This window comes from Aulonocara sp. 'chitande type north' Nkhata Bay, linkage group LG16 (genome assembly GCF_057382095.1).
Source record: "Aulonocara sp. 'chitande type north' Nkhata Bay isolate Kocher_YH1m ecotype deep benthic linkage group LG16, A_spYH_male_GT1.1, whole genome shotgun sequence".
In the NCBI taxonomy this organism is placed as follows: domain Eukaryota; kingdom Metazoa; phylum Chordata; class Actinopteri; order Cichliformes; family Cichlidae; genus Aulonocara; species Aulonocara sp. 'chitande type north' Nkhata Bay.
The window spans coordinates 1,785,871-1,857,090 of NC_141359.1; the positions used below are offsets into that span (position 1 = coordinate 1,785,871).

A 71,220-nucleotide genomic window follows, 5' to 3' on the forward strand; every position below is an offset into this window, starting at 1 on the left:
GAACAGATTAATTTGGAAAGCCCAATATGCACATTTGGTATTTATAATACAACAGGCTGTGCTTACCTTTTTATTTTTGGACCGGTCCTCTGTTCACCTCGCCTCACGATCTCACCAAAGGTCAAATCTGCACCTCCTCAGCACACCAAAGATCCGGGTCACACGGCACCAAGTTGTTGAATTCTCCCAATTCTTTGAATCTTTGGGCTGAAGGAAGGACAATACTCGGTGTATAAATGCTCAATCAACAATCATTTATTTCCATACAATTCAACAATAAGAGCATTACAACGTCCGGACGGGAGAGATGCTACCAGAGGGTCAGGCACATGTCTCAAAATGGTGACGGGTTGCTCAGCTTTTTATAGTCTCTAGTGGCCCCCAGCTAGTCGTAAAAGCCAAAACATCACATTTTTTCTCTGTTACAGCGCCTAAGTTATGACCTCGGCAGTTGTTTCTCTGCTTTCTGTAAGGTGGGGGTGTGGAATGTGGTCTGTCTATCTCCCCTGTCTTTAGACACAGAGTCTCCTGCTTACAACCTTCTCTTCATGATTCAACAATTAAGCATGTCAAGAAAACAGTGTAACACATTCCCAGCAGATCAAGGATACAGAGTGATGCTGTCACGATCCTGGGTCTTAGGACCCAATGTTTTGAGTTTTAGTTTATTTTGATGTTTATAGTATGTTAAGCTCATCAGGTCTCCTATGTTCATTTGCTTATTAGTTCCCTCTTGTGTTTTCAACCCCTGTGAAGTCTCCCTTGCCCTTCGTGTGTTTCATGTCTGTTGTCTTATGTTGTCATGTCTGCCTCTCATGTTTCCTGTTTCATTTTGGAGAGATCTCGTGTTTTTATATTATGGATTATGTTTTGAGTCCTTTGTGGTACTGTTTCGTGTTTCCCTAGATCTGTTATGGTTATCTTAGGTTTTGCTCTTTGGCTTTGTCATACGGCTTCCCTGTGTTCCATGTTATGTCTCCCCTGTTGCTGTTAAGTTTGCATGTTTAGAATTCAGTCAGTGTGTTTCCTGTTTTACTTTGTAGGTCCATGCCTCATGTGAGTGTTTCTAGTTTTGCGTCTCTGTCTCGTCCAGCCTGATTGCTCCCCTTCTGTGTCTCATTCCCTCGTTATCCCTCTGTGTATTTAAGCCTTGTGTTTCTCTTTGTCAGTGTCGTAGTCTCCATCATAGCTGTGTGATTTTTCCCTGTGGCTCCCTGTGCTTTAGTTTTCCCAGTTTAGTTTATTTTGTATTGTTTTTCGTGTCCCACTCCACGCCAGCAATAAAGCTGTGTTTTTTGAGTTTACCTTTTGTCTCTGTGAGTTCGCGTTTGGGTCCTCTCCTGCCTGCCACACAGCCGAAACATGACAGATGCACATTTATCTAATGAACTAATATGTGAATATGTTCTGTTAACTCAAAAGTATAATGAGAACTACACTACATACAGCTCACACACTCTATATTAAAGGGTATAATGTGATCTACAGCAGTATTCTAATTCAACTACTTTGATTACATATATAAGGTAACATATAATAACAGAATAATCTAATAAAACTCACCGCGGAGAGCTGTGCTTTACCCCGTCTCCTCGGAGAAGAGGACCCACGGCGCGGCTACCTGGGAGTCACTCACGCAGTCCGGCTGGCGCATCTCCATCTGAACACCCCCGGTGGCACCTCTTCTCTCCACACTGGTCCTCGGGGATTCCATTGTCAGGAACGTGCGGATGAGGGGGGCGCTCACGCTGTCGTTCCCGGGAGCCACTGTTGTTGATATAGTGGACAGAATTCCCAACATTCTGGCATCCCACCCACAGGTTAACCGGCTCATCATCCACATCGGCACCAATGACATCCTCAAACAGCAATCTGAGCTGCTGAAGTTGGACTTCCTCCAACTCTTCAGCCTCCTTGGTCAGTTGCAGGTGAGTGCTTTTATCTCCGGGCCCACCCCCACCTGTGGCAGAGGGATAGGCCGTTTCAGCCGGCTGCTCAGCCTTAACACCTGGCTTTCCTCCGCCTGTGTCTCCCACGGCTTGGGTTTTATTAACAATTTTGATGCCTTCTGGGAGAGGAGGCATCTTAAGGTACCTGGTCATCACCCATGGGCTGTCCACCAGCGTGTCCTCTGTTGTTGACTTGGCTGTCTCTGACCACTACTGTGTGTTTTTTAACATCACCGGTTTTATTCAGCGGGAGACCTCGGTGCGAACTGTGAGGAGGCGCTATCTAACCTCTGAAGTGGCTGCAAATCTTACCAGGGTTTTAGACGAATGCCCCCCTGTGATTTTACCTGCACCCTGTGATTTGATTTTTAATCATTTCAACAGCAAACTGAAGAAAAGCCTCGACTCCGTTGCTCCACTCACCACCAAAAAGATTAACGTAAAACATGTATCACCCTGGAGAAACGAAGAAGTCAAAAAACTCAAAAAGAATTGCAGGGCAGCAGAAAGGAGATGGAGGAAAAATAAAAATACTATCAACCATCAAATATTTTGCGAGCAACTTAAAATGTACAATAATACATTAACCCTTTACAGCCGATCGGAGCGGGCACGCTCTGTTTTGCGTAACTATTTTTAAATCCCGGTAGCTCTGCAACCACGTAAGCTAGCACAATCATTTTTTTTGCATATGAAACTGGAGGAGTTGTACTTACATCTTATGCCATCAGCTTGTCCTAGGTCACAGTTTCCTTCCACATATAGCTTTGCAAAAACTGCATAAAAACCACTTGCAGCAACAAAAACATGATATTCCAGAAACACGCTTCGCCGATCCGATCAGCTGTTTGTAACCCTTCCTACGTCCATCAGCGCGAACTATCACATGATCGCATGACCTGCCCGAAACCGGAAGTGACGTCATTTTGCGGAAATGTAGTTTTTCACGATCGGGGCCTTATAAGCCTATAATTGTGTTTTTAAAAGTTATGTTTGAGTTTATGACTTTCTGTGTCGTTTCTGGGATGCTTAGGACTCATATTGCACTGCTGGAAATAGTTTATTTTGATGCATATGCTGTTATTTTGCAAATTTGCACTATAATATTTATTTTCGTTTTTCCTGCAGTATATAAAATCTGGTGTATTTCAAAAATAAAACTATGAAGACACTTAAAATAAATTTCCTGTGGTGGGAAACTAGTTTGTGCAACTTTTTTGTATTTACAGTTTTGAGGGATAAGCCTCTTAAATTTCTCTAACTAGAAATATATGTTAAAAAAACAAAAACGATTTTCAATTTTTTTGTAGTTTATTGCACTTTTTTGCAATTTATGTAATTACTATGCACCTAATGCAGACATATTATTAAAGTTTGGGCTATAATGGTTGTATTGATGTATAGCAACTTGAAATTCTCCCAAAAATGGCTCCACAGCAGGTAAAAATATAATATAAGCTCTGGCGGACTTGTTTCTATGGTAGGTCTTAAAGGGTTAAGGAAGTCAAGAAATTCATACTTCGCCACAATAATCAGTAATAACAAAAATAATCTCAAGGTCCTCTTTTCCACCATAGATCATTTATTTAACCCTGATTTTAACAGCTCCCAAAGAAGCCCACAGACTCGCTCTGTGAGCAGTTTACAGACCACTTCAGGGGAAAGATCAGCGCCATCAGATCTGATATTTTATCTAATCGCGATATGATTTTAAACACATCTGAGGGCTCGATTGTACCTGAGGAGACACTGGACAGCTTTGTCCTGGTTAATGCTGAGAACCTTCAGAAAGTTTTCTCCACAGTGAGACCCACCACATGTCTTTTAGATCCAATCCCTTCTTCACTCTTTAAAACACTTTATGGATTTTTTGAGGCTGAGCTTTTATACATGATGAATTGCTCTCTTCAGTTGGGTGTCTTCCCTGCTGCCTTTAAAACGGCGGTGGTGAGGCCCCTTCTGAAGAAGAGCAATTTGGATTGTAATGATTTTAATAACTACAGACCTGTATCCAACTTACCATTTTTAAGTAAAATCTTAGAAAAACTTGTTTTTACTCAGATTACTGATTTTCTCAATGATAGACAGAACTTGGAGATATTCCAGTCTGGATTTAGGGTGAACCACAGCACAGAGACGGCTCTCCTAAAGGTTTTAAATGACCTTAGATGTAACTGGGACTCCCAAAAGCTCTCAGTCCTGGTGCTGCTGGATCTAAGCGCAGCCTTTGATACAGTAGACCACGCTGTTCTTTTAAACAGACTGAAACACATGGTGGGCCTCTCTGGTGCTGTACACAACTGGTTCACTTCCTGTCTCTCTGACAGATCTTTTATGGTGAGTATGGATACATGCTCCTCTAAGATCCACAGAATGACATGTGGTGTGCCTCAAGGGTCGGTTCTAGGCCCTGTACTTTTTAATTTGTATATGCTCCCTCTCGGCGGTGTCATCAGGAGGCATGGAGTGAACTTCCACAGTTACGCTGATGACACGCAGCTGTACATCTCCGTGTCTCCTGATGACACCAGACCAATGGATGCCCTTTTTAACTGTATTCTAGATATACGATCTTGGATGGCAGAAAACTTTTTACAGCTTAACCAGGACAAGACTGAAGTTTCAATCGTCGGTCCTGAGGCTCAGAGAGAGAAACTCTTGTCTAAATTAGAGGCATTTTCACTATGTCCTTCGCTACAAGTGAAAAACCTGGGTGTTATTTTTGACTCTGAGCTTGGTTTTATCCCACATGTTAAACATGCTTTTATTACCAGTCGCATTGATTACTGTAATGCCCTGCTCTCTGGTCTTCCTAAGAAGAATATTTCAACTTTACAACTTTTGCAAAACTCTGCAGCTCGTGTGCTGACGAAGACCAGAGGGCGGGCCCACATTACACCGGTTTTAGAATCGCTGCACTGGCTCCCCGTGTGTTTCAGGATCAATTTTAAAGTTCTTTTATTGGTTTTTAAATGTCTTAATGGTCTTGGGCCTTCTTATCTCTCAGATCTGCTTTTACCATACGAACCCTCGCGGACCCTGAGGTCCCTGGTACTGGCCTTTTGATTGTCCCTAAAGTCAGGACACATACTCACGGAGAGGCAGCTTTTCAGTGGTTTGGTCCTCGTCTGTGGAACAGCCTGCCGGAGGAGCTCAGGGCCGCAGAGAACATACATGTTTTTAAGAACAGGCTCAAGACCCACCTTTTTAATTTAGCTTTTACTTAGCGTTTATTTATTTTATGCTTATTTATTCTATCCTGTTATTCTATTATTAATTTAGGCTTTACCTAATATTTATTGATTTTATTCTTATTCATTTTTTAATCTTCTTACTCTGTTTATATTTATATTTATATTGTATCCTGTTCTTATGTATTTTATCATTTTACCCTGTATATATCCTATTGTGTTTCCTCGGAGGGGGCTCTCTGCACCGGGGCTGTGATCGACCGTGGCTGCTGGGTTTCTGGGGGTCCTCTCAGCGCGGCTGGGGGGCTCCTTGGCCTCCCTCCTGCTGTGTGCCCAGCCTGGAGGCTGCGGTCTGTGACCGGCTCCCGGTGCAGACGGCTCCCTGATATAGTGTGTGGAGCAGGGAAATTATTTTACTGCTATTATTAAAAAATTATCATTACCATTGCATTAATAATATAATCTGGAGTTTATATTGCATTCAGAGGTTTAAACAGTGTGTCTTTCAGAAAGGCTAAAAGTCACAGGCTGACAGGAAACAGGCTTGCAGAGAGTTTGCAGAAGTGAAAGTTATTTTGAGCAGCAGGCCAGACGAGGCCATTTGAATTACTAGGTTATTCAAAGTGATCATTGCTTTAACAAAGTAACAGATAGCTTTAAGAAGGCCTTAAGATGTTTATGATTATATTAACTTTGTATTTCAGATGCAGTTATAACTATTCCATACACAATGCATATCTGTGCTTATTTGAGTTGATGTTCAGGTTCATTAAGGGTCTTAAGCTTCACTGACGTGACTGTTCAGATGATCCATGTTGAGGGAAAACTAGAACATAGAAGGATTGTAATACATGCTTACAAAACACTTATATCAGGTCATTTTATATTAAGGTTTCATCAGAGGTTCTTGGTTAAAACATTTATTTAGCAGATGACATATACATAGTCTCAGTGAGCCTCTGGTCTGGTAAAAGGTCAGAAGTGCAACAGGTGAATTGAGAAAGAGCATTTAAGGACAAGAGACAGTCAGTGAGAGGTGACATACACATACACACACAGATGAGTTAGAATTATTTATAGGAAAGAGGTTCGTCATGTCTGGTTCGAACTGCAAAAGTGTCTCAGTAAAAGAGGAACCGTCCTTGTCGTCTCGGCAAGAAAGAGGAACAAGACAAGAACTGAAAGGTAGACAGGAAGTGCCAGCCATGAAAATAGAAGATGATGTTCTTTCGAACGGTGGTAAAAGTCATTGTAGTTTTGATATTGACGTATGTCTATATCCTGTCTGTGACGCATGAAGGGGCGTCAGTAAATCAAACCCTGATGCTATAAAAATCTGTGTATGCTTTGATTAAGTTGAAGATCAGTTCCTGTCTGCGAACAGAGCTGTTCTTCCCACACGTGTGTATTCATTAAAATCATTGTTTGACCAAGAGCTTCTGGACCATGGTTGTTTGTACTCTCCTTCCTCAATTTTTGAACCTTAACATTTTGGGGGCTTCGTCCGGTAATTGAGGAGGGAGAATTGGAGGTGTAGATGGAGAAATTCGGTGGTCTGAGGTGGTCTGACGGGCAGACATGAATTCCAGTGGTTGAAGTGAGTGGGCATAAGCCGGCTTATCCAAAGGTAAGGCACTACCTGTTGAATTATTTCCAAAGTGTGCCAAATTGGACATGATAAAATTTAAGTCTACTCACTGAAATTACTAGTGGATGTCTGTTTTGATTTTGATGAAAAATCTCATAAGTTAAAGCAGTTAGAGTCTGCTAAGAAGAAATTAAAGCAGTTAGAGTCTGCTAAAGCAGTTAGAGTCTGCTAAGAAGAAATGAAAGCAGTTAGAGTCTGCTAAAGCAGTTTGAGTCTGCTAAGAAAGACTGGGTTGAAGTCCCAAAGAAATTGAGTTAGAGTCTCAAGTAGTTTGGTAGGGAATTTGGTCATTTTGTGGGTTAAAGTCCCGGTTGGTCATTAGGTCAGACCTTTGTTGGTCATTTTGTGGGTTAGAGTCCCCATTGTCCATCAGGGTAGATCTGCCTCAGTCATACACTTGTTTTGGGTGTTGATTGTTGTTTCAAAGTATTATAAATTATTTTAGAACGGAACTGTGGGGGTTCTAGGAAGCGCAGTTCTCGGAGGTAACGCTCCCTCCCGGCCAAGGACGCTTGGCCCTGACCTATCGGCGAATAGGGTTAGTACGGTCGGCAACCGGGGAGAACTTGGGAACCTCCAAAATAGCTAGGAGTTAGAGTCTCCTTACCGTTTGGAACGGTAGTCTGCATTTTTTTGGTCAGCAGAAGTTGGACTTCGGGCGTGTAACTTTAACTTAACACTTCGGGGTAAGCCTTGGCTGTGAAACGCCAAAAAATAGAGCTTCAGGCAAAGTTTGGGTTGGTTGACGCTTTTAAATTGAGTTAGGGATTTTAGAGATGAGGCCAGAAACAGTAGAGTCTGATACTGGTTAATTGATCACAAAAAACTCAGGGAGTTTATCGGTTGGACCGTTATGTTAAATTTGTCGAAATACGGTAGGTGTTAAAAGGCCTAAAATCTGTGCAGTTGTAAATATAAGACGTCTGTGTAATATAAAATATTTGGTGTAAGAGGAGGCTGTGTGTCGAGTCAGCAATGCACTGACTGCCTGTTGCTATTTTTAGACGGTGTGTGTGAGTGTGAAAATGCAAATGAGTAAGTAGTGAACTGTTTAAACCATAGCTGGTTTTACAAATACTGCTGCAAACATTGTTGAATGTGTGTTTAAGATGCCATTTATGTTTATTAGAGGACTATAAATAAAGTTTTGAGTTGCCGTAGTGGATGTATAGTAATTGACTGAGTTTGGATGTAGATATATAAATATATTGAGTGCACTGTATATACTTAAAACTAACATACTACTTCTCTCCAGCAGTAGTTGCTGGTGTGTTTTATTTTTTCAATTTCTTGTGTGTGCGGTGAGAATTAATAGAGGTTTCAATCGTTTTTTCTTTGTTTTTGTTTACTTGCTCTTTCTGATTATGAAAGGCATGTCTAAAATACTCTTAGGAAAGCGTGTTTTGAGTTATATTCCTCAACTCTGGTCACAGTTTAAGTGTGTGAATGCGGTGACTAGAAGGTTTTGAATGATGAATAAAGGTGTGAGAGGTATTTCTTTGGTGATGTAAAGTAGGAGGTTTTAAAGTTTGAAAGTGTTTTTAATTTAAGAGATGCATGAGTGATGTTATAAGAGTTTGAGTTTCTTTTTCTTTCAGTTCAAAAACGCATAAGTACATACACTTGGTACACCCGTTTACTCTTTGACTTTATTAAAACAGACGGTGTATTTGAGTTTGAATTTCAGTAATTGTATGTTAATATGGTAATTTAGTTTTATGTTAGGTGAAGTAGATGTCCGTCTCTGCGTCTGGTACTGAGTGAAAGTGAGCACGTTGAAGGCTGTGATGTGAATGCTGACAAATGCAAAGAGTTTAGTTTATTTAAAAGGCAGTGTGTGCGTAGGCAAACTGCAGAGTGTGTGCGTGAAATAAGGGTGTTGTTTTTACATCAGGATTTAGTAAAACTAAAGTAGAACGTTATAAACAAACAGATAAAAAAGTAAAATGAAGAGAAAATAACTGACAATTACATTAATGAATAGAAAACACACATACACAAAGTGCCATATGTGAAATTATTTTAGGAAAGAATCAGAAGTGAGATAGTTTAATATAAGATGCAATGAAGGAAGCAGCTTACACTCCTTTAATTTCCAGAGCCAGTGTGTTCACTCCCCTCATACCACCCCTGGCCTCTTGGCCCCCGTATCAGGCGAGTATGGAAGGCTGGATAGCCCATGACGGGTAAGATCCCACCTCGAAACCCTGGGACAACCTAAGGCAGGCACAGTCACGATTACTCGGCCTCACTCAGTCCCGGTGAGCTCAGACTCACGGGTGAGATGAAGTGAAGAAGACGGGACCTCAAGGGTAAAGCCGCTGGGCTAAGGGGAAGGGGGAAAGTGGCAAGTGGAGCCCTAACTTCTGGCTGAGGACAAGGAATGCTGTTATTCAAGGTGGGAAATCAAAATTTGGGTTAGTAAATTTGGGAAGGAGAAAATTGACTGTTTAAAGGCAAAATTATGAAGGAGTCTGACACACTGCAAAAGCAACATATGCAAATTCACATACACAAACATAAAATACACTTGAGTTTGAAGCTGAGGAAAGGGAGTTATGAAAACAAAAAAGTGATTACAGTAGTTTTAAAATACAGAGTGACTTAGGAGTGCTCTCATACTGAGTGATCAACAGTAGTGATCACTGTAGAAAGAAATAAAATAATTTAATAAGGTGGTAATGTTTAAACATATGTTTCTCTTGTTACAGCAACTCATTGAGAGATGACTCGGTATGCAAATTAGCTGGAGTGAGTGGTGACGAAGAAGCTTCCTGTGTGTGTGTGACTGAGGCTTTCAGAAGAGGAAGCATAGCAGAGAAGTGCAGATTGGGGTAGGAAATTTATAGTTTAGTGATTATATGTTGTCGTAAGGGGGTTTTATGCTGAATTTAAGTATGTTAAAGTGCATAAAGGGGGTGATTTTTGTGTGCAAATTGTGTGGTTTTAACAAGACTTTCGGTGTATTGAGGAGGTGAAATTATGTGGTGGCAAAACTTTTGTGTTTAAGGTTGTTGAGGTTGTTGTGGTGATGGGTTGATTCTGTCAGTTAGGTTCAGGTTGTTGTTGTTTTTCTTTTAATAGAGGGAGTTTTAGGAAACATGGACATGTCTGAGAGGGGCCCATTAGTTTGTAACAGTGCACTTAAAGAAAACCTGTCAGGTGATTTTGTTTTGTGTTTTGTGAGCTAATAGTCAGCTCTATTTTTTCTCATTTCTGTTCTAAGCAGGCCTGCAACAGCGCTGACAAATTCTCGGGGAGAGCAAATATAAGGTGGGCTTTCCAGATTACAATTGGCTGAGGAGAAAGCTACCTGTGGGGACTGATCAGGTCGTAAGTCCCTGTCCAAAATTGTAGGATTTTATGCGAGTCAATCCAGCCCAAAAGCATAAAGAAATATTTTCCTATGGAAAATATAAATGACTGAGCTCATTTTGCTGAGGGTGGAGAAGTTGCGCTAATAAGCTCCACTATTAGCAAATATATGGTGTGACTGCAGGTGAGTGAAGGTGTGACTGGATGAAGGTGAGGATGCATAAATGTGGACAAACAATTGGCTTTTACCAGAGAAAATTTCTGTTTTGTAGACTGGGGTTAGATTATGGTATTATAGTATATTGTGGGGAGAATGCCAAATGTTAAAGGGGAAACATTTTTGATGTAACTCAGTTACCATTAATTGGAGAAACACATGACTGAATTGTTCTGTTTTAAGTTTATTTGTATGACATAGATTGGATCATGAGGGGGAAAAACTGAGCATTTTAAGTTCTGTATAGTATTGTGACACATGAAATGTGTCAAAATAAAGGGGGAATTTAGGGTTTAATAATTTAATTGTTGAATAATTTAGGATCATTTTAGGAGTTTTTGGTCATTTGGATATGGTAAAACTGAAACTGTTATTTTTATGTTAAGGTTAAAGGATTAAAGTGAACTGAATCCTGTTTAGAAGATACAATGCTTTTTCAAAGCTGTGAATAAATCTTAGAGGGAAAAGTAGTGAGGGTTCTAGGAGTAGAACAGGTTTGATTTCTTTTTTGATTTCTAGAAGTGGTTATAATATAGGCTTACACATACAGATATTACATAGAAGGTATTTTTAGGATAAAGGGGAGAGTTTATAAATAGAAATGATTTTTATACATATTGCATTTTTTGATATGAGTTATTGAAGGATTGCACGCGCTTACAGACACAGAGTCCAGAAACACACATGACAGTACTGATTCCAGGCAAAAGGCCTCAAATTCATTTAGCTTTTAACTGAACTTAAAGAAGGACCAAAGAGGAAGGAAAGCATATATTTTGGTTAAGTCTGATAAACTAGAATTAGAAGGTATTGTTACATTAAAAGGAGCAAAATGAAATAAGAGGCTATACCAAAAACAGGTTATAACATAGAAATGTGAGGTTTTAAAATGAAGTTAGTGTTAACACACAGGAGTTGTTTCAAGGCAGCATTTAGCTATGATGAAATGTATACAGGAGTAATTGCTTATATGCTTAAACTTAATTGATTAAAGTGGTTGTTTTCTTTTGGAGCTTTTAGTAGAATAGGCGCTTATAATGATTTTCTTGTGAAAGGTGGCTTTAGGTCAGAGTGAAGGAACTTGCAGCAGCGACAATTCGTGCACAGGATGTTGATGATCAGATAAGGGACAATAGAGCGAGCAACCGGACGTGAAAGCAGCGCTTAAAGAGTTTTAAAGTGATGAGTGACGTTGAAGAATATATATAAATACAAGTCAATAAGTTAAGAGCATAATTAGGATCAGGCTTTGGATTACAGAGTCCAGGTGCAGGAAAAGGTGTTTTGTTTCCTTTGCAGAAAATCTCGGCGGGGAATCCTGGAGGCCCGAGGCATGAGGAACCACCAGAGAGGGACTGAGAAAACCTAAGCTTACACATGGAGTGTTCTCGAATGGGAGCTGGTGTTTATTACTGGACCAATTAGATGACAGGAGGTTGTCTGATTTGCTGAGCGAGGACGCAATGTATTGCGACCTCTGGTGTGCCAGAGGTCGAGAGAGGGAATGTGGAGCAGGGAAATTATTTTACTGCTATTATTAAAAAATTATCATTACCATTGCATTAATATTATAATCTGGAGTTTATATTGCATTCAGAGGTTTAAACAGTGTGTCTTTCAGAAAGGCTAAAAGTCACAGGCTGACAGGAAACAGGCTTGCAGAGAGTTTGCAGAAGTGAAAGTTATTTTGAGCAGCAGGCCAGACGAGGCCATTTGAATTACTAGGTTATTCAGAATCAGAATCAGAATCAGAATACTTTATTGATCCCTGGGGGAAATTATTTTTTTGTTACAGTGCTCCATTTTAAACCAACATTAAGACAAGACAGACAATACACTAACTAAGAATAGTACAATATATACATATATATACACATACATACATAAGTCACTCATAAATAAATAGTTGGAAAAGAAACATGTGTAGCTGTAGCAGCAAACAGTGTGTTAAGTGGATGCGTTGTACAGGGAGATGGCCACAGGCAGGAAAGATTTCCTGTGTCGTTCAGTGGTGCTTTTCGGTAATCCCAGTCTCTCACTGAACGAGCTCCTGTGACTGACCAGCATGTCATGGAGTGGGTGGGAGGTGTTATCCAATATTGTCTTTATCTTGGACAGCATCCGCCTCTCCGACACCACCTTGAGGGAGTCCAGCTCCATCCCCACAACATTGCTGGCCTTACGGATTAGTTTATTAAGTCTGTTGGCATCTGCGACCCTCAGCCTGCTCCCCCAGCATGCAACAGCATAGAGGATCGCACTGGCCACAACAGACTCATAGAAAATCCTCAGCATTTTCTGGCAGATGTTGAAGGACCTCAGTCGCCTCAAGAAATAGAGACGACTCTGGCCCTTCCTGTAAAGTGCTGTGGTGTTTTTAGCCCAGTCCAGTTTATTGTCAATGTGTACTCCAAGGTATTTATAGTCCTCCACAATGTCAACACTGACCCCCTGGATTGAAACAGGGGTCAAGTGTTTCCTGGTCTTCCTGAAGTCCACGATCAGTTCCTTGGTCTTTGCCACATTGAGCTGCAGATGATTCTGCTCACACCACGTGACAAAGGAGTCGATCACAGCCCGGTACTCTGTCTCATCATCCCTGCTGATGCATCCAACCACCGCAGAGTCATCAGAAAACTTCTGAAGATGGCAGGTCTCTGTGCAGTGGCTGAAGTCTGTGGTGTAGAGGGTGAAGAGGAAGGGGGAGAGGACAGTCCCCTGTGGTGCCCCTGTGTTGCTGATCACCTTGTCAGACACACACTGTGGGAGACGTACATATTGTGGTCTTCCTGTCAGGTAATCAACAATCCAGGACACCAGAGAAGCATCCACCTGCATCGCTGCTAACTTATCACCCAGGAGGGTCGGCCTGATGCTGTTGAAAGCACTGGAAAAGTCAAAAAACATGACCCTCACAGTGCTCGCCGGCTGGTCCAGATGGGTGTAGACACGATTGAGCAGGTAGATGATGGCGTCCTCAGTTCCGAGACGAGGCTGATAAGCGAACTGAAGGGGATCCAGGTGTGGTCTTACTATGAGTCGCAGCTGGTCCAGGATGAGCCTTTCCAGGGTCTTCATGATGTGGGAGGTCAGTGCCACGGGCCTGTAATCCTGGGGGCCACTGGGACGTGGCGTCTTTGGTACAGGGACGAGGCATGATGTCTTCCACATCACCGGGACCCTCTGCAGACTCAGACTCAGCATAAACAGTTTATGAAAGACTTCACACAGCTGGGGGGCACAGGTCTTGAGGACAAGGGGACTCACTCCGTCTGGTCCAGCAGACTTGCCTGAGTGAAGTCTCCTCATTTGCATCTCAACCTGGTATTGAGTGAAGGTGATGGGTGGGGGAGGGGTGTCAGGAATCTCACAGGAGGCAACATGTGAAGAGAGAGGCTGGCACAGTGGTGTGGCTCTGGATTCCAGGCTGACTACAGGTGAGGTTGTGGGGGTGGGAGCAGACACTGTGGTGTCGAATCTATTGAAAAACAGATTCAACTCGTTGGCTCTATTCTCACCTCCCTCAGCTCCCCTGCTGTTGGTTGGCCTGAATCCAGTGATGGTCTTCATGCCCCTCCACACCTCTCTCATGCTGTTCTGCTGGAGTTTCCACTCCAGCTTCCTCCTGTAATTGTCCTTAGCCTCTCTGATCTTGTCCTTTAGTAACACCTGGATCTTCCTCACCTCCTCTTTGTTGCCCCCTCTGAAAGCCCTCTTCTTGTTGTTGAGGAGGGCTTTGATGTCCTTAGTCACCCACGGCTTGTTATTTGGGTAACAATGAACAGTCTGAGCTGGAACAATGGAGTCGGTGCAGAAAGTTATGTAGTCTGTGATACACTCAGTAAGCCCATTGATGTCCTCGGCGTGAGGCTCACAGAGTGTTTCCCAGTCAGTCACCTCGAAACAGCCCTGTAGTTCTGCTAAGGCCTCCTCTGACCACCTCCTGACAGTCCTGGTGGTCACAGGTTCCCTCCTCACAATTGGCACATAGCAGGGGGTGAGGTGAATCAGGTTATGATCTGACCTACCAAGTGGGGGGAGGGAGGAGGAGCTGTATGCATCCTTGACGTTAGCATACAGTAAGTCTAAAGTTTTCTCTCCCCTGGTGGGACAGTCCACATATTGTTTGAATGTTGGTAGTGTATTGTCCAGTGATACATGGTTGAAGTCACCCGAGATCACAATAAAGGCACTAGGGTGCTGAGTCTGTAGCCGAGCTATGGCAGAGTGGATAGTGTCACATGCAGCTGTGGGGTTAGCAGAGGGGGGAACATAAACAGCCACCAAGATGACGTGAGAGAATTCCCTGGGTAAATAATACGGCCTGAGTCCAACAGCACACAGTTCAGTGTCCGGGCAACAAATCTTTTCTTTGATTGTTATGTTGGCAGGGTTACACCACCGGTTGTTAACTAAAACAGCAAGCCCACCTCCTTTCCGCTTACCGCTAGCGATGCTGTCCCTGTCCGCCCGAACAGTGTGGAAGCCTTCCACGGAAGCATTCTCATCGGGAATGTCCTGGTGCAGCCATGATTCGGTGAAACACATCAGGCTACACTCTCGGTATTCCCTCTGACTCCGTACCAGTGCTGAGAGCTCGTCGATTTTAATTGCCTACGATTGCACATTACCCATCACGATAGACGGCAGACACGGTTTAAACCTCCTCCTCGCTTCGAGCCTCCGCTGTCTCACCGTCACCTTTTTTCTTCTCTTCTGTCCTTGACCTCTGCATCCCCGATGTGTTTTCCTCCAAATTTCAGCTGGTACTTCTGCGGGCCTGGCCAGCGAGCCGGCCGGCATCAGGGCGATCAGCTGATCTCTGGAGTAAACAGTCCGTGAGTGTAGGAGATGTGCCGCGGTCCCGTTCCTTGATAAAAGTAACAGTTCCACGGCCACCAGAAGAACAAAAACTCTCTCAATCCACATGATTGAGTAAGAGATAGAAAACGGAGGAAAATACAAGTCAGAAAAAAAAAGAATACGTAAGAAAAAAGAGCTAAACTAAGAGAAAAGCAGGAGCGACTGTAACAGGCTGCACGCTGGTTGGCGCATGCGCACTGAAATTCAAAGTGATCATTGCTTTAACAAAGTAACAGATAGCTTTAAGAAGGCCTTAAGATGTTTATGATTATATTAACTTTGTATTTCAGATGCAGTTATAACTATTCCATACACAATGCATATCTGTGCTTATTTGAGTTGATGTTCAGGTTCATTAAGGGTCTTAAGCTTCACTGACGTGACTGTTCAGATGATCCATGTTGAGGGAAAACTAGAACATAGAAGGATTGCAATACATGCTTACAAAACACTTATATCAGGTCATTTTATATTAAGGTTTCATCAGAAGTTCTTGGTTAAAACATTTATTTAGCAGATGACATATACATAGTCTCAGTGAGCCTCAGAAGTGCAACAGGTGAATTGAGAAAGAGCATTTAAGGACAAGAGACAGTCAGTGAGAGGTGACATACACATACACACACAGATGAGTTAGAATTATTTATAGGAAAGAGGTTCGTCATGTCTGGTTCGAACTGCGAAAGTGTCTCAGTAAAAGAGGAACCGTCCTTGTCGTCTCGGCAAGAAAGAGGAATAAGACAAGAACTGAAAGGTAGACAGGAAGTGCCAGCCATGAAAATAGAAGATGATGTTCTTTCGAACGGTGGTAAAAGTCATTGTAGTTTTGATATTGACGTATGTCTATATCCTGTCTGTGACGCATGAAGGGGCGTCAGTAAATCAAACCCTGATGCTATAAAAATCTGTGTATGCTTTGATTAAGTTGAAGATCAGTTCCTGTCTGCGAACGGAGCTGTTCTTCCCACACGTGTGTATTCATTAAAATCATTGTTTGACCAAGAGCTTCTGGACCATGGTTGTTTGTACTCTCCTTCCTCAATTTTTGAACCTTAACAAGTGTTTCCTCACTTGGCTCATGCGAACCCAGCCCAATTTTTACACAATTTTTACTCTTTAAGTGTGCGCGTGTGTGTGTGTGGGGGGGGGGGGGGGGGGGGGGGGATATGTGTGTATTCACATCATTTATGTTAATGAGAGTGTGGGGAGTGAGTTGGAGGGTGGGGTGGGCTGCTTTTAACTATGTAAAGCACTTTGTGCTACATTTTTTTTGTATGAAAAGTGCTTTATAAATAAAGACTGATTGATTGATTGAAAAGAGGTTTCTGCTGAAAACAGCTGAAAAAGCTGGGATTTGTGCTCAAAAGTGGTGAAAATAGGGAAATCCTGCTGAAAAGGGGTGAAAAATCTGAAATGTGAGTTAAAAAAAGAGTTAAAAAAGTTTAACTGTTAACTGAAAAAAATGTTGCCATAAGTGGCAACATTTTGAGAAAGGACGCTCATCTCAGTGAGCTAAAACACAGCTCAGCCTGGCATGCGGAAATAATTGACCACATTGATAATGTGTTCCATTCATTTCAATGGGGGAAAAAATTGCATAAAAAATTCAAGTTCTCAAAAACTATAGAAATTATGAGCACCAAAAGGTAAAGCCGGCATAAGTAGAAAGAGCAGAATTTTTTTAAAGTTTGAATGGCGAAAATCGGATAAAAACTGCATTCACACAATCAATGCCTGCCACATATCATCTTGAACCTATGCCTACAGGGCCTATGAAATGCTTCCTCGCTTCATTACTCCAACTATTCTTCTATTTTGGACTTGTGTTGTTCCCTATTCACTGGTTTGGTTCTGGAGTTATTGCAGTTTTCTAGAAGACACAGAATGATGCCTTTGGTCTTCAGACTTGTTTAATGTCATTCAATACAAATTGTCACAGAATGAAAAAAACATGAAGACACAGAACCAGTAAGCAATGAGACAAGATCATGTGCTAGTGTAGATACTCAAAAAATGCAAATACTAATAGTTACAAGTGCTGATTTGTTAAAATTCAGCCGTAGCTTTTTTGACACGCTTTTTACCACCATGGGAAAAGTGGACTGACCATGAGCTGAAAGTTGGCTCCACTCAGGTGCAGTCTGAAATTTTCACCTCATTAACCTGTCGTCATTAAAAATAGTTGAAAATCTTGCTGTACCATGTGAGTGCATCACACATTCATAAAGTTTACTGGCCGTCAAACCATAGCTGAGAAGTTGGAACTGAATAATCAGGGGAATTACAGAAGCTGTTGTGTGTCAAAGAACATCCTCATTTGTCTGACATGTCCTTTCCTTTCCAAGTAACAAAGCGGGAAGTAAAAGAGAAACCTGGCACAAGGAACCATGTTGTTTGACAGGGGGAAAAAAAGTGAATTATGCAACTAACTGTGAGTGACGTGGGCTTTCATTTTCTTCAGGTAGTTGTGACCTTGAATAATTGGTAACACTTTATAATACAGACAAACTATTAAACTTGTGTGCCTTAATAAATTATAAGTAGTATTAGCAGTAGTGCTTAATTCAGTATTTAGTAGTAAATTTATATTTAAATATATATATATATATATATCGTGATCAGGTACCCTGCTGGGGTAATAGGCTGGCCAAAGGAGGAGATAGAAGCCACAGACATAAAGACAAGAAAGCTCCTTACCATGCATGGAGGGTTTCACCCCAAGTCCAGCACCCTGAGGCTGTACGCTAAGCGGAAGGAAGGGGGCCGGGGACTGGTGAGTGTCAGCACCACAGTCCAGGATGAGACAACAAACATCCAAGAATACATTGGGAAGATGGCCCCAACTGACCGAGTGCTCAGTGAATACCTCAGGCAGCAGAAACCCAAGAAAGAGGAGGGAGACGAGGAACCATCATGGAAGGACAGGCCCCTGCACGGTATGTACCACCGGCAGATAGAGGAGGTGGCTGATATCCAGAAATCCTACCAGTGGCTGGACAAAGCTGGACTGAAAGACAGCACAGAGGCACTAATCATGGCAGCACAAGAACAAGCTCTGAGTACAAGATCCATAGAGGCTGGGGTCTATCACACCAGGCAAGACCCCAGGTGCAGGCTGTGTAAAGATCCCCCAGAGACAATCCAGCACATAACAGCAGGGTGCAAGATGCTAGCAGGCAAGGCATACATGGAACGCCATAACCAAGTGGCCGGCATAGTGTACAGGAACATCTGTGCCGAGTATAACCTGGAAGTCCCGAGGTCAAAATGGGAGATGCCCCCAAGGGTGGTGGAGAATGACCGAGCTAAGATCCTGTGGGACGTCCAGATACAGACGGACAAAATGGTGGTGGCTAACCAACCAGACATAGTGGTGGTAGACAAACAGAAGAAGACGGCCGTAGTGATCGATGTAGCGGTTCCGAATGACAGCAATATCAGGAAGAAGGAACACGAGAAGCTGGAGAAATACCAAGGGCTCAGAGAAGAGCTCGAGAGGATGTGGAGGGTGAAGGTAACGGTGGTCCCCGTGGTAATCGGAGCACTAGGTGCTGTGACTCCCAAGCTAGGCGAGTGGCTCCAGCAGATCCCGGGAATAACATCGGAGATCTCTGTCCAGAAGAGCGCAGTCCTGGGAACAGCTAAGATACTGCGCAGGACCCTCAAGCTCCCAGGCCTCTGGTAGAGGACCCGAGCTTGAAGGATAAATCGCCCGCAAGGGCGTGCTGGGTGTTTTTTTTTTTTTATATATATATTAGGGGTGCAACGATACTCGTATCGATATTGAACCGTTCGATACAGTGCTTTCGGTTCGGTACGCATATGTATGAACAATACAAAATACATTTTTAATTTATTTTATCAACTTTCCTTCTGACGATGCTGTCTGTGTTGAGCGCTCAGTGGATCTGCGCTCGACAGTGCAGCCTAGGCGGAGTAGTCGAACGCAGATTCACTGAGCGCAGGGCAAGCTAGCAAGATGGAAGTTAAGCTCTCCTTGCAAATTGAACCTCCCCCACCCTTATTCAGATCTGGCGTTTGGAACTATTTATGTTTTCATGTGAAGTATGACCCTGAAGGTAAGCGCGTCATGGACTAAAGTAAAACAGTATGTTGGATGTGCCACGCAATGCTCAATTACATGGGTGGGAGCTAGTGTGTTAGCGCAGTTAGCTCGTTAACGTGTTGGCCGTCCAGCCCCATGCACGGGTGATCTGCGGTTGCTCGTTAACGAGCTAGTGTGTTAGCGCAGTTAGCTCGTTAACGTGTTGGCCGTCCAGCCCCATGCACGGGTGATCTGCGGTTGCTCGTTAACGGAGATTTGCCGTGTTGTGGCGTTAACGTCATTTCAACAAGATTTACGCTGACAGCACTAGTGGCAACACAACGAATATGACTGCACATTTACGCCAACATCATCCTAGAGCAAAGACAAGTGGAAGCAGACAAAAACAACAACCCGTCATGCTACAAACTTTACCCGAGTCATTTAGACAGGGGTTGGCACATGATTCTCCTTATTCCTGATATGTTTAATATGCTGCTGAGAATATAGCCCAGAAGAAGCGTATAGTATAGCTTTTATTTTGGAAAGAGCCATTTCTCTGTAATAAACTCTTTTCCAAAGATGAGTGATTCCTCAATCAGATACAGGGCTCGCAAAATCGCCTGCCCAACATCCCGGGGCTAGCGATTTTTCCAGTCGGGATATAGGTCAATGCTTTTGCATTCTTTCGTAAATGTAGCTGTGTAATTATGTCATTGGCATCGGTGAGCCACTGTCAATATGTGACATATTGAAATCGCGTTTGAATTTGCGCTTGTTTTTTGCTTTCACTTTGCAATCGTGCGAACTGTGTATAGAGAGCGACAGCACTGATTGGTGACTGATGATAATTTGCGCACCAATTCCTCTGACATCGTCTTATCAATCGTTAGCTTACTATGCAAACATGACAAGTGAAATCTCCCACAGCAAGCTTAAACATGTGAGAGGTTGATCGCGCAGAGAATCACTGAGCGTTATGTGAGTGCGTGTGTAAAAGCAGCAAGATATATATTGTAGCGGGTCAGGGCTGTTCGGGGTTCTGTTTGTACAGTTATGTTTTGTTTATGTTGCCATAAACAGTGACGGGTGACGCACTCTCACTGCAACGGTGTGTCCTTCCGGGGTCAGAGGGCGCCCTGTGTGCTGTTGTTGTTGTTGCTGAGCAGTTAGCTAGCGGCAGTGTTCTTCTGCAGATGTCAATAAACGGCTGTGCTCCCTGGCTAGCTCACGGGAAGCAAGACTAAACGATACCTCCATCTCCTCCTTGTCTGAGCTCGCCACAATATTTGAGTTCTGCTGAGCCAAATAAGACAGGTCAGGGTGAAGAAGTGACAGCCAAAGAAAAGCTTACCACAAATCGGAAAAGTTATGACAAATCAGACTATAAGGAAAAAAGAAAGTGCAGCTTTATGGTTTCATGGACAAAAGAATTTCTGTGGCTGCAATATGACAAGCGAAATAACCAGGGCTGCACATAAGTGGTCCGCAGGTGCGCATTCGCTGTCAAAAAAAAAAAAAAAACGGGCACAAGATATGAAGTTGCAACGGGTGTTTGCATACATAAGATTTTCAGGAGGAGGACAGACAAATGTTTAGAACTCTTAAAGATGTCAAAGAAGCAAGCTCCTTTAAGCAATTACTGTGATGTTCCTCCACCTCCAAAGAAATGTCAGAAGGAGTCCGAACCACAAAAGAAGCACGTATTCTCGGAAGAGTAGTTGCAGGAGGTGAGCTGGCTTCAAACAAATGATGAACGCACAGAGATGTGGTGCAGAATGTGCCGTGAAAATTTAATAAATGACAAATTAAAAAGGCATGAACATTTTTTTGTATCGAAAAAATATCGAACCGTTACACCAAAGTATCGAACCGAACCGAACCATGAATTTTGTGTATTGTTGCACCCCTAATATATATATATATATATATATATATATATATATATATAAAAAGCATTTCTAAAAGAAAAGTACTCGAACAACTCTGCGATTTTCACAGAATAAAAAAGACAGCAAAAAAGATACAGAATATACAAATATTTATTTGCAACTGTACGCATAAGGAACATGAGGTTTGAAGAACATTGAAATATGGGTAGGAGCAAAGTCTGTGGTTGCTCAGTGTGTCTTTCTCATGTAAACCCCTCAGTAGTAATATACCTGTACTATTTTTTGCCATTCTCCCCACCGTGCGGGTTTATGTGTGCACCTGCTCCTGTAGTAGGTACTTTTGCTCGCTAATGTGAGTTTTGGGTTCACTTGAGTTCATATGGTTTACCCATGGTTTTAATGTAATCAATTATGTTTTAATTAAACTACATTTTATGGAATCTCACCAACCAGTTATACAGACATATGCCATCTTCAACCAAATCGTTGTTTCACCCTTGCCATGACAACCCTGAAATGGTGTAACAGCTTTTTAAATGTATTTACATCTAGGTAGAAAAAAAACTTGTTTACAAATCGTGTTTCTAACGACTTCTCACCAGTCACTTTAAAAAAAACCTGCATTCTTCTGTATGGGAAAATTCACGTTTCATGACTGTTCATAAGAGTTTAATTTAAACAGACCTCATCTTACGGATCTACCTCATTTTATTTAAAAATCTGAGTTTCGGAATGGTGATCCAGGAGCACACCCGTTTTTTTAATGTGGCAGAACGCCGCAAATAACATTCACCCTTTACAAATAAAACGGTGGCTATCCCGAGAGCCCAGCGGCATTGACGCCTTTTTCAACCACTGGTTTATGTTTTTTTAATTCCAACAAGCGCAAATGTCCCCAAGGCACATGAGTTACTTATTGTTGCCCCATTCTTGTAGTCTCAAGTAGCCAGTATTGTTGTTGTGCCACCCTTTTTTCAGGAGCGCAAAAGGCCTCAGACACATAAACTGTATGTGCACCTACTAGTGAGTAAAGTTAAGCCCTTAGGCGCTTGACTTTTTTAGAAAAGCATGAGAACTGCGTAGAAGGCATTTTACAGGTCCAAGCTGGGTTTCTTTTGTCTTTTAAAATATACTGATTTAAACTATACTGATAGCCATCCTCTGACAAAAAAAGACTATCGTTGTCTGATGAAATCAGACACAGAATGATGCCTTTGGGTTTCAGACTTTTTTAATGTCATTCAATACAGATTGTCACAGAATGAAAAAAAACATGAAGACATAGAACCAGTAAGCAATGAGACAAGATCATGTGCTAGTGTAGATACTCAAAAAATGCAAATACTAATAGTTACAAGTGCTGATTTGTTAAAATTCAGCTGTGGCTTTTTTGACACGCTTTTTACCACCATGGGAAAAGTGGACTGACCATGAGCTGAAAGTTGACTCCACTCAGGTGCAGTCTGAAATTTTCACCTCATTAACCTGTCGCCATTAAAAATAGTTGAAAATCTTGCTGTACCATGTAAATGCAACCCACATTCCTCAAGTTTACTGGCTGTGAAACCATAGGTGAAAAGTTTGAACTGAATAATCAGGGGAATTACAGAAGCTGTTGCGTGTCAAAGAACATCCTCATTCTTGTCTGACATGTCCTTTCCTTTCCAAGTAACAAAGCGGGAAGTAAAAGAGAAACCTGGCACAAGGAACCATGTTGTTTGACAGGGCAAAAAAAAAATTGTGAATTATACAACTGACTGTGAGTGACATGGGCTTTCATTTTCTTCAGGTATTTGTAATCTTGAATAATTGGTAACACTTTATAATAGTGACACACTATAACATTTGCCTTAATAAGTCATTAGTAGTATTATTAATAGTCAGTAATAATTTATAAAGCATTACTTCTCTGTAATATGCAATTTATAAAAGCAGCTATACATTATTGTAATTGAATCCATTAGTGTAACTGAAGAAATATAATTTCTTCAGTTCATTACACTAATTACTGCTTTCACATGCGAACTTGGCTGAAATGAAAGAAGTTGTAAATGGTGTCATCCAGCAAAAAACTCAGCAGCTCATTGGGGTAAGGAGGTGATCAGGTGAAGAGGTGGTTCTCCATCATCAAAGAGAATACCAAATCAATCAGCATTTTAATGGTATCCTGTAAAGTTTTCACTTCATTTTCACCTCATCCTGTAAAACAAGATTTTATTGCATTAATATCAATCAAAAAATACTGATATATAACAGCCATAAGGAAACCAAAATCAAAACTCTGAAAAATTCCTCTACAACTGTTACTGACAGAATGGACCAGAAAAACCAAAAACAGAATCTTGAACCCCAGGCCAAAACATGAGCAAAAATGTCCAAGAAACCCCCCACAATTCTGGAAGTCAAAGGCAAAAAGTCCACGTCTCTGAATTTCAGGAGATCGACCCAGAGGTCGGCAGCACAAAAGTCCATAATCTGTTACAGTTCTGGAGTCTACTCGGGGGTCAGCAGCTTAGCAGTCCATGCTTATGCAGCTCTGCGGGCAGACACGATGTTGCGGAGTGATCAGATAACTCCCATGCTGAGAGCGTCTCTCTGGCTTGGACCAGAATGCGGACCAGCTCCAAAGTTGAGAGGCAGTGCCAGACTGCGTGAAGAATTGCCTCCATGGGGCTTAATCCCATCCGCTGTTGTCCGTGTGTCTGAAGTGCGAGATATCCACCTCCACATGTCCATGAGGTGATTGAGATCTTCCTCTCGAGAGGCATCTCTCACAGTGGGGTAAGCCAATGTGTGTGAGTACAGGACCCAGAAGCAGATGCTGAGAGAGGAACTGCAGGTTTTAACAAAAAATAAGCCTTTATTTGGGCTGATGGCAGAAGCAAACATGAAACTAAGGCAAAAAAAAAAGGTACAATAACTAAATTGAGAAAATTTTGTTACATATTCTAGTTTTTGAAGGCCTTTTTAAATATATCATTTTACTGCTTCTACTTGTATCCTAACTGCAATGTGCTTTTGCTCTGTGCTGCCTCTCTGGAGTAGGTTTTGAATAACAATTAAGAAATCCTGAATAAGGAGTAATTTAATCCCTGCTGAATTGAACTTCAACCCACTCTTATTAAGCAGGAAAAGCAAAATAATAATATTAATAATAACAATTCAAGTAAATGGAGTACAAGTTACAGTGGCTGGTATTGCAGCTGTTTGCACCTTGAGGACATGAAGGAGAGCCTCACTGGCACTTCCCAGCCGCTTTGGTGGTGTAGTTTTTGAAGGAAAAAGAGATGGAAGTGCATTGAAGAGAGTGACAGTAAAATCCACTGAAAAGTATCTCAACAAAGCAATCCGAACATATCTGATGTATGGATTTAATGTATGAAAAGGCCACTTACCTCCACGTACATCCAAGGGGAGAGGAGGTTTCAGGACCTTCTTCCAAATGCCATAGAACTGCACCTTCGAACAAAACTCTGCCCATCGACCCTTCATTTGATCTATGTATTTGCAGTTGGAGCCACCAATGATGCGACGCAGTTCATCCATCGCCTATGACAAAGTTGTGCTCAGTTAGTCAAGAACTAACTAAACCTATCCAGAGAAAGCAATCAATTTAATTGAAGGTAGTTTAACTTACATTTCGTATGTCTTTGAAGCACGGGTATGCTTCAAATATTTTTCAAGGCCTGTCTTCTTCCCTTGTAACATCTGCGTCAATAAAAGCTTGTCTGGCCTCAAACTCCAAGTCCAAAATTTGAGCAACGTCACTTTGGTTGGGTTTTGCATTGGGTTTCCTGTACATGTTGCTCAAGGTTTTGTAATGTCTTGCCTGCATCTTCAGGCTGTCATGGTCTGCTAGAGAAAGCAAAGAGCAATTGTAAGACATGGTGTAACTAGACTTCACAAAATTCAGATTTTTCTAATCAGTCATTTCTAGTAAGGTTGCATGGTTGTTTTTAAGTATAATATTTATGAGAATTAATGTTTAGGTTAAATATGTTTGAGTAATGAACTGACCCTATATGTCCTGATCATTTCCCTTTGTGTCCTTTTCTTATAATGATCATGGATTTATGTTAATTGTTAGTTTGAACAGAATCAAATATTAAAACGAAAGTTTAAGATGCCCGTGAATAAAACTGTGGTGAAAATAAGGTAAAGGTTGTTTACTGTGTATATCGTTCACATCAGTGTGAACAGTGATTATGAGCTGATGGATAAAAATATTTTAGGTAATTTGATCTATGACAGAAACACTGTGATAAGGCATGATAGATGTGACCAGCATGAGGATTTACATGTGTAAATAATCAGCACTGAGTAACACCCATTACAACACAAAGTGTTAAAATACTTACTATGGCTAACTGGCAAACTGGAATGAGGGATCTATCATATGTTGATTTTACACACCAACTCGAGTTAATGCCAAACCACTATGATTTATGGAATAAACACTTAGAACGGGGTTCATTGCTGCAACCATATTTTGGAGAGAGCTGTAAGAGGAACAGTCAGACTGAGAGGTAGATAAGGGTGATGGTGGACTTACCAACAACATCATCTGGAGGTGCAGTTGAAGGACCTATATCAGCCCTGGGTGCAGAGCATGAGGCTGACTTGGATAATAGTGGTAAAGCCAGCGTAGTATTGTTTGACGTAGTTGGTACAGTGGAGGGTAGCGGCAATTGGGATTCTTTCTCTGAGGAAAAAAACAGAAGATGAACAGAATGTAATAACAGTGAATAGCTAGAAAGTTAAGGAAAATACTCAACACTGTATAAATCTTGTGATGCACTCTGAACAGAAAACTGAGGGCAGGTGGTCTCTTTGAAGTTTTAGATGTCCAAAAGTCATTAGTACAGCAGACCAAAGTACACACCTGCATTTGAGTTATCCTCGCTGAGGTCATCATTGCTCTCAAGAAGTATGGTATAGTTACTTGAACCACTTGCTTCACCACTTAGGTCACCTTCAGTCCCGTTGTCTGTGTCATCTGAGCTGAAAAGAGTCTTCCTGGGCCTGCCTCGTTGTGGCATGGAGCCCTGCCTCTTCCTTGGAGACTTCATATTTTGGAGTCGTTTGTACAGTTTGGTGTAGATGGTCAGCTGTGGTAAAAAATATATATATTTGTACATCCTTTTATTATCTCACTCAATTTTAGATATTGTAGTGGGTAGAGAATGACTTACATATGGCATGTGTGTGTCAGCATCACGTAAAATGGGGTAATAGTCAACAATCTTCTGTGACATTGCTCTCATTTCGAGTTTGGAGGGGTGTCTTACGTCTTTCCTCATGGGACTAGCACGGAGGATTGCAACCATGCTGGTGACTGTGTTCCTTACAAGTCTGCAACAGAGCTCCTTTGACATCCTACAGTCCTTTTCCTTTCCACTGTGGAGCAATGCAAAGTACTGACTGCGCACCATGTCCAACTCTGAATTTGTATACACCACATACTCTGGTGGGTCTGGCATTTTCATTTTTTTGTCAGCAGTGTAGGAAATGGGAGTGGAAGTTTGAGGCTGACATTGTGACACATCAAAGCCTAAGGGGTTACTCTCGCTTCGATGGAAAGTGTTGGCATCTTGGTCAGTACTCTTAAACTATAACAGTTGTGGGATATAAACAAAAATACACAATTAGGCAAATTAATGCTAGACAATATGGACCGTAATCATCTTCTTAGTGGTATAATGTGCATTTACCTTTTGGCTGATAAAATCCCAAATCTTCTTTCTACGGAAGAAATTTTCATGGCTCGGAAAAAGATCCCTTAGGTCATCACGGGTAAAGCTTCTCAAAGTTTCCTCATCAATATTCGCAGCTGTAAAAGAGAAAAAAAACAACTTCAAAAGTGATATTTATTTCTCTTTTCCTGGGCGTGCCTTATTACATATTGAGGTCCTTTTTTGTCAATAAATGTATTTTAGCAATAAGTAATATTAACAGGATAAAATGTCAAACTTAAAACATTTTATCAAATATTTGGGAATGCAATAAAACTATTTTTGGGTGTCTTCAAGAATGATGTTCCAAGTCTATTTAGGCAAAGACAGCTCAAGGCTATAATGTGGATAAAGGTCAGAGTAGTGTGCAATCCTAGCTCCAAGTTTCAGAAATGATGCTAACAGATGCTAAGGCTGCTTAGCTAACGTACCAAAATAACTGAAAAATAAGACTTACTCTGCAACACAGACAGTATGGCATCGTCAAACTTATCCATGCCGTGACAGCAGTTCTCTAGTTCGTTCCAAAGCCTCCACTCACAGTACCTGGAAATATCCTACAGCTTACTTAAGATCATTTGGCTAAAGTTAACACATTAGCTAGGTTGCTAACTAGCAGCAGCCCTCACAAAACATGACTTTATCTTAATAACACCGTTGTACCATAGTATTTTTCAAATCAACTTAATCTTACCAACCTTAAATTACTGTTCGCTTTGTTTAGATAAATAATTTTGATCTTCGTAACGGTCCTGATGGTTAACAAAGCAGGGGAAAAGAGTTTGTCCCACGTGAAAGTAACGTCTCGACAGGAACTGAGAATGCGCATGCAGAAAATTATTTATATTTAATTTTTTTTAAGTAAAAAAAAGAAAATAAAAATATAAATTCAGTCTTAAACACTTATTGCCTAAAAATAAATATAACTGATGTAATTTAAACCTGAAAAATTGGATAATTAAGGATAAATATATTTTTAAAATCGCCTACCTTTCCCATGGTCCCACACTCTCATCTGTGGCCTTCAGTGGAGAGCGGTAAAGTAAAGCTGCATTGCTACAGCGCGAAAACAGTTCACCATGGCGCTCTGGAGATGTATAATCTGTTTTATCTTTGTTTCTTTAACTCTGAAGGTGCTCCTTAGCCACATAAATGCAGCTCATGTTCGAAGGCAGGATTTTTGGGTTTACTGTGGAATAGTTGGCTGTGAACAAGATTTCAGAGTTTTTAACTCATTCTTTCGCCACATTAAACGGACGCACCCTCTGTATTTGATGAATGGAAGCCCACCAAGAGGATGGAGGATCCCCCCAACATCTCACTCTTTAGGATCGGAAAATTTAGGTGTTTCAGTCTTTGCCAACTGTAGTACTGCAACAACAACCAGCACCGTGGAAATATCAACTGGTGGATCTTTGCCTGAAGTGCAGGAGCCTCAGGTTGTTGACAGCCCGATCACGGTAAGTGTTAAACTAAATAAAATGTAGTGTGGCTTCTGATGACAAATTTAGCTATGTCTAACTCCTCGTATTTGGTCCTATATTACTTTTAATCCTTTTCTCCATTTTTAATCAAGAGAAATTTAACGAGATCTCGTGATATTATACCGCTAGATATTGTTCTTCAAACTGTTACAAGCAATTTCCACTATGGTTGGATTTTAAATCACAATTTCATCCTGCAGGATGAAATAAAAAATAAATAAACAGAATAGCAGTTCAGTGTAGATAGTACAGGCTATGCTGCAGCCGGAGAAGGCACACACTCTGCCGCTGGCATGTCTCCTGGTGAAGTTTGCATCAAAGACACTCTCAGCGCACTTAAATCGTTCAATGTGGCAGCAATTTGGGTATCTCATAGGAATTATAAGTGGTGAATACGGTTTCAGGTAAGACACAGAGTATTTGGAAGCACCGTAAAAAAATCTGTTGGCCAGAAATACTGCCAAAACATGGATAAGAATGATTTTCTTGAAAATTAAATAAATTAATAAATGCATACAATAAAATATATCCATATACTAATACTAACATAAATTCTAAGTGCAAATCTAAATTATGTGATTTAAAAATACATAAATAATTTAATAAATACAACAAACATGTAAAGAAACTAATATCTAAGTGCAAACAAAAATTCATTATTTAAAAAGATAAAATCTCATTCTCATGAATCCAATCCCTCATCAAAAAGCCTCATCAAAACAATGGACAACCCCTTTTTTATTGTTTCTTTGTTTTTGATTTCTTTTCCATTTCTTTTTTCTTTATTCCAAAGAATGAATATTATATTATCTTATATTATATTGAATATTCACAACTGTAACACTAGTCACTATCATGCACTTTGTTTTTTAATGGACCAATCATTAGGTGTAACTGATTATACCTGTTATGTAAGAATTTCTCTAATTGGCCAGGAGTTTGGAGTAACTTTGTTTTTCTGCTCTAAAGGAAGAAGCTGTTGCTACAACATCCTTTACCAGACACGATATTACCAGATCTGCTGCAGCTTTTGCTATCAGTGTTCAAGAACAGTGCCACTTATCACAGGTATGTTATAGTCTTAATGGATCAATACATTACATAAGGCAATCAATGTCTTACTTATTCATAATGGAATTCAGAATTTTTTTTATATATAAATGCAGAATAAGTTACTTTTGTTTCAAATGTTTTCACAGAGAACGGTCAAACATATCATCTCAGGAGTGCAACAGTATTAGGCTGTTCTTTTGGATACGCTCAAGGAAAGAATGAAGACAGTGTTTGAAGATAATGCCGAGGGAACCACTCAGCTTCAAGATGAGGCTTTGGCTACATTTGATAAATTCATGGATCCTTTCTCCACCATTGCATATGGACAGAGTAGAGCCATAGGGGAAATGTTCTGTCCAGTCAACGCGGAGGAAGTAGTTGTATCCCAGAAGATATGTTGGGTAGAGCAAGGTCTTTCAAGGGTCATGTCCATAAGGAACAAAAGTTTTTACTATGTACCATTAATTGAAAGTCTAAAGCAGTTAATGACTAATGAGAGAATCTTTACCATGTTGAACACTGCACCACAAAGAAGCAGAGAGGGATTCTTCTATGATTTTAGAGACGGGTCCCTCTTTACATCTCACCCCTTGTTTTCTCAGAGGCCAAATGCATTGCAATTAATACTGTACACAGATGAAATTGAAATATGTAACCCCTTAGGGTCCCATGCTTCTGCAAACAAATTGGTCATGTTTTATTATACTTTAGGAAATATTGATCCAAAATTTAGGTCAAAGTTAGCTGCAATACGACTTCTTGCTATTGCTAAAGCAAATGACATTTCTCAGTGGGGTATTGATGTTGTACTGAAAAGAATACTTCAAGATCTATCACTGCTTTACAATGGTGTAAGGATTAAAATGTCAAATGGTGAAATTGAATTGTTTGGTGCTGTTATAGCCATTTGCGGAGACACGCTAGCCCAGCATGAGATTGCTGGCTTTAAAGAAGGGACTGGCTTATAGCAAATGTAGACACTGTGAATGCAACTTTGATGATATGCAAAGTGTTTTTGAGGAGAAGAAGTTTGTTCAAAGAACTCTGGAGAAACATATCAGGCAGTGTTTTGAAATAGATAAAGCAAGCACAGATTTATTGAAAGCGTCCCTCAAGACTACTTATGGAATTAATAGAAGAAGCAGACTAGTTGATGTTCCTGCATTTGACCTGATCAAACAAACTCCACAGGACATAATGCATGTTATTTTTGAAGGTGTTGCATCAATGGAAGTTAAATTTGTATTAAAACACCTAATTCTCTCAGGACAATTGGAATTAGACAAGTTTAATTCAGACATTTAAAATTTTCCTTACTCTCCTCTTGAAATACGGGACAAACCATGTCATATTAGCTTTTGCACTTTAGCGGCTAACGACAACAAATTGAAACAGTCTTGTGGACAGATGCTAATTCTTTTAAAAATTTTACTTTTTTTTGGTATGGTGTGGAGAGTGAGGATGTTGTATTTATTAGAAAGTTAATTATGATAGTTCAAATAGTTCTTACTCCCATTATTTCTTTACAAACTGTATTGCAACTGAGAAGTATGATTGAAGAACACCTGTATCAGTTCAAGCAACTTTTTCCCGAAGCCAATATAATACCTAAGCAACATTATATGTTGCATCTTCCCAGTCAAATCTTATCCCTTGGACCTTTAATAAGGAGTATGTGCATGCGCTTTGAGGCAAAGCACTCCTATTTTAAACAGTGGGCTTCTAAGTTAAATTTTAAAAATGTTTGTAAATCCCTTGCAAACCACAATCAATTTCTTGAGTGTTGTCAAAATGAAATAGGCACTGAACATCCTATTTTTGCGAAAGAAAAGGAATCCGGGCCAGTATCAGCTGTTAAAAATAATGAATATGTTAGGAAAAAATTTAAAGAATATTTTGGAATAGATGTCATGCAGTCTGTTGTCTCAGTGAAATGGTATGTTCTAAATGGCAATAAATACATTGCTGGGAAGTCCATGATTATTGCAGATGTGGATGGCACTTTCCCGGTGTTTGGACTGATAAAGGATATCTTTTTGATTGACTCATCTTTTATTGCTTTTGAGTACCAACGCTATGAAACTTTGAATCTAAATGAAAACTTATAGGCATATGAAGTAACTGTGCCCATTGTTGCTCAAGCTACAGAATTAGCCCATGAGCTCATTGATTATACTTCATACTTTTCTATTAGTTTTAGGGACAGTGTGTTTGACCTTATATATAATGCACTGTGGAGTTTGTAAATAAACTTTTGAAATCTTTTTGCCAAAAGCCTCAGTCTGTGCCTGAGTCTGTTTCATCCACCTTGACAAAGAGGGAATTTTTCCTTCCCACTATCTCCAAAGCGCTTCCTCATAGGGGGCTATACGATTGTTGGGATTTCCTCTGTTATATTATTTTAGGGCCTACCTTACAATATAAAGAGCCTTGACGCAACTTTCAGAGAGACAAACACGACATTGATGAGATCTATTCCCCGCTGCTGTCTAATCCATTAATGTAAATTTAAATGTTGTTATGAATTTATCAGGCATTAGAGAGTTTTCAGGAAATATTGATAAATGTTAGGTTTGTGTCCCAAATGCTCCTGGAACTGGGAAAAAAATGCAACTTCCAGTTGAACTTTTGCTGTTTCCTATCTCTTTGAAGCTAAAAGGGGTCCCCAAATATAACATTGGATATCTCATTGGATATCACTGGAAAGGCCAGAATTTCCTCTATCACGCACATCAGGATTAAGTAGGGTAGCTCAAATAAGTCAAAAGATAGACTAAAAGCAAATGTCCATTACGTAAGCCATAAACGAATAGCCTTGGCCTCAGGAGGATATGTTGGAAGAAGATTTAGAGTGGGACTGATGTGGTTGGTGGGTTACAGCAAGGCCGTGATGATCCACTTGATAAAGTAAATCCATTGGGCATCTTTCTTGGCCTTCAGACATCAATTCTGATGCCTTTGAACCAAATGGGACAGGCAAAAAAGACAACAAAACAAGACAAACAAACAAATAAAAAACAGTGTTGATTTACTAACAAATCTGTTTAGTAATCCTTGTCTTTCTATTTTAGACAGTGTTTCTCCAGTCAAGACCAGACTAGCTCCTGTGTCAGTGCCTTGATAAATGACAGCATTCCCTGTTTAAAGTGCTGCTGTCATAAAGTTGAGCGTTTATAGAAGAAAACTCATTTACATGTCCATCTCCTTCATTTAAAGGACTTTTTTGTTTCTTTTAACACTTCAGTTCGAGATGCAAAGACTGCCTATCATTTTAGTTTCAAAGAGCAGAGGTATTATTTGACAACATTAGTGATATATTCTTTTTTTTGTATAAACTTATGAGGACAGTTTTCTTGACAATGCATAGGGCGGTGGGCTGTATGTGGACTGTACTCATCTCTGCTATGATATTACCTAAAAATTATACTTACTTTTACTTGTATCACAGTTCTGGGTCATTTTGACCCAGCATTTTGACTTTCTTGTCTTTTGGTTCTTTGACTCTTGTTTATTTATTAGGTTCTCTGTGTATTTTAAATTTCTTAGCCCAGTATGATTACACGTCTGACTTTATTCTGTATTTCTAGTCTTGTTTTGCCTCTGTGATTCCTCCCTTGTTAGGTCAGCCTTGTCTTCAGGTGCATCTGTCTGTTCCCCTAGTCAGCCTGCGTCTCTGTGTTCTTCCTGTTTTACATTGATAGTCTCCTGTCGGTGTGCATCATGTTCTGCTTTGCTCTCCCCATCTTGTCAGTTTAATTAATGCCACCTGATGTTTCCTCTTTGCATGTTTCCCTCTTGTATTTAGTGTCTGCGTCTTCCTATGCTCGTTGTCACGATCGCCCACATTCAGGACGGTGTATTTCCCAGTGTGCTTCTCTAAGTTACAGAATCCTAGTTTAGTTTATTTCCGTTTGTATCACCTCTATGCCAGCAAATAAAGTTATGTATTTTGAGTTAACTTTTCCTGAAGTCTGCATTTGGGTCCTTCATCCTCCCCACCACACCACAACATGAAACTTGGAACTCATATTATTATTATTATTATTATTTTATTTTTGTTTCACACATGGTACAGCAGTAATGCATTCCCATAAACAACCTTCCTTTCAATTAAAGTGTGACGGAGTTACATCGCCCCAGCCGCAGATAGCTGATCGGGGCGCATATACGCACCGCCACCATTAGTTCTAACAGACACCAATAAATAAAAAGGGGTGAGGGGGGGGGGGATTTGGGGCAGCATAGAGGGTGGCCAACTTATTTCCCCTTACCTTGTTAATAAAGTCGGTCGAGGAGACGCGCTGTGATCTCCAATGATGCGGGATGATGCAAGCCGATGGTATGGTGTTCCGGGGTTTAAATAATGGGTTCACGTGGGCTTGGACGGTCACGTGAACTGCATCCTTTGTTTGGATTGTTTTAATGTTTTGTGAAACATTGTAGGCTGATTGGAAGTGGCCTAAGAGTCTGTATATACATATGTGTGTTGTGAGACTACAGCGGGAAAGAAGCTGAGGGGGGACAGTGAGGATTAAAGTAATAATAAAGAAATGATTGTTACGTCTAGGGGGAGGGGCTACGGGATATAAGAGACAGGTCATACGGGGTGGGAGAGAGAGTCCAGTGAGCTGTTACAAGGAGGGTAACATGCAGGCTGGGTCGGGTATACAGACGTTTTGTTGACACTGACCTAAGTCAATTCTATTTGCTGTAAATAATTTTCTGTGCACTGGGGAGGCCGGCTAAATAAATTATCCACACTAAAAGACCTTACCGACTACGCCTGTGTTTGTTGTCCGGGAGAGGGTTAAAAGAGGACCCCGCGACATAAAGTAACACTGTTTCCATGCATCTAAACTGGATTGAATATACATATAATTGTTTCACCTCTTCAGCTCTGGTTTCACCCCCCCTGAAAATTTGTCTCAATTACCAGCCACCACTACTTCCCACACAGGATATCGAGATGGCAGCCCCATCTGTGAAGGAACACTTATGCCACAGTCGGGGGATTTAGTGACAAGCCAGAGCAACTCTGCTCCGTGTCTCGTGTCAGTGCTTTCCTTGTCTCGTTAGGCCTGATTTGTCCCAGCTGTGTTTCTCTCCTGTCTCCCAATCCTTTATTGCTCCCTCTGTGTATTTAAGCACTGTGAGGTCTCACCTTACCATGCTGTGTGTTCTGCCTGTCAGCCTTTTTTGCTTAGTTTATTTTTCTAGGTTAGTTAGTTTTCTGTTCTTTTGCTTTCCAGCAATAAAGTCTGTTTTGGAATTCACTTTTGCCTGCTGGAGAGTGCACTTTGGGTCCACCATTGCTCCCGGCATGCAGCCTTCACATGACAGTCTCTCAGCTGGCCTGGGAATGCCTTGGTGTTTCCCTGGGCAAGCTGGAGGGGGTGACTGGGAAGAGGGGGGTCTTGGTTTCGCGACTTATGCTGCTCACGTGAAAATGTCACGATCATTGTTGTGGGAGTTACAGATTTTTTATCAAATCTCCTCAGAGCAACAGAAAGTCTGAAAACTCTCCATAGAAACTCAATGAAGAGTTTGTTCAAAATCACCACTGGATTTCTATAATGAGACACATTTTCAAATCGTCATATCTCCTTAACGAGGCGAAGTTAAGACATGAGGCTTAGACGCTCACAATTCAAGAATATTTTTCTCACCTATTACCGTTTGGCTATGAATTACGTTTGTTTGAGGGTAGGAAATTCGTCCTTCTCTCAAATTTCTTCATATTTCAAACTCTTGAAATGTGTCACTTTGTTCTCTCGTCATATCTTTTTGATGGATTTCCACAGAGACCTGAAAACTTCAATGACTGTTCACCAAAGCCTGCTGTATCTTACAGTGAAAGAATGATATTGATGCTCTATATAGATTTGGAGTTAGAAAACGTTGTTTGAGGGCAAGTCAAGGCAGTTTTGCTTCGCCTCTACTCAGTTATGGTACATTATACCTTTAATAATTCATATTTTTTTTATAAATGGTCAATATTAGACAATTATCCCACCTCTTCTGAACAAAACAGTCTAAGAATGACGGTTCTAGCCGCTATGGTTAGGAAATTATGGCCATTTGTTTAAGGGGAATCCTGAATGTCATAAATACACTGCAGAAAACCAGTACCTCTCTCTGTGTATGTGTCTGTGTAAGGGCTGGCTGAAGCAGGTGCAGCTGATTTGGCGCAAAGCCTCTTTGACTAGTGGATTAAAATTGAGCAGGTCCAGGCTGTTTGACTGACATAGCTACACACAGACCACACTCTTAACAGCCCCTGATCACTTCACACTCTGTGTACGTGTGTGTATCAGTATTACTTATGTTATAATATTTCTGTGAAATCATAGTGTGTGTGTGCCAAAACATAGTATTTGAGCCAAATCCTAGTATTTGTGCCAAAGCATAGTATTTCTGCAATGTTTAGGTATTTTTGGCTAAATATAGTATCTCTGTTATCTTGTAGCATTTCTTCTAAATTCTTGTATTTCTGAGAAGTTGTCATGTTTCTGCTAAGTTACAATATTTCTGCTAAGTTCTGCTATGTTATTGCTATGTTATTGTATTTCTGCCAAGTATTAGGCCTGGTTTCGAATCCTTCTCATGAAAACAATTCTTTTCAGCATACAGTTCAATTTTTAAGATTGTGCGAACCATTCAGGAGTTACGGTAATTGAAAGGGTGTATGCTTGGTGGAAAACTCCATATCCCACAATTCATAGCACACCTCTGCTGACTCAAACTATCGCGGCCACCACTTTGTTTTCCTATTGCTCTTATTATTGTTTCTAGGTCACAAAATAAACTTTTAAGATATTTTCAGGCAAGGATGTAGCTGTGTAAACTTCAAATATCTGCTCGTTTTATCAAGACATCCCATATTAGCAAAAGTGCTCTGACATTTTCGCAGACGTCTGCTACCAATCAGCTCAACAACCACCCGACTCATTAGAGCCAGCGAGAACACCTCACTCTTGGCATGTCATTTTCAACCCCCACAGTCTTTCACTACGACTCTGGGTTATAAAGTGCTGACTAAAGGAGCCTGCCTTTCATACCTCCACTTTGACTTAATCCAGGGGTTAGGGTACCACCCCCCCACCACCGGTTCTCTTGGAAATTGATTTTCCACGTGTTTATATATTGATGATTGTATGCTTTTTATTTACAGTGGTCCCCCATTTATCGCAGCAGTTACAATCCAAAAATAACCTGGGATAGGTGAAATCGGCAAAGTAGCCAACTTCATATTTTACAATTATTATAGGTGTTTTAAGGCTGTAAACCCCCTCACTACATGTTTCTACACTTCTTTCAGAAAGACATGGACAATTTAACACTTTTCTCTTATTTAAATACTCTCAATGTTCAAACATTCATAGAAAAATAATTCCAGTATTATACAGGGTGGGCCATTTATATGGATACACCGTAATAACATTTGAATAGTTGGTGATATTAAAGTCCTGTTTGTGGCACATTAGTATATGTGAGGGGGCAAACTCCTCAAGATGGGTGGTGACCATGGTGGCCAATCAGAAGTTGGCCATCTTGGATACAACTTTTGTTTTTTCAATAGGAAGAGGGCCACATGACACATTTACAAGTTTCTCTTTGTTCACAGCCATTGACATGTCGAAGAGGTTAACACGTGAGGAGCGGATTGAAATCGTGTTGATATCTGGTGAACACAGTAACTGGGAGATTGCAGCAGATTTCAATGCAAGACACCCTACGAGACCACCCATCTCCCATGCTACAGTAAGCAAACTGCTTGCTAAGTTTCGTGAAACTGGTTCAGTCTTAGATTTGCCAAAATGTGGACTCAAGAAAACTGTCACTAATGAAGAAACATCAGTGGCTGTCCTAGCTTCATTCAGCAAGATCACACAGTGTAGCACTCGCCGCATGTCACTGGAGAGTGGCATTAGTCGAACATCCCTTCGGCGGATATTAGCTACTCACAAATGGCACCCTTAGAAACTCCAGCTGCTGTAGCATCTCAACGAGGATGACCGAGATTGGCGCACAGAATTTGCAGAATGGGCAAAACAAAAATTGGAACAGGACCCTCAGCTCACGCAGAAGACTTTGTTCAGTGATGAGGCAAACTTTTATGTGAATTGTGAAGTTAACAAACAAAACCACCGCTATTGGTCTGACACTAACCCACATTGGATGGATCCCTCCAAGACTGTTGGACCAACAAAAGTGATGGTTTGGTGTGATATATGGGGTGCAACGATAGTGGGTCCATTCTTCATCAATGGAAACACCTCAAGACCACTGGATATTTGAAATTGCTACATGACGAAAGTGACGGGAAAAGGTAAGCGACCCATGTTGTAGTTGGCCGGCTCTACGTGGATGGACAGCTCTACCGCGACCCCGGCACCACTCAGTGGTTATGTTCACTGCACTCCAGATAAGAACCCGCTACACTCTTTTCATATTCATTCACACTCTCTCATTTAACATGTGTTTAACCTAGTAATATCAGTATCATGTCATAGCCGATATAACACCTCAGTAGGTAGAGTGGTGGCCCCATGATCGGAAGGTCGGGGGTTCGACTCCACTGAACGGCTACCCTGAGGTACCCCTGAGCAAGGTACCGTCCCTACACACTGCTCCCCGGGCGCTGCATTGGTGGCTGCCCACTGCTTCACTGGGTGAATGGGTTAAATGCAGAGGAACTATTTCCCCATGGGGACTAACACGCACACTTTACTTTACTTTACTTTTACACCGTCAACCTCCGTCATTGCTTTAATTGGAATGTTTCCGTTTCTTTTCTTTTTTGTTGTTGTCGCTCACCGTTCTTGTGGTTTTTTCTTTCTCTTTTCTTTCACTGCTGTAATCACCTACTTCCCCACTCACCTACAAACAACACCCTCTATTTCTGCGTATCAATCACAATCCACAATCACGCAAACACATGCGCTCAACGGCAGCACATTTACAACAGCCTCACAGCGCACAGAGACTTAGAGGACACACACGCAAGCCACGATTGTTCATATTAGTGAATATACACACACATAGTCAGACTTATGGAGCCTCTCACCACACATTTTTTTTCTCTTTCTATTTACAAACAAGTGATGTTTCCACATTCTCTCCACCCGTCTTGTTTGGTGACGGCTGTGTGCGGACAGGGATAGGACCCAAGATGCAGACTCCAGAGAGAAACTTAAACCAAAACAGCTTTAATGCTGACCTCAAACATAACATAACTGGAAAAAGGTCAAAAATAAACTAACACCGGCGGATTGACAAAACACACAGCAAAATAAATGGTAGATCGCGACACGGACACAGAGAAACACAGGGCTTAAATACACAGAGGGAGCAATCAGGGAATGAGTAACAGGAGGGAAACACAGCTGGGACAAATCAGAACTGACGAGACCAAAGAAGCGTAAACTGAACACACTGAGATAAGACAGAGACCTTCAAAGTAAAAAAGGAAGCACATAACACAGACTGAACAAAGACACACACTCACATGCAGGCACTACAGAGGGAACAGAGACGTGGGACCAGGGCAGACACAGACACTGACTGGATGTGGGGATACAGCAGACAGGGAAGACAGCAACTATGGAACACAGACAGAAAACCAGAACACTAAAACTCTAACCAACCCAACCCAGAGAACCTAAACTAAGAATGATCCTAAAACCCATAAAGCAAAGCTAGAATATAATGAAATAACAAAATCAAAGAACCAAAAACACAAAACAGTGGGTCAACGACCCAGGGACCCTAACACGTCTAAACGAAACACCCAGAGTATATCATTAGACGTACACACACAATAATAGGCACACTAAGGTTTGTCACATGGAATGTAAATGGAGCTGGCACCAGAGGAAAAAGGTTAAAGATATTTAACCAGCTTTAAAAACTACAGGCAGATGTTGTTTTATTACAAGAAACTCACAGGCCTGTCACAGGTTTAAACGAACTTAAAACACTCGAATTTCCTAATGTGTTTGCAGCCTGTTATAATTCTAGACAAAGGGGAGTAGCAATTTTAATACATAAAAATGTTAATTTTACAGTATTCAATTTCAATTCAATTTTATTTATATAGCGCCAAATCACAACAAAAGTCGCCTCAAGGCGCTTCATAGATACAGAGAAAAACCCAACAATCATATGACCCCCTATGAGCAAGCACTTTGGCGACAGTGGGAAGGAAAAACTCCCTTTTAACAGGAAGAAACCTCCGGCAGAACCAGGCTCAGGGAGGGGCGGCCATCTGCTGCGACCGGTTGGGGTGAGAGAAGGAAGACAGGATAAAGACATGCTGTGGAAGAGAGACAGAGGTTACTCGATACAGTTATAGATCCAGAGGGTAGATTCCTTATTATTAATACAGGTGCTGCGTGTTGCATGACCAGTCCAGTGTGTTGTCCACCCACAGCCCGAGGTACTTGTACTTGTACGTGTTGACCACCTCCACCTCCTCTATCTCTATCTAAACTTGCAGCAGACCTGGTCTGGACCTCCAGAAGAACACAACAGGTTCCAGAAGAACACATCAGGTCTTTGAGGTGGTGAGTGTCAGGTGGTTTGTGTGACTCCATGTAACGAAGTTGCTCACCAGACTCAAACTTATGAATATGACATGACTCAGAGTTATAGCAAGTCATATGTGTACAGGGTGAAGAAAAGAGGGGACAGCACAGTTCCCTGCGGTGCTGCTGAGCACAGTGTCAGACATGATGTCCTTCAGCCTGACTGTCAAATCAAATCAAATCAAATCAAATCACTTTTATTGTCACATCACATGTGCAGGCACACTGGCACAGCACATGCGAGTGAAATTCTTGTGTGCGAGCCCCACAAGCAACAGAGATGTGCAAACACAACAACACAAACGAGCAAAATACAAGAATGGCCAACCTGAAACTAATAAATATATGTACAATATATAATAGTGTATGCATTTCTGGATGTGTATACTAAATATTTTCCTACGTGTGTGTGTGTGTGTGTGTGTGTGTGTGTGTGTGTGTGTATACACATTTTTACAAATTAAATAGTAAAAAAAAAAAAATAATAATAATAATACTAATAAAATATATAAAATGTACAGAGTTGAATATGTGCAAAACAAGTGGCATTTATATACAGTGTGGAGTGCATAATGTTGAAGTTCCAGTAGTGAAGCTGAGGTGTCTATGACGTGTTCAGCAGTCTGATGGCCTGATGGAAAAAGCTGTCTCTCAGTCTGCTGGTACGGGACCGGATGCTGCAGAACCTCCTTCCTGATGGAAGCAGTCTGAACAGTTTATGGCTGGGGTGACTGGAGTCCTTGATGATCCTCCCCGCTTTCCTCAGGCAGCGCTTCCTGTAGATGTCTTGGAGGGAGGGAAGCTCACCTCCAATTATCCGTTCAGTGAGGTAGTTGGAGATCCAAGCGACCAGGTCTGTAGTCTTGCTGTAACTGTGTGTATTTTCTCACAGGCAGCCTTTGCGTCAGCCCTATGAGGGATGTAAATACACACACAAATCACATGACTGAACTCTCGAGAAACATAATATGACCGCAAACTAATAACTAACAGCTCCAGGTCTGGATGGCATGCAAATATGTTAACGGAGACGTGACCGGGGTTTATGTAGACAATGAGTCTCCCACCTCTGCTTTCTCCACTAGCCCTTGTGTCCCTATCAGCTCTCATGGATGTGAAACCGCATAGGTCTACATTAGCCTCCGGCATTACCATTGTTAGCCACTCTCCATGAAGATAAGCAATCTGTACTCCCTGTAGATTGTTCAGAGCAGACAGTTCATCAATCTTGTTCTGTAGCGAGCTGTTCTGTAGCCCATTATCACTGTCGGAATTGATGGTTTGAATCGCCTCTGGTGATCCACTTTCCTCCCTCCAGCCTTGCAGCTCCTCTTTAGATTGGCCGAGATGTTGTGTCGGTGCCGGTCTGTGTGTTTGTGTTTAGAGCCAGAATCTCTGCTCTTGAATAGATGATGGAGCTGGTTCCAGAAATTTTAAAAAGTGCGTTATCCATCTCGTATGCTGTATCTAAGAGGTAAAGTATACAAAAAAGTAGGTAGAAAGTAAACTAGAGGAAGGTGAAAAAGACTACTGTAAAAACGACGAAAAATTAAGAAAAAACTACAGTGTTGCATAGCTACTTGAAAGGCTGCTGTCTCTCCATCACCATCTTTGTCACCATATGTACACCAGATACACCAGAGAGATAGAAGGCAGGAGAATAAACCAGCTGTTCTCCACGGAACCAGCCAACCTGTACTCTCAGTGGCAGGGGAACAATATGAGAACAGCACCACCAAGCCTGGAGATGGAGTAATACTAGAAGAGCATATGGCAGAAGGATGCAACCCATAACTCCAATGCTCAGTGCCTAGTGGATATGAGGGCAGACCACAGCAACCTCGCTGAACAGGGTCCAGTAACCATCACAGTGGCAGACATCAAAGAAATACATGAGTGGGGCACAGAAAGGGATTGGCAAGAATAGTGCAAAACACCAGCTACTGGTAGACCGAGCAGTTGCCCGAGACTGCAAGACCAGGCTGACCAACCTGTGCACTGCCTGGATTGATTACAAGAAGGCCTGTGACTAAATGCCCCACAGCTGGATACTGGAATGCTTAGAACTGTACAAGATCAACAGGACCCCAAGAGACTTTATCAGGAATTCAATGGGGATGTGGCGGACAACACTAGAAGCAAACTTCAAGCCCATAGCACAAGCCGCCATCAAGTGTGGGATCTACCAAAGAGAAGCTCTGTCCCCACTGTTGTTCTGCATGGGCCTGAACCCCCTCAGTGAGATCACTGACAAGACTGGCTATGGATACCAACTACTGAATGGAGCAGTTGTCAGCCACCTACTGTAAATGGATGATATCAAGCTGTATGCCAGGATTGTACGTGTCATTGATTCCCTGATCCACACCAACAGGATATACAGCAATGACATTGTTATCATCCCACTATATTTCTCCAGTCTGAGCCACATTCCAAAGAGAGGGAAGGTAGTCAGAACTGAGGGGACTGAACTACCTAGAAGAACTACCAACATTGCAGACATTGAGGAGAGCTACAAGTACTGGGGGTTGCCAAAGGCACATGGGAACCATGAAAGGGGGCCCTAGGAAAGCTGCAACCACCAAGTACCTGCAGAGGGTCGGGCAAGTCCTGAGGAGTCAGCTGAATGGTAAGAACAAGATCTGGGCTAACAAAACCAATGCCCTGCCCATGATCAGATACCCTGCTTGGATAATAAGCTGGCCAAAGGAGGAGACAGAAGCCACTGACTTCGAGACAAGAAAGCTCTTGACCACCAATGAAGGGTTTCACCCAAAGTCCAGCACCCTGAGGATGTACGCTAAATTGAAGGGAGGAGGCCAGGGACTGGTGAGTGTCAGCACCACGGTCCAGGTTGAGACAAGGAACATCCACAATACATCAAGAAGATGGCCCCAACTGACCGTGTGCTCAGTGAATACCTTAGGCAGCAGAAACCCAAGAAAGAGGACAAAGATGAAGAAACATCATGGAAGGACAGGCCCCTGCACGGTACGTACCACTGGCAGGTAGAGGAGGTGGCTGGTATCCGGAAATCCTACCAGTGGCTGGACAAAGCTGGACTGAAAGACAGCACAGAGGTACTAGTCATGGCAGCACAGGAACAAGCTCTGAGTACAAGATCCATAGAGGCTGGGGTCTAACACACCAGGCAAGACCCCAGGTCCAGGCTGTGTAAAGATGCCCCTGAGACAATCCAGCACATAACAGCAGGGTGTAAGATTCTAGCAGGCAAGGCATACATGGAACAACATAACCAAGTGGCCGGCATAGTATACAGAAACATCTGTACCGAATATGGCCTGGAAGTCCCGAGGTCAAAATGGGTGATGCCAATAGGGTGGTTAGAATGACCGAGCTAAGATCCTGTGGGATTTCCAGATATAGACGGACAAAATTGTGGTGGCTAACCAACTGGACAAAGTGGTGGTAGACAAACAGAAGACGACGGCCGTAGTGATTGATGTAATCGTTCCGAATGACAGCAACATCAGGAAGAAGGAACACGAGAAGCTGGAGAAATACCAAGGGCTCAAAGAAGAGCTTGAAAAGAAGTGGAGGGTGAAAGTAACAGTGGTCCCAGTGGTAATTGGACCACTAGGAGCGGTGATTCCCAAACCGTAGGTCCAGCAGATCCCAGGAACACCATTGGAGATATCTCACCTATTGTAAGAAGAGAGCAGTCCTAGGAACAGCTACTATACTGCAAAGGACCCTCAAGCTCCCAGGCCTCTGGTAGAGGCTCTTTTTTTTTTCTTTTTTTTTTGCCTATCCCGTTCAGTTCTTTAGCCATCAGAATTGTTGTCTTAAGGCCAACAAAAATACCCACTGTTACGAGTTCAAAAATTGGGGATGGAGACAAGAGAAAAAACCACAATAACAACACTGGTCCGGCCGGGTTAAGTCAAACGATGATTTTAATGATCACACACGTGGGAGATGGACACTGTATGCAGACAGCCTCAGATCTCAAAATGGTGGAGCATTGCTCAAACTCTTATAGCCTCTGGTGCCTCCACCTTATCATAAAAAGCCTAAACATTCACATGCTTTCTCTCACACAGCGCCTAAGCTACGACCTTGGCTCCCTGTTTATCTGCTCCTGCTGAGATGGGGCAGAAAACTCCAGCATGTTCTGTTCTCTTCTAATCAGACAAATAAGGCGATGACTTTCTGCAAACAGTATTTCTTATAACATCATAAAACAATATCATTCATCCACAATAAATCAGCAGTCTAATTTAATGCAAATCAGTTTAACTAATGCAATAGTTATCAGCTTCTTCTAATTCAGGAGAATAATGCAAACTAAAACTACATAATAATTCACAATCTTTAGTTAGGGGTATAACATGGCATAAAATAATATTATAATCTAACAATTCCCCCTGATGAGCTCATTAGAATAATGAGCTCACCAACACCCTATAATCCAGTGTGGCCGGGTTCATCTCTTCTCACTCCTGAGGTCCTTTGTCCCCCTGATGGGCGAACCATATGTAAGATGACCTCTGTGTTTGCGCAGTTCAGATGCAAGAAAAACTACTATTCCAACAATAGCAGGTACAAATGACACTCCCCAGTTCTCCCACAGCTTTATTTTGGTGCTACCTTATACCCTTCCGACGTACTCAGACTAGAACCTCTGTCCAAGGAGCTTTTAGCCTTTATTTTATTGCTGCAGCTACCAGTGTCGTCCAGTTGGGTGATCCTCTGCTCTTCTTTCTTCAACCTCAGGGGTTAGACAACCCTTCAGTCGTGGCACAGATCAGGGGATTATTCTGCCCCGATTTCAAACAATGATCTGTGTATCCTCCGGTCCTGTGTATCCTGTATATCCTCCAGAAAAAGGAACAGGAACGCGTCCCCCTTTTGCCCAAGAGCCTCTTGAACCTCGTTGGTCTGGTGTTCCCGGATTTCCGCCAACCCCTTCATGGTTATTGCTGTGTTTATGGGATCCATCCTTTTGAGGTGACTACCCGGAGCCCAAACGCCATGACCCTTGGACCCAGTTGGTGTCTCGGCAGTCACTGTGTCTGTCTCTGCTGCGGAGGATCCTCGCATCTCTAACCAATAAAACACTCATATAATGACAAATACTGGGGCCCATTGCAAACATGCCCAAGCATAAAACCATCAAATCACCAAGTAGAACACCGCTTTCCTTTCCTTAGTCACATGACGGTTTGCCAGAATCTCTTCGAGGCACTCCGAAAGTCTTTCTCCATGGCCTCTCCGAACTCCTTCAGCCACTGCTCGCACCACGTTCCGCTTGGCCTGTCGGTACCTATCAGCTGCCTCCGGAGTCCCACAAGCAAACCAAGCATGATCGGACTTCTTCTTCAGCTTGGTGGCTACCACCGTGACAGGCACCAACTACCTTCCAGCCGCATCTCAGTGCAGCGGCTTTGGCATTGGAGATGGTGAACATGTTCCATTCGGATTCATTGTCCCCAGTCTCCCTCGGAATGCTGTTGAAGCTTTGCTGGAAGTGTGAGTTGAAGAATAATAAATATTTATATCTGTTTTCATTAAATGCGAAATAAGGAGAAGTAATGCTTTATAAATGATGAATTAAACATTCTTACTAACACTACTAATGACTTATGAAATCACACGAGCTTAATAGTGCGTCACTCTTATAAAGTGTTACCAATTATTCAAGATCACAAATGCCTGAAGAAAATGAAAGCCCATATCACTCACAGTCAGTTGTATGATTCACATTTTTTTTCCTGTCAAGCCACTTGGTTCCCTGTGCCAGGTTTCTTATTTACGTCATACTTTGTTTCTTGGAAACTAAAGAACATGTCAGACAAGAAGGAGGATGTTCTTTGACACCCAAAAGCTTCTGTAATAGCCGGTAAACTTGTAGAATGTGTGATGTATTCACATGGTACAGAAAGATTTTCAGCTATTTTTAATGACAACAGGTTAATGATGTGATATTTTCAGACTGCACCTGAGTGGAGCCAACTTTCAGGTCATGGTCAGTTCACTTCCAATGGTGGTGGAATGTGTGTGAAAAGCCACAGCTGAGTTTTAAGAATTCAGCACTTTAAACTATTTGTATTTACATGTTTTTACGAGTATCTACACTAACATCTGATTATGTCTCATTGCTTACTGGTTGTGTGTATTCATATTTTTTCATTCTGTGACCATCTGTATTGACTGACATTAAAAAAGTCCTAACCCCAAATGCGGAAATATGTGTTTTCTAGAAAACTGCGGTAACTCCAGAACTAAAAGAGTTAATAGGGAACTAGACAAGTCCAAAAGAGAAGAACCATAGCACTAGACAGTCAAAACCTGGTGAGTGGCAATGGCCAATTTTGGAGACTGACCAGTTGGCCAGTGACAGGGATGAAGCAGCTCAAAGGTCTGACCGGGAGAACAGCAGTGGAAACAGGGAGTTCAGAAGGCTGATGAAAGAAAACCCTCAGGGGGTTATGGTCAATGAGGCAGGGCAGGAAACGTGCTCCAAAGACAAACCCTTTAAGTGGGCTGAGCAAAAAGGTGAGGTGAGGTTTAGGGTCCATAGCTTCAGGAAGCATTGAAACTAGCTATAATTTTAATGTCGTGTTTAAATTAAATTTAGAATATATCTGTAAAACGGGAATGATTGCTAGAACCCATTTCTTTCTTATGCAACCAGGTTCACACAACTCTAAAAACTGAATAAAAAGGTGCACAGCAGTATTATAGCCTTGCCCTGAACTACCCTAAATTGGGACACAACTAGAGTCAGGTTATAGGGAGCAGCTGCGGCCTACTCCTGATCCCTGGCAATTCACATTCATTCCTTTTGTAGGTGGCGAAGATCACAGGCTCTCTTTAAGTATTGCAGCTCAGTTTAATTTCCCCTGGCATTTGTTTTCACTGTGTAACTGTTAAAGGGTGGTAAGTAGGGTCCTCATACATTGTTTACAATTTGGGTGGTAGTCAGGTGGACCCTGGATAATCCTTTGCAGTGCGATTTCACGGGTGAGTAATTGATGGCACCCCTGGACACTCCTCCCTGTAGGTTGCATCCCCAAGAGGCCGGTCTCCACTATTTTGATTAACTGTTTCATTGAGCTTCATTGCTGCATCCCAGATTCATTGAGCTGGGTTGCAGCTCCCTCCCAGGTGACGTTGTCAGCACCATTTAGTCACCTTTATTGGTTTTCCTCCTTCACGCTGCCACATTTGTCTGTTTTGTTTTTGCACTGGAATGAGTCCATTCCAGCTCTCTTTTCCTTCAAATACAATCTGAGTATAACTAGAATAAAAATAAAATAAAAAAAAAGTTAGACTAAAGTTTGTATTCCCATACACTGATATTATTTAGTCATTATGTTAATGTAGCACAAGGTTCAGTTAGCTTAGCCAAAAACACAGAAATATCCTCTAATGAGCTACATTTTCCTTTCTTTCTTGGAGTAAATTTCAGGGCCTATGCTTCTTTTTTACTTTTATTTGTGTAAAGAAGTTGAATCAGTACTTGAACTTTTACTGGAGTAGTTTTTTAACAGTATTATTTGTATTTCTACTGAAGTATAGAATGTCTGTACTTTTGCCAACTCTGGGTACAAGGACTGGACTGTAAATAAGTGGGGAAAAAAGTTTTCAAAGATCTTCAACGATCACTCGAAATGTCTTGCTCAAGATAACTTGAAAAGATAACAAAAAGGTCTGGCTCCTTGGAACCAAAAGCCAAACAAATAAAGAGCTTCACAGTGTTGAACAGTGACGTGAACAAAATGTTAAAATAAACGCTCCATATTCCCTCCCAAGTCCTTTGTAAAACCCACTGAAAAGTTAATAAACCATTCAGAATGTTACAGTTTAAAAGAATGTGGGCAGGGCTTGCAAGAGGTGGGGGACCCCTATAAATTAACTCTGATGAATTCTCATTGCTACTCTGAAGCTCTTCAACAAGGTCAACTAGTTGGACTTGTTTCTGCAATGGGTGACTCAAATATTATAGCAATAGACTTTGGCACTGCATACAGCGGGTATGCTTACACTGTAAAAGACAAAGAGAAACAAACTGATCCCATTTTGAAGAAGTGGGGCAAAGAATTTGGACGTGAGACACCAAAGACTCCAACTTGTCTACTGTTTAATGAAGATGAAGAATTTCTCAAGTTTGGTTATGAAGCCAAAATAGCATATATGAACATGCATGGAGAGCAAGCAAAGAAACACTTCTACTTTGAAAACTTCAAAATGGACCTCTATGATGCAGTAAGTGTATATGATTTACAGTAACCATAACGGTTAATGATATCATACCTTTCATGGACCTTTGTGAAAAAGCATTTGCAAATGGTTTTTCATTTCATGTCTGTAAGGAATTGAGATCATCAGTTAATTAAGTAAAGATAAATTGTGAAAAAAAAAAAACCCAGCAAAAAAAACATTTAAAAAAACCTGTTAAAAGTCAAAGTTCCATATAAAAAAATCTCACAAGTTCAGGTTTTGTTTGGCTTTTACTTGTTACATTCCTAAAACAGCCTATGAGTTTTAATTGACTGCTGATTTAAACTCTTTTTGGTAACTTGTGGAAACTTGATTGTCGACATTGATTTGCAGCATGTCAACTCATCAAATAACACATACACTGTATTAAAGACTGAATATAAAATAATAAAAAGTGACCCTGACAGACAAGGCCAGTGCTGCTTGCCAAAAGACCAGTGCTGCAAATCAGACAAAATCAGCTTTTCAGGCTTGTTCACAGTTGCTTCAGTGAACAAACTACTTTGTAGTTTTAGGACCAAGCTTAAAGCTAGAAACATGAGCTAACATATTTTTAATTGTCTCCAGAAACTTGATAGAGATGCAAGGATAAACGCTGCAAATGGGGAGAAAATGACAGCCTTAAAGGTGTTTACAGAATCACTGAAATACTTAAAGGAAGATGCACTAAGAACCATCAGTACCGCAACAAAGAGAGAGTTACTACCATCTGATTTCACCTGGGTGCTGACTGTACCTGCGATCTGGGATAGTTCAGCAAAGCAGTTCATGAGAGAAGCTGCCATTCAGGTACCACAATTTCTCTTTAGAGAGCTCCTGAAATTCTATCTTACAGTTTGCCGAAAGAGTCACAAAAATACTATTGTGAGGTCTTTACCTTACAAAATGAAGCACCTTGTTGCAACTGTTATTGTGATCTGGTTGTATATAAAAAGTTAATAGAATGCATTCTCACTGTTTACGTTTTTGATAAAATGTTGTGCTATACTGAAAACAAGGAGTTTGGGGCAGTCAAAGTCAAAAGTTTTAGAACACCCCAATTTTTTCCATTTTTTTATTGAAAACTATGCTGTTTAATGTTTCATTGCACTCTGATTCCATGATCCAATTGCTTATTTGTACTTTGCTTTCATTTCAATTTATAAACCCCAAATGTATTCTAAGCTTTTGACTCATCAACATAGCCCTCTTTGGCATATATAACAGCTGAATACACCCGTGGAATACTTTCTACAATGGAAAGTTCTCGTCATATCTGTTGCAGAAGTTCCCATAAATGTGGCACTTGTCGTTTGCTTTGCTTTCACTCTTCTGTCCAGTTCATCCCAAACCTTTTTAATGGGGTTTAAGTCTGGAGACTTTGCTGGCCACTCCATGTTTCCAAGCTCACCATCTTGTTCTTTTTTTCCTGAGGTAGTTCTGATTTAGCTTGGACTTATGTTTTAGGTTATTATCTTGCTGTAGGATGAACCCCTGACCAACTACGTCCATACCAGAGGATACTGCATGGTGCTGCAAAATTCTGTGGTAGCTGTTTTGGTTCAGGGTGCCTTTCACTCTGTACAAGTCACTGACCCTGGATCCAGCAAAATAGCCCCAGACCATCACACTTCCTCCTCCATATTTGACTGTTGATGCCACACGCTATGGAACCATCCTTCCGCCTACTTGACGGTGTACAAAGATCCTGCGTGATGATCTCAAGATTCCAAATTTTGAATTATCAATCCATAATAACTTCTTCCAGTCTTGAGTAGTCCAACCCTGGTGTTTCATGGCCAAGACAAGCCTCTCTGTCTTATTCTGACATGTTACCAATGGCTTTCTTGTTACAACTCGTCCTGTCAAACCTGCAGCTCGAATTCTTCTCTTCACAGCTGAAACTGAGACTTTCTTACTACGACCACTATTAAGGTGTGCTTGAAGCTGTTGTCCTGTGAGCTGCCCATCACGCAAGCTTTTAACTCTCAGAAACTTGTTGAAACTCTGATTCAGTTGTGTCTTTTGGTCTGCCAGACTTCTTTCTGTCAGTTTGTCCCAGTTTCTGAGTGCCATCTGATGGCGAGGACGCTGTCTCTCTGACACCTTGACTTTCTTTGCAATTTCTCTGTAAGACAGACCTGTTATGATGGTCTATCACTCTTCCAATGTTAATTGTCTTTTTCTCACCACTTTTGTAGCAACACACTACTTTTTGCAGTACAATACTGTTCAAATGATGCTCATAAGGGTATGATACCACAGTGTGCTCCAACACTGCTTTAATACAGACAGAGGGGGCTGTAAGTAATCCAGAAAAGTTGAACACCTGAAGGAATTAGCACGAGCTTTCAAGGCTTGATCAATCTCCATTGCTGCAGAACAGATTTAAATTGTTAACCCATGTTGTGTTCACTGAAAAAGGCCTTTTTGTATAATTCTGAAATGTGAATTATTATTCAGTTTTGGGTAACGTCTGGCATTTCACCGTTTACCCTTGTACATTTCAAGCTATTCACTGGAGGTGAACAACTTGAATTACAAAAAATAACTGGAAAGACTGAGGTGTTCTGAAACTTTTGACCTTTAGTGTCATTAGTGAACCTGTTCAAGAGTCAAGACTTGGAAGTGAAATGTTTATAAAAATTGGGATTTTTTTTTTTTCAGGCAGAAATTGTCACCAAAGAAACTCAACACAAGTTGATCATCGCACTGGAACCAGAGGCAGCCTCAGTCTGGTGTAAGAAGCTGCCAGCTGATGGCTTCATAACACAGAACTATAATGAAGAAGGACTAGATCAATCTTCAGGAACACAGTACATGGTGGTGGACTGTGGAGGTACTGTATGTGACTCTGTTACACTATGTTAGACAAAGATTCATCCACAGAGACGCTGTAAACATCTGTGTTTGATGGAAGCTCTGCAGTGATGTGTCTGCTGCAGGAAGTTCATTTTCATACATTCTTGTGTTTGGTGCAGGTGGAACCATTGACATCACTGTTCATGAAGTCCTGGATGGAGGAGTCCTGAAGGAGCTGCACAAAGCCTCAGGAAATGATTTGGGGGGACAAACTGTGGACAGAAAATTCAAAGAGTTCCTCAGAGAAATCTTCTCTGATTGCGTCTGGGATGAATATGAAGAAAACTATCCCAGTGAGGTTCTGAAAATGATGAATAATTTTATGTATCTCAAACAGGTAGATGATGATGTTCAGATGGTCTGCCCATATAATCTGGGAACACTGGCTCAGAAAAGACAGGAAATAGAAAAGTTCTTTGAATCAGTGCAAGGTGCTTCCTGGGATGATGGATCCATCAAAATCTCTAAAGAGAGACTGAGGTCTTTCTTTGCTGAAAGCCTGAAGGGCATCACCGACAGTGTCAGAAGAATCCTGAACAAAGATTTAAGCATCGAGTACATTCTGTTAGTGGGGGGCTATGCTGAGAGTCTGATTCTGCGTCAACATGTTATTGATCAGTTTGGTGATCAGTGTAAAGTTCTGTGTCCTTTTAGACCACAAGAGGCGATCGTGAAAGGAGCATTGACATTTGGAAGAAACCCAGGGTTGATAGAATATCGAAAAAGTGTCTATACTTATGGGGTTTCTGTGGCTGAGAGGTTTGATGAGTCCAAGCATAAGAAAGAAAATAAATTTTCAACTAACGATGGCGATTATTGTAAAGGCATTTTTATGAAACTGGTGGAAGAAGGTGAAGATGTGAGATGGAATGAAATGAGAAATTATATCTTATATCCAATAGAGAGAGATCAGACAAAAGTAAAGTTTGATTTTTATCAAACAGAAAGAAAAACACTCCAGTATGTGAATGACTGGGGAGTGGAGAAAAGTGGATCATTTTATGTTGAGATGCCTGATACTAGTGGAGGAAGGACTCGTAAAGTCGAATTGAATATCAAGTTTGGCTCCACAGAGATAACAGCCATAGGCACTGACATGACATCTCATTCACAAGGATCAGTCAAGTTTGACTTCCTTACGAACCCATGAAGATGTTTGAGAAACATCCAGAATGCAACAGCTTTATCTGCTGTTTCTTCCACATGAAAATAACCCCCGATAGAATAGAGTAAAGTCATGATAATTATCACTCTTTTGATTTAATCTACATATTGGGTAGGGTCTTTGATTTATTTTTGAATAGCTTAGAATTTTATCAAAATATATCAAAAATGACTTTTAACCTTTACAATAATCATTACACAAAGGTTTAATGCAAGTAGTTACTTTAGATAAAGAATTAGCATATGTTAATGACTTGTCCACATAATAGTCTCTTTTTCATTTTGATTTCTTTTCCTCCATGTTCTCATGTGTGAGTTTGGATCCTTTTTTCTTATAGTTAATGTTTAGCACACCATGTTAATGAATATAAACTATTTTTGATCCATCTGGAATTTTAGTCATAGAGCTTATTGATGTTTATCATTCCACTGTAAATTTCTGTGATATACACACTACTCACTCACACAAACCATGTGCCAGGGTTTTATATTATATGCTATAAATTTCATCATGCTACATTTGTGCTATATCTGTGAAATGATTGGCTTAACAAAGCTCTTTGTGACGCTGTCCCATAATATGACATGAAAATCATAAAAAGTTCTGTACAAAGGACATCGTAAGGAATTCAAGGTAGAAAGCTTAAACAGCAGTAGTCTTATGTAAGTGCTATCATGTTAAAGGTAAGTCACTGATTTTTACTTGATTTTGAATACTTTGAGTGAAATGGTGATCTCTACAAAGAATTCCCTTCAACCCATTCAGAGTATAACACGAATTCAGTTTAAACTATAGCCTCTGATAACAGAATAATGTGGAGAAAATGGACACACATCTCTGAGAACATTGGATATCTGTAGCATTTTCTCTGTTGAACAGGCTCACTAATGTGCAAATGTTGCCTTGTATGATTTGTTGCCTATATTGTATGTAGATTAATGTTAGCCCCTAACATTGTCATGTCAAAACTCAACACCATTTATAATTGATTAAAACTTAAAATTTGCGACTCTACAGAATCCTACAAGAGGTCCAAATATACTTATCAGTTGACTATTGTGCTATAAATAATGATGTTTTGGAAGCAGATGCTGTTAGAGAATTGTGGATCAATATGATTGTCATTGTGCAAGATGATTAGATCATGAACAGGACGATTAGATCTTTAGCATGAATGCTGACTTCTGTTTCCTACACAGACACACATACACATGTCACTGATCACATCACATGCTCATAGACACACACACATCACATGTTCACTGTTGCAGACACACACGACACATGTTCACGTTTGAGTGTTTTATCTGTTGCATGATTGATGAGATGTTTGTGTGACCACTAAGTTAATAAATGAGCTGCGAGAGGGGGCAGGAGTTTGGAGTTGTCTGGGATCAGGTGAGGAGCTTGCAGCTCCAAGACCCTGGTCTGATCCGCTCCCCTTGCAAATTAAAATGGATTGAGCTCTGTTTTGCTTCGTTCACGGGGATAAGTCTCTAAACCAGCGGGGCCTGCAAAGCGCAGACCTAACAGATGCAGTGAACAGTTTTTTGTGCTTTTGTTTGTGCTCTGAAATTTTTGCCTCAAGAGAGGCAATGGACTCTCTGGTTCAACAGGATGAATTGCCATGGCAAATACTGTTCGACCTCAAAGACATTGTAGCGCTTGTGGTTGCTCTGACACACACAAATGCCCAATAATACATGTGATCTGTCAAGGCAGGCAGGACAGACCTAAGTTCAGATTGTGAATTAAAGTTAAACCATTCTAGATCCATCCCTACTCTCTAACTATAGGCCCATTTCCAACCTCCCTTTTCTGTCTAAAGTACTGGAACGAGCCGCCCTCACGCAGCTCCAGCTATTTCTTGACAATAACAATCTCTATGAGAAGTTCCAGTCTGGTTTTAGAGCTCGGCATTGCACAGAAACCGCCCTTCTGAGAGTTTTTAATGATTTGCTTTTAACTGTTGACTCTGGTTGTGCTGCTGTCTTAGTAACCCTGGACCTGACAGCAGCCTTCGACACTGTTGATCACAACATACTGCTATCCCGCCTTCAACACTGTGTCGGTTTAAAGGGCACTGTCTTAAAGTTTTTCCAGTCCTATTTGAATAATAGGAGTTTTTCTGTTCACCTTGGTGAACTGTCATCTCCCAGAGCTCCTTTAACCTGTGGCGTACCTCAGGGGTCCATACTAGGCCCCCTGTTGTTTATTCTGTACTTGCTCCCTCTGGGCGATGTGCTCCGTAAACATAATGTGTCCTTCCACATCTTTGCCGATGATATTCAGATCTACCTCCCTCTGAGGTTGAACTGCAATGTTTCTTTGCAGCCGCTACTCTCCTGCTTGTCTGACATTAAGACTTGGATGACTCTTAACTTCTTACACCTTAATGAAAGCAAAACTGAAGTCATTGTGTTTGGGCTTCCTAAAGATCCCAACTTCTCTCTTGACTTTTTGGGACCCCTAACCTCCGATTGCACTTCTTCCATTAAGAGTCTTGGTGTTATTTTTGACAATGCTTTTAAACTTGATAAACAAATCAGCTCTGTAGTTAAGGGATCTTTTTATCATTTGCGGATTTTAGCCAAAGTCAAGTCTTACCTTTGCAGGAACGATCTAGAAAGAGTGGTCCATGCTTTTATTACTTCACGGCTAGACTACTGCAATTCCCTCTATGCTGGCCTAGATCGTTCCTGTCTACATCGCCTTCAACTGGTGCAGAACGCTGCCGCTCGCCTGTTGACCGGTTCAAAAAAAAGAGACCACATCACTCCGGTTCTCTGCTCTCTCCACTGGCTCCCAGTTGCCTTTAGGATTGATTTTAAAATCTTATTGCTGGCTTTTAAGGTTTTAAATGGCACTGCACCTTCTTACCTGTCAGAACTCCTTAGTACTTATCGCCCCAGGAGATCTTTGAGGTCAGCCGACCTGATGCTTTTAGATGTTCCCAGGTATAAATTAAAGACAAAGGGAGAGAGGGCGTTTGCTGTGGCTGCACCCAGACTGTGGAACAGTTTACCTCCTCACGTCAGACTCTCCAAAAGCCTAGAAACTTTTAAAACCGCTCTTAAAACTCACCTCTTTTCATTGGCTTTTAGAAAGGTTTAATTTATTTGTTTTATATATTTTTATTTTATTTTTATCAGCGAGGTGTTATTACGAAATTGTGTTCTATTGTATTTTTATCTGTATTTACTGTACAGCACTTTGGTCAGCCTTGGTTGTTTTTAAATGTGCTCTATAAATAAACTTGACTTGACTTGACTTGATTCTTTAACACCACGTGCTATATACACAAGTCGTGGGAGAATGGTCAGGGGTTCCAGGAATCCACGGGCAGGTAGGGGAAAATAAATGCTCCACACTTGCATGCTGATCCACGCTCTTCTCACTCTGCTCTCTGCTCACTCACACCACTCTGAGATCCACTCCACACTGCACAAACGTGCCACACCAAACTCCCAGACACTCATGCTCGGATATCCAGGGAAACAGGGGGTACAGGACGGGTCCAGGAAATCTATATACAAACGGACGAGAACATCACAACCAGGAAAACACTATGAAAGCACAGGAGAATACAAACCCATGGTTACACTAACGTGTTTTACTGAAAGGTCCAGCAAGAGAAGCTCTGAGGCACTGCCTTAAGTAGTGGATGGAAAAAAAATGATGAGCCACAGGTGTTTGATTAGTTGCAGGCGTGTGGGCCAAGGGCAGGAGCCCACGGTGAGCCCTGCCCAGGCAGAGTTACGCAGGCAAAAGAAAGAGTCTTGCTGGACTGACTGGGCAGACACAGGGACCGTGATATGATCTTAACAGAGCCCAGTTTCATTAGCATTATGACATATTGTTGCCATAGTTGAAAATCTGTGTGGGATCACATGTGGCCTATTTGTTTTGTCTGCCCATATGTGAGGAAAATGCAGGTTGGATTTGTTGAGGGATTCAAAATATTTATTGGATATCAGCAATGCCAAACAGCTTGCAAGCTCCACTGGCACTATGCCCTCAAAAAGACCATGCATAAAATCTGGAGGAGAACCTTTGTGAACACTAAATTGGGCAATATCTTTACTGATAACACAAGGTTTTTAACCACACTGTAGCCTTTAACAGTCTCGTGAGCTGAGTTCACTTGAGAGTCATAGAGTTCTATAGTCCTGAGCATCAGTGCAATTGATTTTACATCTGCTGTTTGTCTGTTCTGGTTCCTGTGCAAAATCGTCAAATGTGCCTACTAGAAAAGGTCTCAGTAAAAGCTACACTATCCGCTACAACAACCTGAATTGTGCCTTTAAGACATCTGCCTTACTCTAGAGTCTTTACATCTTAAAGAAACAATGGCAGGACATGGTGATAACCATACAACTTCACATAATCAATTTCACAAAAGACTGCCAAGTAAATTGATTACAATGATGAATGTGAACCTAGAGGCAAATTCGTCATAGTCCAGTAGTAATAACAGTAATGTACAGAGTAGTAATGACTTCATGAATTTCTTTTATTAGATTTTTTTTTCTTCTTTTGGTCATTTAGCTAACTTGATGGATTGGCTGCACTGCAGTCTACACACACCTTCCCTTATTCAGTATTCAAAAAGGAAAGTTTGAAGCCTAATCTTGAAAGTAGAGATAGTGTCTGTCTCCTGAATCCAAACTGGAAGCTGGTTCCACAGAAGAGGGGCCTGAAAACTGAAGGCTCTGCCTCCCATTCTACTTTTAAATACTCTAGGAACAACAAGTAGGCCTGCAGAGCGAGAGCGAAGTGCTCTAATAGGGTGATATGGTACTACAAGGTCATTAAGATAAGATGGGGCCTGATGCAGGCCTCTGGCCTTACTTGATGTGTGTGTGTGTGTGTGTGTGTGTGTGTGTGTGTGTGTGTGTGTGTGTTGCCTAGTTCTGCTTTTCTGTCTGCAACTGTTTCCTGTTCTTAATATACTGCCTCTGCAGCTCTGCACAAGATTTCCTGTTCTGCACAGTTCCAGTCTGTTTGTTTGCAGTTTGTTTGTGAGTGAAGGCTGACCTGCTATTAAAATACATAAACAAAATAATCAGAAAATAAGCACTAAGAAAATATGTATATTCCTTAACAGAGGACATAAGAAGATCATTTAGAATAGAATAGAATAGAATAATCCTTTAATTGTCCCACAAGGGGAAATTTGGTTGTAACAGCAGCCAAAAAGACACATATACAAACAAACAGTACACAGGACACGGAACAGAAACATACACAATTTTTACATATTTACATCAAGGACAGTGGTTACTATATACAGAGAGTATTGTACAGTTATTAAATTAAATAAAAATAGCTACAGATAAGAGGCAAACCAGGTTGTAGTGCGAATCATTTGATTAACTTATTGCAGTTACAGCGCAGATGTAAACATCTATGTTTGTTGGGAGCAGTTCTGATTGTACAGTATTTGTAACCTTCACTAAAGCTGTTTCTGTGCTGTGCTGAGCTCTGAAACCTGACTGAAACTCTTCAAATAAACCATTCCTCTGCAGATGATCTGTTAGCTGTTTGACAACTAATCTTTCAAGGATGTTTGATATGAAAGGAAGGTTGGAGATTGGCGTATAATTAGCTAAGACTGCTGGGTCTAGAGATGCTTTTTGAGTAAAGGTTTAACTACAGCCAGCTTGAAGGCCTGTGGTACATAGCCGATCATTAGAGATAGGTTGATCATATTTAAGATCGAAGAATTAATTAATGGCAGGACTTAATTGAGCAGTTTTGTAGGAATGGGGTCTAAAAGACAGGTTGATGGTTTGGAGGAAGTAATTATTGAAGTTAACTCAGAAAGATCAATTAGAGAAAAAGAGTCTAACTTAAGATCAATGGTACTAAGAGTAGCTGCAGATAATATTACATCTGTGGGATGATTATTGGTAATTTTTTCTCTAATGATAAAAATGTTATTTGTGAAGAAGTTCATGAAGTCATTACTAGTTAACGTTAAAGGGATGGTTGGCTCAACAGAGCTCTGACTGTTTGTCAGCCTGGCTACAGAGCTGAAGAGAAACCTGGGGTTGTTCTTATTTTCTTCAATCAGTGATGAATAGTGAGATGTTCTGGCTTTGCGGAGGGCTTTCTTATAAAGCAGCAAACTATTTCTCCAGGCCAAATGATGATCCTCTAAATTTGTGACACGCCATTTCCTCTCCAGATTACGAGTCAGGGATAGCTCAGTAGGTAAAGTGGTCACCCCATGATCGGAAGGTCGGCGGTTCGAATCCACTTAACGGCTACCCTGAGGTACCCCTGAGCAAGGTACCGTCCCCACACATTGCTCCCCGGGCGCCTGCTTAGTGGGCTGCCCACTGCTTCACTGAGTGAATGGGTCAAATGCAGAGAAAAACAAGTAATTTCCCCATGGGGATCAATAAAGTAGCCATTATTATTATTATTATTATTATCTGCTTTAGGGTACGTGTTTGAGAATTATACCACGGAGTCAGGTACTTCTGATTTGAGACCTTAGTTTTCACAGGAGCTACAGTATCCAGAGTCGTACGTAGTGAGGAGGTGAAATTATTAACAAGATAATCGACCTCTGTTGGGGTAGCGTTCAGATAGCTGCTCTGCTCTGTGTTGGTACAGGGCATTGGAGATGATAACAGTGGGTGGATTATATTCTTAAACTTAGTTACAGCGCTTTCAGAAAGACATCTACTGTGATAAAGTCTACTCTCCACTGCTGTGTAATCAATTATTGTAAATGTAAATGTTATCAGGAAATGATCAGACAGGAGAGGGTTTTCAGGAAACACTGTTAAATGTTCAGGTTCGATGCCATATGTTAAAACAAGATCTAGAGTGTGATTAAAGTGGTGGGTGGGTTCTTTTATATTTTGAGAGAAACCAATTGAGTCTAATAACAGATTAAATGCCATGTTGAGGCTGTCATTTTTAGCATCTACATGGATGTTAAAATCACCCACAATAATGATTTTATCTGAGCTCAGAACTAAATTAGATATAAAGTCTGAGAAATCAGACAGAAACTCTGTGTAAGGCCCAGGTGGACGATAGATGATAACAAGTAAGAGTGGTTTCTGAGTTTTTACAGCTGGGGTGGACAATGTTAAGCATCAGGCTTTCAAATGAATTAAAAGTCTGTCTGGGTCTCTGGTTTATTGATAGGCTGGTGTGAAAAATTACTGCCACACCGCCCCCTCGGCCTGTGTTCAAGTTCAAGTTCAAATTTTATTTGCCACATGCAGTGGCAGGTTGCCCTGCAGTGGAATGAACCCGCCCCTCGACCATACACACACAACACAGACATCACATGGGGATACAAGTCAGAGAACTGTTGCATTACAGAAAAACCACTGAAATATACACTACAATGTGAAAGTACGAGAGGGAAAAAAGAGACCTCTGCTGGGCTATAGAGGACAGCATGAGAACAGGAAACAAAAAAACTCCTCTGCACAGAAAGCACATAAATGTCCACAGTACAACATTATAGAGCACGTGACCAGCAACAGGGTTGGGTAGAGGATAAGGAGTAATCCCAGGCAACACAGCAGCCATCCTGCCATTGCGCCGTCTCTCCAGCAGAGAGAACATGTGGCTAAACATGTCACTCCTGGTCTGATTGGGGAGGGGACCAGAGAAAACTACAGAGTCCGACATTGTTTTGGCAAAGTTGCACACCGATTCAATATTGATTTTAGTGACCTCCGATTGGCGTAACCGGGTGTCATTACTGCCGACGTGAATTATGATTTTACTGAATTTACTTTGGGCGATCGTGGCTCAAGAGTTGGGGGCCTTGTAATCGGAAGGTTGCCGGTTCGAGCCCCGGCTTGGACAGTCTCGGTCGTTGTGTCCTTGGCAAGACACTTCACCCGTTGCCTACTGGTGGTGGTCAAAGGGCCCGGTGGCGCCAGTGTCCGGCAGCCTCGCCTCTGTCAGTGCGCCCCAGGGTGGCTGTGGCTACAATAGCTGCCATCACCAGTGTGTGAATGTGTGTGTGAATGGATATGTAAAGCGCTTTGGGGTCCTTAGGGACTAGTAAAGCGCTATATAAATACAGGCCATTTTACCCTTACCCAGCAGTTTTAAATTTCCTCCAATGTCGCCTGCTCTGGCCCCTGGAAGACAATTGACTATGGTTGCTGGTGTCTCTAGCTTCACATGTCTGAGAACAGAATCACCAATTACCAGAGTTTGACCCCCGGCGGGTATGTCGCCGAGTGGGGAAAAAACGGTTAGACAGATGAACGGGTTGGTGGTGTACCTGGGGCTTCTGTTTAAGACTATGCTTCTTCCTCACCCTCACCCAGCCGCTCTCTTTCCCCAGGTGCTTGAAGTCTGCCGTGGAAAAGCTAGCAGGGCTTATGCTATCTTCGGCTGCACCAGCTACAGGGGCCTGGCTATCTACGGGTGAATCAAGGGTTGCAAAGCCGAGTCTCCAATTCAGTAATCCTGGCCTCCAGAGCTGCAAGTATGCTACATTTGTTACAGATATCATTACTGCTAAAGGAGGCCGAGGAGTAACTAAACATCTGACACAATGAGCAAGAAAGTGCAGGAGGGACAGGTGACGTAGCCATGTTGCTAGCGAGTTCGCTACGAGCTAAGTTTGCAAAACAATAAAGACACAATGAGTGAACACTTTGGCTATAAATTAGGTAGTGAGTACACAGAAAGTGTGCTTCGGATGAAGCATGTGAAGATTACACTAGGAAAGAAGAAGATATCTAAAGGTTTTTAATTAAATTGCTTTGCAGAAAAGCTACTCAAAAACACCACTGCGTGTTTGAGCAAGAACAGGAAGTGAGACTCTAACGCAGAGAGAGCGAACACCAAGTGACAGCGCCACCAAGAGTCTAGTTTCAGACATCAACGACAACGACAATCAGATCCAGATAACATAAGGTGAAAGCAATTTCAATCCAATAATTGCTTCTCTTCACTCAGATGTGATCTTTTGTGGGCTGTTCAAAATATTCTGATGGCACGTAAAATGTAACCTGCACCTCTGTTTTGTCCTGAAGTCAAAAAATCACATGGCTTAGAGCCAGGTATGTAGCAAAGTGAAAAAAAAGATTAAAGTTAGGAGACAAAGATGAAAAATGCCAGAAGAAAATGACACATATTCATGTCAGTCACAGTCGATGTTATGATACATTTTTAAAGCCACACTGTTCTTTGTGCCAAGTTTCTCTTTCACTTCACTGTCTGTTCTCTGTAAGCTGAAGAATGTGTCAGATCGGAATGAGGATGTTCATTGAAGCCTGAAAGTTTCTGTACATCCCTGATTCTTGAGTACAAGCTGATAAAACGTTGGTATGATTACCAGTAAAAATGCGAGTACATGCATGCATGCACACACAAGCACGCACACACACTGCTCTATTAAGTGTCATGTTGTATCACCATCTGGAGATGAAGACCAAACTCAACTATTTCTACTTTATTGGTTTTTATGTAATTTTCTTAACTAAAGGTCCAACTTAAAAATGCAGTAAATACCATTACAATAAAGAGTGTAAACAACATTGTAAACCTTGGGAAGAAACATTGCAATCTGGGTCTGGGTGCAGTTTCCCCATCCAGGGGCAAGGGTACCTAGGTTCTTAGAGTACGCTTGGGGAGTGTGATCATGTGTACAGCATCTCTTTATGTCTGTCTCCACGTTGGGTGAGTGTTGAGTAATTGCATATGAGAGCATGAGGGTGGGAATGGATGTTTGTGTCTGTCTGTGTCTATATGTCAGGTTGGCTATCAGACGCCACTTCTCTGGGGACATCTCAGGTCCTCCAAGGTTTGGAGGCCTATCTCCCCCCACCACCACTTTCCCTGCCAGTGGCAGACTCCCTCAGACATTGGTGTTGGTGGTTCTTTGTGTCTGGGGATGGGCGTCCAGGTACACACCGGCTCACTCCTTGGTGGCTGCTTATCGGGGCCTGGAGCCTGGGGCTCGCTCGGGCCACTTCGGGGCTGGGGTGCCCTGGGCCTCTCTGCCTGGGGCTCGGTCACTCCCGGGCACATCACTGCAACTCCCCCTGGCTTCTGCTCCGCGGCTGCTGAGTGACCCCTCATCTGGGGCTGTCCTCAGCTCTTTCTGGGACAGTGGCGCGGCTGCCCCTCCGTTGGTCTTCCTTGGTCTCTTGTATTCTGGGGGCCTCTGGATGTCTGGAGTTTTGATCTCCTCCATACCTGCTTGATGCCCTGGAGGACGGGGCTGTGGCCCCCCCACACCCTCTAGCAGATCATTACATGAAAGAACCTTTTAAAAACAGGCGCGTTCATGCTCACAGGTGTACACTTTCTTGGCTGCTACTTCAAAGCACATTGTGCGCTGTCGATCTTGTGTACTGCACAATAACATTTAATATTTAGTATCTACTGTTATCTACTGCTAGCTAGTTTATTGTGATGGGGCTGTTTTTATTATGTTGCTCTTTTTTGTGTTTTCTCTTCTGGTTTTTTTCTCCATACAGGAGATCCAGGTGTTTTGTTTGTTTTTCTTTCTTTCTTTCCCCCTTTCTCCCCATCTCTTCTCCCCTCTATTTGTGTGTATTCTTTTCCTGTTTCTCTTGATTTTGTGGATGCCCTCAAGGGCATCCACACTATTGAGAACCTGTTTCTCTTTATTCTTTATTCTTTATTGTGTGGATGCTTTAAGCATCCACACTATTGAGTTCCTGTTTCTCTTTATTCTTTATTATTATTATTATTGTGTGGATGCTTTAAGCATCCACACTATTGAGTTCCTGTTTCTCTTTATTCTTTATTGTGTGGATGCTTTAAGCATCCACACTATTGAGTTCCTGTTTCTCTTTATTCTTTATTATTATTATTCTAGTTGCTTCCGTACACTTTTTGGCACTTAACTACTTCCACAATTTTCAGCCGATTTTCACCGTTCAAATTTTAAACTATTCTGCTATTTCTGCTAATTTACGCTACGATTTTTGCTATTTTTAACTATTATACTTTTTAAAATATTAAGCTTTTTTCCTTTAATTTGTCCCATTGAAATGAATGGGAAACTTCTGCAATTCTGCTAAAATTTGCTTGTTTTTGAAACTTAACTACTTCCTCATATTTTCACCTAGAACAACCATTCAAACTTTAAAATGTTCACAAATTATTGGGCTATTCAGGTATGATTCAGCTTTTTCAAATGTTTTACTGTTTTACTTTTATGCCTCTTAAAGTTTTGAGTTGCAAAATTGTGATTTTTCACAAAATACATGCGTTGTTATGGTTGCTATGCTCTTGGCTTCCAGTGTGCCACTGAAGGTTTTGCAATTTTCACTTCATGTCCGAACAACTTCTTGCTACTTGCTCAATTTTCACTCAACTTCCACAAATTATACATCAAAACGTAGGTATTTTTGCTGGCTTTCAGAAAATGTCACTATCATTGTTGTGGGATTCATAGAATTTTTGCAAATCTCCTCAGACCAACACAAGGTCTCAAAACTCTCCATATAAAGTCAATGGAGAGCTTGTTCAAAATCATCGCTGGATTTTTGTAATGAGGGGCATATTCGAATCGTCATATCTCCTTAACGAAGCGACTTTAAGACATGAGGCTTGTCCCCGAATATCTTCAGACACCCCTGACGCTCACAATTCAAGAATTTCTTTCTCACCTATTACCGTTCTGAAATGAGTTGGACTTGTTTGAGGGTAGGAAATTCGTCCTTCGCTCAGATTTCTTCAGATTTAAAACTCTGGAAATGAACCACTTTTTTCTCTCGTCATAATTTTTTTTTGGATTTCCACAGAGACCTGAAAATTTCCATGACTGTTCACCAAAGCCTGCTGTCTCTTACGGTGAAAGAATGATATCGATACTCCAAATAGATTTCGAGTTACAAAGCGTTGTTTGAGGGCAAGTCAAGGCAGTTTTTGCTTCGCTCTACTCAGTTATGGTGCATTAGAAGTCAAATATCTTTAATAATTCATATTTTAATGATAAATTGTAAACACTGGAAGATTCCCCCATCTCTTCTGAACAAAACGGTGTAAGAATGACCGCTCTAGCCCCTACGGTTTGGGAATTATGGTCATTTGTTTGAGGGGAGTCCTCACTATGAGAAATAGGCTGCAATAATCCTGTGCCTCTCTGTGCTGCGTCTGTAAAAAGAGGCACATGTTTTGGCGGGAAAAAGTACACAGGCTCTCTGATTGGTGGATTCAAATTCAGCAGCTCCCAGGCTGACCTAGAAACTTACTTCTCTCTCCCTGTGCATTTTTTTGCTGATTTTTTCATTTAACAAGTATATTTGAGGGACCCTCAGCATGTTCAGCATTTTTTCAGCTGTCCATTTTGCTTTTCCAATTTTTCTGTTTAACTGATTACTATTGTGCTAAATCATACTATTTCTGCTATTTTATAAGATTTGTGCCTAATATAGTATTTCTGCTAAATTACAGTATTTCTGCTTTTTATACTATTTGTGCTGAAACATAGTATTTCTACTAAATGTAGTATTTATGCTTAATCATACTATTTCTGCTTTTTATGGGATTTGTGCCTAATATAGTATTTCTGCTTTTTATAGGATTTTTGCTCAAACATAATATTTCTACTAAATGTAGTGTTTATGCTTAATCATCCTATTTCTGCTTTTTATAGGATTTGTGCTTAATATAGTATTTCTGCTAAATTATGGTATTTCTGCTTTTTATAGTATTTGTGCTAAAACATAGTATTTCTAATAAATGTAGTATTTATGCTTAATCATAGTATTTCTATATATTTCTATATATTTCTGCCAGGTCCCCAGGCAGCCAATCCTCTGTGAGGACTTAGACATTCAAATTTTCAAATCAGGGCCTGCACGGTTTCCCAGCCAATCATATATGTGTCCTGAGGCATTCAAATTTGCATATTGGGGCCTTCATGGCTTCTAAGCCAGCCAATCATATCTGAGGGCTGAGGAATTCAAATCCACAAATCAGGGCCTGCACAGCTTCCCAGCCAGCCAATCATGTATGTGGGCTCCAGGTATTCAAATTTGCATATTGGGGAATTCGTGGCTTCTAAGTCAACAAGTCATCCATGTCATATATCTCTAAAAATTCATATTTTAATGATAAATTGTCAACACTTGAAGATTCCCCCATCTCTTCTGAACAAAACAGTGTAAGAATGACCGCTCTAGCCCCTATGGTTAGGAAATTATGGTCATTTGTTTGAGGGGAATCCTCACTATGTGAAATAAACTGAAAGAAGCAGGTCTATGTCTCTGTGCTGCGTGTGTAAAAAGATGCACCTGTTTTGGCGGGAAAACGTAAACAGCCTCTCTGATTGGTGGATTCAAATTCAGCAGCTCCCAGGCTGACCTAGAAACTTAGTCCTCTCTCCCTGTGTGTGTGTGTGTGTGTGTGTGTGTGTGTGTGTGTGTGTGTGTGTGTGTGTGTGTGTGTGTGTGTGTGTGTGTTTAGTGGGAGAGAGAGGACCCTGCCCTTATTTGGCAGCATGTCATTGTAGGATTTAAATTGAACATAGTTAGACTGGTTGACTGGATTAGAGCCTGTGTTTGTGTGTCCCTCTGTGCATTTGTGTTTCAATAAGTTATTACTATTCTGCTAAATCATAGTATTTCTGGTACTTTTCGGTACTTGTGCTAAATACAGTATTTCTGCTAAATCATAATATTTCTGCTTTTCATAGGATTTATGCCTAATATAGTATTTCTGCTAAATTATAGTATTTCTGCTTTTTATACTATTTGTTCTAAATTATAGTATTTCTGCTTTTTATAGGATTTGTGCTTAATATAGTATTTCTGCTAAATTATAGTTTTTCTTCTTTTTATAGTATTTGTGCTAAAACATACTATTTCTACTAAATGTAGTATTTATGCTTAATAATAGTATTTCTATATATTTCTGCCAGGTCCCCAGGCAGCCAATCCTCTGTGAGGACTGAGACATTCAAATTTTCAAATCAGGGCCTGCACAGTTTCCCAGCCAATCAAATAAGTGTCCTGAGGCATTCAAATTTGCATATTGGGGCCTTCGTGGCTTCTAAGCCAGCCAATCATATCTGAGGGCTGAGGAATTCAAATCCACAAATCAGGGCCTGCACGGCTTCCCAGCCAGCCAATCACATATGTGGTCTCAGGCATTCAAATTTGCATATTGGGGAATTCGTGGCTTCTAAGTCAACAAGTCATCCATGTCATATATCTCTAAAAATTCATATTTTAATATTAAATTGTCAACACTTGAAGATTCCCCCATCTCTTCTGAACAAAACGGTGTAAGAATGACCGTTCTAGCCCCTACGGTTAGGAAATTACGGTCATTTGTTTGAGGGGAGTCGTCACTATGAGAAATAGACTGCAAAAATCCTGTGTCTCTCTGTGCTGCTGCGTGTGTAAACAGATGCACCTGTTTTGGTGGGGAAAAGTGCACAGCCTCTCTGATTGGTGGATTCAAATTCACCAGCTCCCAGGCTGACCTAGAAACTTACTTCTCTCTCCCTGTGTGTGTGTGTGTGTGTGTGTGTGTGTGTGTGTGTGTGTGTGTGTGTGTGTGTGTGACAGAGAGAGAGAGAGAGAGAGAGAGAGAGAGAGAGAGAGAGAGAAAGGCTTTTAATGGGATGATCTCATTCTAAGATTTAAATTCAATATATTTAGACTGGTTGACTGAATTGGATCTTGTGTGTGGGTCTCTCTGTGCATGTGTGTTTCCTCATGTGTACATATTTGTGATTGTGTGGCTGTAATAAATTTTTTTGCAGATTTTTGTCATTTAACAAGTATATTTGAGGGACCCTCAGCATGTTCAGCATTTTTTCAGCTGTCCATTTTGCTTTTCCAATTTTTCTGTTTAACTTATTACTATTGTGCTAAATCATACTATTTCTGCTATTTTATAAGATTTGTGCTTAATATACTATTTCTGCTTTTATAGGATTTGTGCTTAATATAGTATTTCTGCTAAATGTAGTATTTATGCTTAATCATACTATTTCTGCTTTTTATAGTATTTGTGCTTAATATAGTATTTCTGCTAAATTTAGTATTTCTGATTAATTATAGTTTTTCTACTAAATCATAGTACAGTATTTCTGCTTTTATAGGATTTGTGCTTAATATAGTATTTCTGCTAAATTATAGTATTTCTGCCAAATTATAATATTTGTGCTAAAACATAGTCTCAATTTAAAATTACAATATTCATAGTTCATCACAGTGTCTCTGGTAAATCACAATATTTCTGCTCTGTTGTACTATTTTTCTAAATCATAGTGTTTCTGTAATGTTTAAGTATTTTTGGCTAAATATATTCTTTCTGTTATCTTATACTATTTCTCCTAAATTCTTGTATTTTTGAGAAGTTATCATGTTTCTGGTAAGTTACAATATTTCTGCTAAATTCTGCTATGCTATTGTATCTCTGCCAAGTATTATGTTTCCTCTAAGATATTGCAGTTCTGCTAAGTTATTCCATTTTAGCAAACTTCTTTTGCTTCTGCAAAGTTTTTACAATTTCTGCAACTTTTCAGCTTTTTCAGCTACTTTTTGCATACAGCTTCAGCTTTAAGCATCCACACTGCATTTTCGCAGGAAATGCAAATTTTTCTAGTTATTATTCCGGGTGTTTCCGTACACTTTTCGCCATTAAACTACTTCCACAATTTTCAGCCGATTTTCACCGTTCAAATTTTAAACTATTCAGCTATTTTTGCTAATGCCGGATATGACTTTTGCTATTTTTAACTATTATACTTTTTAAAATATTCCACTTTTTTCCTTTAATTTGTCCCATTGAAATGAATGGAAATCTTCCAAAATTCTGCTAAATTTTGCTTGTTTTTGAAACTTAACTACTTCCTCATACTTTCACCTAGAACAACCATTCAAATTTTAAAATGTTCACAAATTATTGGGCTATTCAGGTATGATTCAGCTTTTTCAAATCTTTTACTGTTTTACTTTTATGCCTCTTAAAGTTTTGAGTTGCAAAATTGTGATTTTTCACAAAATACATGCGTTGTTATGGTTGCTATGCTCTTGGCTTCCAGTGTGACACTGAAGCTTTTTCAGTCTTCTCTTCGTGTCCAAACAACTGTTTGCTACTTGCTCAATTTTCACTCAACTTCCACAAATTATACATCAAAACGTAGGTATTTTTGCTGGCTTTCAGAAAATGTCACCATCATTGTTGTGGGATTTATAGAATTTTTGCAAATCTCCTCAGACTAACACAAGGTCAGAAAACTCTCCATATAAAGTGAATGGAGAGCTTGTTCAAAATCACCGCTGGATTTCTGTAATGAGAGGCATATTCGAATCGTCATATCTCCTTAACGAAGCAAAGTTAAGACATGAGGCTTGTCCCAGAATATCTTCAGACACCCCTGACGCTCACAATTCAAGAATTTCTTTCTCACCTATTACCGTTCTGAAATGAGTTGGACTTGTTTGAGGGTAGGAAATTCGTCCTTCGCTCAGATTTCTTCAGATTTCAAACTGTGGAAATGAACCACTTTTTTCTCTCGTCATAACTTTTTGTTGGATTTCCACAGAGACCTGAAAATTTCCATGATTGTTCACCAAAGCCTGCTGTCTCTTACGGTGAAAGAATGATATCGATACTCCAAATAGATTTCGAGTTAGACTGCGTTGTTTGAGGGCAAGTCAAGGCAGTTTTTGCTTCGCTCTACTCAGTTATGGTGCATTACAAGTCAAATATCTTTAATAATTCATATTTTAATGATAAATTGTAAACACTGGAAGATTCCCCCATCTCTTCTGAACAAAACGGTGTAAGAATGACCGCTCTAGCCCCTACGGTTAGGAAATTATGGTCATTTGTTTGAGGGGAGTCCTCACTATGAGAAATAGGCTGCAATAATCCTGTGCCTCTCTGTGCTGCGTGTGTAAAAAGAGGCACATGTTTTGGCGGGAAAAAGTAAACAGCCACTCTGATTGGTGGCAGCTCTCTCCCTCTGTGTCTGTCTGTGTGTGTGTGTGTGTGTGTGTGTGTGTGTGTGTGTGTGTGTGTGTGTGTGTGAGAGAGAGAGAGAGAGAGAGAGAGAGAGGCTTTTAATGGGATGATCTCATTCTAAGATTCTAATTTAATATATTTAGACTGGGTGACTGAATTTGATCTTGGTAGTGTGTCTCTCTGTGCATGTGTGTTTCCTTATGTGTACATATTTGTGATTTTGTGGCTGTTATAGATTTTTTTGCTGATTTTTTTCATTTAACAAGTATATTTGAGGGACCCTCAGCATGTTCAGCATTTTTTCAGCTGTCCATTTTTCTTTTCCAGTTTTTCTGTTTAAGTTATTACTATTGTGCTAAATCATACTGTTTCTGCTATTTCATAAGATTTGTGCAAAATATAGTATTTCTGCCAAATATAGTATTTCTGATTAATTATAGTTTTTCTACTAAATCATAGTACAGTATTTCTGCTTTTTATAGGATTTGTGCTAAAACATAGTATTTCTACTAAATGTAGTATTTATGCTTAATCACAGTATTTCTATATATTTCTGCCAGGTCCCCAGGCAGCCAATCCTCTGTGAGGACTTAGACATTCAAATTTTCAAATCAGGTCCTGCACGGTTTCCCAGCCAATCATATATGTGTCCTGAGGCATTCAAATTTGCATATTGGGGCCTTCATGGCTTCTAAGCCAGCCAATCATATCTGAGGGCTGAGGAATTCAAATCCACAAATCAGGGCCTGCACGGCTTCCCAGGCAGCCAATCATATATGTGGCCTCAGGCATTCAAATTTGCATATTGGGGGAATTCGTGGCTTCTAAGTCAACAAGTCATCCATGTCGTATATCTCTAAAAATTCACATTTTAATGATAAATTGTTAACACTGGAAGATTCCCCCATCTCTTCTGAACAAAACGGTGTAAGAATGACCGCTCTAGCCCCTACGGTTAGGAAATTATGGTCATTTGTTTGAGGGGAGTCGTCACTATGAGAAATAGGCTGCAATAATCCTGTGCCTCTCTGTGCTGCGTGTGTAAAAAGATGCACCTGTTTTGGCGGGAAAAAGTACACAGGCTCTCTGATTGGTGGATTCAAATTCAGCAGCTCCCAGGCTGACCTAGAAACTTACTTCTCTCTCCCTGTGTGTGTGTGTGTGTGTGTGTGTGTGTGTGTGACAGGGAGAGAGAGAGAGAGAGAGAGAGAGAGAGAGAGAGAGAGAGAGAGAAAGCCTTTTAATGGGATGATCTCATTGTAAGATTCAAATTCAATATATTTAGACTGGTTGACTGAATTGGATCTTGTGTGTGTGTCTCTCTGTGCATGTGTGTTTCCTCATGTGTACATATTTGTGATTGTGTGGCTGTTATATAATTTTTTGCTGATTTTTTTCATTTAACAAGTATATTTGAGGGAACCTCAGCATGTTCAGCATTTTTTCAGCTGTCCATTTTGCTTTTCCAATTTTTCTGTTTAACTTATTACTATTGTGCTAAATCACACTATTTCTGCTATTTTATAAGATTTGTGCTTAATATACTATTTCTGCTTTTATAGGATTTGTGCTTAATATAGTATTTCTGCTTTTTATAAGATTTGTGCTTAATATAGTATTTCTGCTAAATGTAGTATTTATGCTTAATCATACTATTTCTGCTTTTCATAGGATTTGTGCTTAATATAGTATTTCTGCTAAATTTAGTATTTCTGATTAATTATAGTTTTTCTACTAAATCATAGTACAGTATTTCTGCTTTTTACGGGATTTGTGCTAAAACAAAGTATTTCTACTAAATGTAGTATTTATGCTTAATCATACCATTTCTGCTTTTTATAGGATTTGTGCTTAATATAGTATTTCTGCTAAATTATAGTATTTCTGCCAAATTATAATATTTGTGCTAAAACATAGTCTTAATTTAAAATTACAATATTCATAGTTCATCACAGTGTCTCTGGTAAATCACAATATTTCTGCTCTGTTGTACTATTTTTCTAAATCATAGTGTTTCTGTAATGTTTAAGTATTTT

General features: G+C 40.8%; 1 protein-coding gene and 2 pseudogenes across 2 annotated transcripts; 2 read left to right on the plus strand and 1 right to left on the minus strand.

Moving 5' to 3' along the window:
• Positions 1 to 24,254: 24,254 nt before the first annotated feature.
• Positions 24,255 to 27,349, minus strand: LOC147310766 (uncharacterized; annotated as a pseudogene). The gene is made up of 7 exons (XR_015125460.1): positions 27,310 to 27,349; positions 26,832 to 26,950; positions 26,313 to 26,729; positions 26,003 to 26,228; positions 24,758 to 24,975; positions 24,516 to 24,669; positions 24,255 to 24,443 (listed from the first exon to the last, which is right to left on the minus strand). The product of XR_015125460.1 is annotated as an uncharacterized LOC147310766 (transcript).
• A 777-nt stretch (positions 27,350 to 28,126) lies between these two features.
• On the plus strand, positions 28,127 to 31,497 carry LOC147310767 (uncharacterized; annotated as a pseudogene).
• A 16,400-nt stretch (positions 31,498 to 47,897) lies between these two features.
• Positions 47,898 to 53,653, plus strand: LOC147310768 (heat shock 70 kDa protein 12A-like). Its single transcript, XM_086266430.1, has 4 exons — positions 47,898 to 48,207; positions 48,790 to 49,011; positions 50,869 to 51,040; positions 51,183 to 53,653. The coding sequence occupies exons 1-4, from the start codon at positions 47,926 to 47,928 to the stop codon at positions 52,211 to 52,213; spliced, it is 1,707 nt and encodes a 568-aa protein (XP_086122556.1). The 5' UTR covers positions 47,898 to 47,925; the 3' UTR covers positions 52,214 to 53,653.
• Positions 53,654 to 71,220: the final 17,567 nt, after the last annotated feature.

What these genes read in the sequence shown, in the direction of transcription:
- LOC147310768 (XM_086266430.1), top strand. Translation starts at nt 47,926, where the DNA reads ATGGGTGACTCAAATATTATAGCAATAGACTTTGGCACTGCATACAGC. An exon ending in AAATGGACCTCTATGATGCA is followed by an intron (nt 48,208 to 48,789) that starts GTAAGTGTATAT and finishes AATTGTCTCCAG; the next exon opens with AAACTTGATAGAGATGCAAG. An exon ending in TGAGAGAAGCTGCCATTCAG is followed by an intron (nt 49,012 to 50,868) that starts GTACCACAATTT and finishes TTTTTTTTTCAG; the next exon opens with GCAGAAATTGTCACCAAAGA.